The following is a 60,948-nucleotide window of genomic DNA, read 5'->3' on the forward strand; positions in this document are numbered from 1 at the left end:
AATTATTTCTGTTATCCTGACCAAACATTCCCACAGCAAGCACAATAGAATGACTTTCTCTACAAATACACGCATATTCCTGGCTATTTGAACAGCATGTCCTCCCTTGAGAAAATAGTCATCTCTATATGAATAAATTGATTAGTTAAGTCCATACTACTCCAACTTTAAAGTAGCATCAAAGGCTATATTTTCAACACTCAAAGATAAGGAGTTTTTGATTTAAGTGTTGAGAGGCCCTTCAAAGTGTTTGCAATAGCAGAATAAGTCAAATTATTTTGTATGACGAAGAGCTCCTTTGGCTAATGATTGAGAAAAAGTCAAAATAGTTACCCACTAGTTTAGGTAATCCAAGGGGAACAAAAAAGAGACCAAGTCTCTCAGTTTGGTGCTTGGTGGTTATGCTGATAAGTTGTCTGTATAAATGTCTGTGTATAACTTGTCTGACTACAAGAAGGGTCACTGTCTTCAAAAGTTTTAAAAGTAATATAGTTAACTTCTAATCAACATGTAAAATTTACTTTGGCTATAAGGAAAAGCATGTAATGGGAACAAAATTATCAAAGTACAAATAGTCACAGTTCTCTCCAACCACCCAACTCAACCCCTTAGAACTCAGTGCTGAGTCTGGCCTTAAGTCAAGAACAAGAAGATCTCCCTTTATTCTAGTTAATATAGAGAAGGTTATTGTGGTTTGTCAGAGAGAATATTGAGTTGAACAGTATTCAAAAGGAGATACTGAAAAGCACAAGGTAAGGAAGATGGAATAACAGTTAAGCCAAAGGCAGACAAATAATTTCCATACACACTGCAAAGCTGCAGTACTGCCCAACTCCAAGGGCAACGTTCTCAAAGAATAAATTACTGGTGCCTGCCAGAATCATACACTATGTTTCCCCTAAGAACTTTGCCTGGTGAGGACATATGTAATCATGGTCAAGACAGTAAATGCTACATCTGACAGGAAAAAGTTTGAATGGTGACAAAGTCAAGAGTTTAGTGGTTTTAGTTGCTGCTGTAGACATAGTAGAACATTGGCAGACTGCAGTAGAAATTTCTGATTTGTCTGGTGAAAATGTGGTTCTTATAATTCTTTTTTAGGTAGAACACTAAAATTTATTTTAAAAGCTCTGAAACTGGAGAGTAAGAACCATTGAATTTTAGCAAGAAAATTCTTTGATGTAGCAAATTCAGTGACCACCTTGGGCTGAGTAATTTAAGAAAAGTGACACTGCTTAAAGTGTCACCCAGGCCAGCCTACTATAGGCCATTCCACCCACTGGAGTCTAATGTTTGGTTTTAAAATTAAAGGATCTTTTGATAGTAAAGGTATTGTTTTCCCCCCATTCTTTGTTTATTTCAATGGTCTTGTTTCAAAAAATAAGGGAAAAAGTTGAAAATGTTTTACATCCACAGGAAAACCTGCACATAGATGACTATAGCAGATTTAATTATAATTGCCAAAACTTGGAAGAAATCAAGATGAACTTCAGTAGGTGAATAGAAAAATAAACTGTTGTACATCCAGACAATGGAATATTATTCAGTACTAAAAAAAAAAAAGTGAGCTATTAAGCCATGTAAAGAGGTGGAGGAAATTTAAAATTTTTTTTAAATTTTTTTATTGACATATAGTTGATTTACAGTGTTGTGTTTGTTAATTTCTGGTGCATAGCAAAATGATTCAGTTGTACACATATATATTCTTTTCCATATTCTTTTCCATTATGGCTTATTATAAGGTATTGAATATAGTTCCCTGTGCTATAGAGTAGGACCTTGCTGTTTATCTATTTTATATATAGTAGTTTGTATCTGCTAATCCCAAACCCCTAATTTATCCCTCCCCCTCCACCTTTTCCCTTTGGTAACTGTAAGTTTGTATCCTATGTCTGTGAGGCTGTTTTTGTTTTGTAAATAAGTTCATTTGCATCATATTTTAGATTCCATATGTAAGTGATATTATATGGTATTTGTCTTTCTCTGACTTACTTCAGTTAGTATGATAATCTCTAGGTCCATCCATTTTGTTGCAAATGGCATTATTTCATTCCTTTTTATGGCTGACTAGTATTCCATTTTATATATATAATATATATTATACTATATATATATACCCACATCCCACACTTTCTTTATCCAGTCATCTGTTGATGGACTTTTAGGTTGCTTCCATGTCTTGGCTATTGTAAGTAGTGCTGCTATGAACATTGGAGTGCATGTATCTTTTTGAATTAGCGTTTTCTCTGAATATATGCCCAAGAGTGGGATTGCTGGATTATATGGTAACTCTATTTTTAGTTTTTTAAGGAACCTCTGTACCATTCTCCATAGTGGTTGCACCAATTTTCCCACCAACAGTGTAGGAGGGTTCTGTTTTCTCCACACCCTCTCCAGCATTTATTATTTATAGACTATTTACTGATGACCATCTGACTGATGTGAGATGATACTTCATTGCCATTTTGATTTGCATTAAGTGATAGCGGAACTTTAAATGCATATTACTAAGTAAAATAAGCCAACCTGAAAGGCTACAAAATGTATTATTCCAGCTATATGGACATTCTGGAAAAGGCAAAACTTTGGAGACAGTAAAAAGATAAGTAGTTGCCAGGGGTTGAATGAGGAAAAGGATGAACAGACAGCACAGAGGATTTTTATGGCAATGAAAGTACTCTGTATAATACCACAATGGTGGATGCATGTCATTATACATCTGTCCAAACTCATGGAATACACAACATCAAGAGTGAACTGTAATGGAAACTATGGACTGTAAGTGGTTATGTGCGTCAATGTAGGCTCATCATTGGAACAAATGTACCACTCTGGTGGAGGATGTTGATAATGGGGAGGCTATGCATGGATGGGGGAAGAGACTACACAGGAATTCTTCATAGCTTCCTCTCAATTTTGCTGTGAACCTAAAACTACTAAAAATAAATTTTATTAAAAATGATTTACAAATGTACATGAAATATTTTCCAAAGTACATATATTGGATGCAGAAAAGAAAGGTGAGGCAATAAGAATACAACAGTGAAGACATTAAGCATGATAATACTGCTATTGGGGAAGGCCAAGCTATTGAGGCATGATAGTGTGTAGGCAGAAGCCTACTTACCATATAGCAAATCATTGGGCCTAGTGGCCAATCCTTTTGGTTGTTCTTGTTACTGCTGCAGGCACTACTTTATAGTGTTGCATTTGAAACAACTACTTTGACAAAACTCATTTATGAAAAATGTCAACATAAAGAAAAATAGCAACTGCCATTAATTGCTACCTTAGCATTTAATAAGCATCTACTAGGTGCCAGACACAGAACTAGCATTTTTATCATCCTCATATCCAATTCTCATAACAACTCTAACAACTAGGCATTAAAATCCACAGCTTGCACATGAGGAAACAGAAGTTCACTGAGGATACCGGAGTGCCTAAGTTACATCCCAAGAAATGGTAGGGCTGAAACTCTGCCCTTTATTATGTCAGGCTGTTCTCCTGTAAAGAATTTCTTTTTGTACACGTGGTTCTCTATTCAATGACTTTGTTTTTTTACTAAAAAAAATGAATAATGGGTGAGTACTCACATTTTAATGTAATTAAATTTTTAATACCAAAAACACAAACAGAGCAGTAAAGGCCAAAGAAAATAGTGCAAATGATGCCCAGATTATAGCCATATAAACCAGCAAACCAGGAGCGCATCAAACAAGCCTAGAGGATCCCAATAATTTAAGATTTTGGTTTTATGGCCTTGAATTACTGAAACTATTATTATTATTATTTTAAATTCCAATTTTAATCCCAATTGTGTTTTTTGAGCACTTAAATAGACTTTAACTCTAAGAGCAGTTTCATTTCCACAAAAAAGCTGAGTGGAAGGTAAAAACAGTTCCCACAGCCCACAGTTGCACCAGAGTGGTACATGGTGTACTATTTTAATAAATTATAAGATACCTTCTTCCTCTCCATGGAATTTGTTGAGTATGGGTTCATCATGTTCTTATTCCCTAAAAAGTAGTTAAAACATAAAGAGTCTCATATATTCAACATGTAAGATGAATCCAAATAGCCCATTCCCAGCCATTTCAAAAAATAAAAATCGTACCTGACACTTGCTGAGTGTGTTTTATTGTCTGTGCTCCTCTGTGCACTTGACTTGTTAATTCATTTAATCTTCACAACAACACTGTGAGAGAGGTACTCTTATTACCCTCCATACTACAGATAAGGAAACAAAAATCCAGAGCGGTTAAAATACTCGTCCAAGATCACAGAGCTAAAAAGGGAATAACCAGGATTCAAACTCAGACAGTCTGACTCCAAAGCCTTCACCCCGTATACCTCAGTGGGGATCTATTGTCATTTGGGGTGGCATAATCCTTGATTGGATGGGAGTGTCCCACCCAGTGCAGGACACTGAGCCCTCCTTCCCTTCTCCCATTACATGCCAGTAGCAGCTCCCAAGCACTGTGACGATCAAAAGTGTCCCCCAACCCCCAGCTCCTCCAAGCATCCACTTGGGAGAGGAATCGTCTAGGTTAAAAATACTATAATCCTTATTCTGCAGGCAATACTACAGCTCACTGAGGGTCTGTGCACACATATACACACACACTCACACTCTCCAGTATACATATACATGTTCACATACATATACACAACTAAGATTTTCCCTCTAGGGAAAAAAATGTTAACTGAGTTAAACACTTTCTTACTCATTTTACTGTCTCAACAAACACTACCTGCCCTCCATCCCTTACATCTAGCGCAGGATGAAGAAAAGACAAGGAAAAGAGACTGAAAACACAAAAATTAAAGTTGAGGAACAGAAGTGGAGAAAATCAGAAATCAAATAGAAGACAGAAGAAAAATCGTTCTCTCTAGTACCTACTGAGATAGGAGTTAGCTGCTCCTAAGTCATTGACTAAAATAAAAGCAGTCAGAAAACCAAACCCATTATCTGACTTGACTTCCCTCAAAATGTATTTCTGTATTTAGAGAACCACTGAATTTCAGAATGGAGATGGCCCAGCAGATAACTACAGTGCACACCCCCACCAAATGGAAGAATGCCCCCTACCACTCCTGTGACAGATGGCCACGCAGCCTCTGCCACATGTCATCTCCAAGAGTAGGCAGATCATTATCTACTTTTAGAAGGAATACATGTCTCTTTTGTGTAGTACTAATTGTTAGAAAGTTGTTCTCATTTAGAACAGAAATCTGCTACGCCTCGGCCTCATTTCTACCCTCTGGAACCATATGGAATGAGTTAAATCCTTCTTCCACAAGATCTCTCTCCAAAATTTTGAAGCAGTTATGTTGCCCCAAGTCTCCTCTTACCCAAAATAAACATATGCAAGACATATGATACGCCCCCCTCTAATCAGTATACCTGGTAGCATGACCAGTGTCCTCAGAAGCCCTGTTTCACTTCCTTCTCAATAGTAATCCTTTTCTTGGAGAGCTCAAAATCGGCACATCTGGTGTGTATTTATTTGGGTGTGCTCTGTGAACTCTGTACATACATATGTGTATAAATATGAATATGTACACACAAGCATCAACCACACATGGAGTCTGTGTGTTTGCATATAAATATATAGACACATATGTATGCACACGTGTAAAACATAACATTGCTCATCTTTTCTCTCAAGTGTTTCTTCTTTGCAGGGTTCCAGTCCAGTCCCAATTCGTGGGGAGAGTTCATTTATTTCCAGGCTTATTTTATCCCTCTGGAAATAAAGTGGGGGACTTTAGGGGTATATTTACGTTCCTTAGTTCAACCACAAGTGGAGGCTTGCAAACTCCTGTCTCCTATGTGCCCAGCCTTGAGTAGTTAGTTAATCCTCAGCTTCCAAAGGTCAGGAAAACACTTAGAATTCCACATCAGAGAAGCTGAGAAACTCTGAAAATATGTGATCATGTAAACAAAAGATCCTGTGATAATTGCGGGCCTGACATTCATCTAAACCTATTTGTCTTTTCCTCTTTTAGTTTCATTTCCAGTTAAGTATTTCTTCCACTGTTTCTTGGTTAGTTTATCACTTATCCATTTCCTATCCTATTTTCAGAGAGTAGAAAAAAATTCTTCTTTGATATGGAGGAAAATGTCCAAAGGGCCCTGAGTTCAAATCTCTTTCATTTCTCACATTGTGATTTGAGCTTCACAGTTCAGTACTTTAGCAAACCTCAAATGCAAGGGTTGTTTCCAGGTTATAACGTAATTGGATCCAAAGTCATTGTCATCCTTTCATCCCACAGAAAGTTATTTTGATCGTGCTTGCTCCTGGGGGCAGGAACCGAGTTGGAGGTGGTGGGAGGGAGATATGAAGCAATTTCTAGCTCTTTTTGAAAGGATTTCATTTCATCCCACTTCTTCACAGCACATGAAAAGTGCCCTCAAGTGCCTTTCATAGTGCCTACTGCTTACCCTTCAACGCTTCTTTTTCTACTCCTTCTCGCCTCTTCCTTCTCTTCTCTTTGTTAAAATGGAGGTCGTGGGGAGAACAGAAGAGTTCCAGTGTGGGACAGATAAGAAGAGGACGAAGAGTCAGGACACGTTCCAAGGGCATCATTGGTGTAGCACCTGGAATTGGCAGAGATAGTCCCAGCTAAGCATGTAGGGTTCCTGGAGGGGCAGGGCAGGGGGATGGACACAAAATTCTTGTTTCACTTCACCTGAAAAATTTGCTGTGACCACCCACCTAAAGAGACTCACCCAGGTCTTTATTCTCTTAATTCAAGACTTGCATATGAGTCACTGAAACATTTAAGTGGGTGATAGAGTGCAGGTAAAGATGAATCCAGTTTCTACCAAAAGAGATGGAGGAGGGATTTTTATATCATTAGTAATAGATTTTCAAAGGATAAAGCCCCTAACTTGCCTGTGGTCATTAAAGAATCTCTCCTTCCAATAAACGAGCAAACAAACAACAAAACCCTAGTACCTACTCTAGTGCTTCCTACTCTAACCTATAGAAACTCTGTTAATGCCTTGAGATCCAACCATTTCACTTCCTATAGGAAGTATCCCATGATGTCCTCCTCCCCACCAAGCTGGTCAGAAATCATCATGCCATTTCTGCTTCCTATCACCCTTTGTCACTCTGCCTCCTGGATGCTTTGGGACTGTCCACATGCCCATTCTGTCCTACTGTCACTCAGTGTGTTTCCCCCCACATTAGAGGCAGTGCTTTAAATGCCAGCAGGACTCTCAAAGCTCTCTGACAGTCCTTGCTCCCGTTCTGAGTTAGCATCCCTTCTTTCTCTTCATAACAACTGATTTTAACCTTGACTGAGTGCCTTGACGCCCTACCCACCACTCTCAACTCTTTACTGTCTGCCTTGTACTTATGTAAAATAATCCGAAACCATTGGGCACAAACTCCCTGAACCTTCCTTCCTTCCCCCTCCACTCATCCTTATCTGCCCTGGAACAGGGATAATTTCACAATGAAACGTGCCCCTAGTTGTTTCTAAAATGAATTAAATAATCCACCTGTGTTCTTAAACCTATTTCCTGTCTCCTCTGGAATCTGAAAAGGCTTTATCCCCTCTTTATCTTTAATCTTACCACCTCTATGCCTTAGTCTTCAAAAACATTCAGGTCTATTCCATCCGCAAATACAAGGCAGTCTCATCAAGCTACTGATTTAGCACTTTTATCTCCCTGTTTGTAAGAAAATCATACAATAAAAGCATTTATTTATAAGAGAGATATAATTTATAAAAACTATTCACCTATTTACAAGAAAATTTTATTACAAAAGTATGTGTTTATGAGAGACATTATAGTGTAGTGTTTGCATTTTTCTCAATGAGGTGATGTCACTCTCAAGGGGACAAGAATTGGTTCTTGAGGGGCAAAAAATTCTAAACCATCACAATGGTTTCTGGCCTTCCAAATCTCAACTCTACTTGACAAAGTAGTATTCCTTAGCATTTAAATTCTCTCTCTTTAGGGAGAGTTGTGATTTAATGTTTCTCTCAGGGAGTGGGATGTGATAATGAGAAAGAGATTGGGAAATACTGGTGTAGAGGATCCAGAACTCCTGTGTTCACATCCTGAACCCACCACTCCTTGACTGGTTGTGTGACCCTCAGCAGGTTACTTAACCTCATTGCACCTCAGTTTTCTTACCTATAAATTGGATTTGATTTTAAGAAAAGTCGATTTTAAGAAAAGACTACCTGAGGTAATACAAGTAATGCCATGACTGTTAGCCCACTCTTTCAGCCCACTGAATCACACATATACAGTACATTAGCTAAGAAATCTGACCCCTGCCTACCCCTTCAAATTCGTCTCTTCCCACTCTCCTGCTCACTCATTCTACTCCAGCTACACTCACATTCTTACCAATTCCCCAAATGTCAGGCTTGCTTCCAATTTCGGTCTTGACTTTTTCTGCTTTTTCCATCTGGAATCTCTTCCCCCAGATCTTCTCCTGGCTTACTCACTTACTTTATTCAGGTTTCTGCTCAGATGTTCCCTGATTTATATTCCCATTTTTCTCTCCCCATTTCCCTTAATTCTCTCACTAACATTCATCACTACCTGAAATTATATGTTTTCGTCTGTTTATTTCGTTATGTGTGAACTACAAAATGATGGAAGCTTTTTCTGGTTTAGTCACTCTTGTATTCTTGGTGCCATTGAACACTGTGAAAAGTAATACTGACCGAGGACTAGGCTCTAAGGATACAGTGGTGAATAAAAAAAACACAGTCTTTGTCTTCATGGAACGTAAAATCTAGTGAGGGTCAGACATTAAGTAAGAAAACATACAAATTAATGTATGAGATAACCAAAATTGTTAAAAGGAAAGCTATATTCTTTCTATTCAGTTTCTTACTCTTTTTACCCTCACAACTCTTTAAATGATTTACTTAATGTCATATACAAAAATTAACACAAAATCAATCAGTTATCTAAATAAAAGAGCTAAAATCATAAAAGTCTTAGAAAACATAGGAATAAATCTTAGCGACCCAGGTTTTACCAAAGAGTGCTTAAATATGACACTGAAAGCATAGGCAACAAAAGAAAAGAATAGACAAATTGTACTTTTTCAAATTTAAAAACTTATGCATCAAAGAACATTATCAAAAAGTAAAAAGAAAAGACAATCTGCAAGATGGAAGAAAATATGTACAAAATCATATATCTAATAAAAGTCTAATGTCCAGAAAAGTCTAATGTTGCAGAAAAGTGTGTTACAGTTCAGTATAGCTCAGTGTTACAACTCGGTGTTACAGCTCAGTTGTGACAGCAACCTGGATCCGGGCAAGAGACCAAGCAGCGCTCGGAGAGTTGGGAGAACTCAGGTTGATTATGCCAGTGGGCCCAAAGTAGTTAACATTCCAAGCTCTGGACCCTGTCTGTAGGTTTACACAAGCTTTTATAGGCTGCCAGTTTACACTTTGCAACATCATATGCAAATAAGGTATAACAAAAGTTGACTAATCAGGAACAAGCTTTGTAGAAATGGACCAATCAGGAGAGATAGGAATAACCAATCAGGAGTGATAGAAATGGACCAATCAGGAGTGATATAAATAACCAATCAGGCGGGAGCTCCATGCAAATGAAGCACCACAAATGGACCAATCAGGAGTTAGCTCAGGGAACCAATAGAATTTTTAGGGATAAGTTCCACTTTCCTAGAAGTAAGCTGTTTCAGAGGCAAAAAGTGAGATAAAGCCACTGGGCCAGGCAACCGGATGGTGCTGGCAGGAGAGTAGTGGCCCTGCCTGGGGGTCCTGCAGGTCTTTTTCATGGAGCTTCCCACCTCATTACAACTCAACAACAGAAAGACAACCTAATTTTTTAAATGGGCAAAGGACTTGATAGACATTTCTTCAAAGAAGATATACAAATGGCTAACAAACATGGGGAAAGATGCTCAACATTATTAATCATTACAGAAATACAAGTCAAAACCACAATGAGACACCACTTCACACCCACAAGAATGGTTAAAATAATAATTTTTAAATGTAAGGTAAGAAGTATTGGCAAATATGTAGAGAAATTGACACCCTCATACATTGGCAGTAGGAACATTAAACTATGTGAAAGAAGCCAGACCCAAAAGGTCACATTTGATATGAAATATCCAGAATAGGTAATTTTGTTCACAGGATAGTGTTTTCTTCTTGAATAATTTGTCTTTTTCTAAAATCAACCCAAAGTAGCATCATTTATCTATACAAAAGGTCATCTGTTGGATAATGTATATGTTGACTGCTATTAAGGTAAAATTTCTTAATTTATTTGTTTTCTACCCATACTTTGTCATTGCTCTGAACATCTTGGGAGCCAAACTAAGAGAGAGAAAAAAGAGGATAAATGTATAGCTGTTGGAGACCACCAGTAGAAATCATTACTGAGTTTCTGAAGACCCATAGTATTGAGTCTGTAGAGTTGCTTATAATCAGGTTCTATCATCCTTACAGATTCTCAGACTAACCAGGGAAAAGACATGGAAGAGGCTGGGAAGAGACCTTTAACAGGAGCTGTTTCATGTGTGACATACCTATGGTCATGTCTATTAGTGGCCAAATCAATACTTGAGACCAGATCTGGCAATCACTCTATTTTTTCCAGAGACTTAGTCAACGTTTCTTTCCTCCCTTGTATACTCTTCATGTCTCATTCTGAATTCTATATGAGGAAGAACTAAAGACTAAACTGGAGTGAATAAGTAGGTTTACTTAGAGTACATAAGCCAAGACTCTCCTTTAATTTTTTAAAACTTTTTTCTCTCCTTTTGCAAGTAACTTCTGTTTTGATTAGTGTGGGGAGACAAGAGAGAGAGAGAGGAAAATCATTGTTCTTAGATCAAATATAGAAGACTCAGGATGTTTTTCAAGCAATGTTTTAAAGCTGTCAAACATAGTAAAGATGTAACAAGTGTTGACTTTTCAAACAGGAGTTTGAGTAAATGCAGCTGCCATTTGGGGTGGGAATGTGGTTGGATAAGACTCAAATCTTGTATAAAAAATCATAGTAAAGTATTTTCAAAGCATTCTAAATTCACACTTAAAACAATATAGAACAATATTATAATACAAACCACTTATCCATGACACTGAAAAAAAAAATCTTACTTTATTTTGGAAGGTGGGTCCTAAATAGCTGTGATATGTTGAAAGTGTTCTACCCATTGTAGTTTTAATCTCACTGTGGGCAGAAACAATGTAACCTACCTCATACTTTGGGCATGTAGGGAGTTCTTACTGAACAATTGTTTATTGATTGAATCCATAATAAAAGGAAATAAGAGCAGCAAGGAAAAAATAAAGTGCTCAGATGTACTTCTTGTCCTATTGCCAAAACCATGCTAGTCATCAGTCTTCTCTTCAATTGTTGGGAAGAACGGGTATGTTGTCTCCTACATGCACCCCACGCTCCAATCACAACAAAGTATCAGCAACAGTACTAACGGCAGTGACTATCATTTACAGAGTGCATTCAAAATGACAAGAACTTTAAATAATTTTCTCTAATCTTCACATTAGTCTGCAAAACAGAAATTATTTCCCTTTTTATTGTTGAGTAAACACATAAAATGAACTGACTTACAAGGTCCTACAGCTAGAGAAGTGGTCCTGTGTGGTATTTAAGCACATAGACTGTAGCATCAAACACTCATTTATTTAAGATCCAGCTTCTTCCATCCCCTCTTCACCTCTCTTTTTGGTTTCAATTACAAAGTAATAGTTATCATTATCATATCTTCTCCACTGAATTGTTGTGAAGATTGAGTGAGATTCAATGGAGCGAGCTTAGCAAAGAGTTTGGGGAATATCGGGTATACACACACACACACACGCAAGCCTGTGTTTCCATAAGGTACTATACTCTTAGAGACTTGGGCTTCTCATAAGGTACTATACTCTCTCTTCACTTCAGTGTTTTCACTAATTTATCTGCCTTTCACCACCCAACTATTTCTTTTCTCAGACCACAGTATGAACAGAGATAATTATGTTCTTATTCATCCCTCAAATCTAGGGATAGCTTCTCTGAAAATCGTCCATGCATCCCAAAACTCTGCTACTTCCCCCATAGAATTCCACGGTGATTCTCTTGTATTACTTATTGTGCGTGTGAATATGCCTAACTGTGTCAACTGATAGGCTGTGAAATCTCAAAGACAAGAACCATGTCCTTTTATTCAATATGCCTCGACACCTAACACGGCTTGACCGATTGGACATCTTCAACAAATATTGGAAGGATGGATAAATCAAGGCAGGGATGTGTTGGGAAAATGGCCAACCGCTACCAGTGCTGCCATCCATGTGGATATTACAAATCAGAGTGAGCAGACACTGAATGAAAGGAGGAATTAGATTCAAGAAACATGTTACCATAGCTGCATTTATCTGGGTTCCCTCCCTTGGGCAAAGTACAAACTTAAAGGCCAAATTCAGAAGGCAATGCATATGTATAGAGGATTCTTTCCTTCTTACCTTCCTAAGACTTTGGGAGCCTAAGTTTATCTCAAATCAGGGATGCTACACCCCTCTGAACACTAGACTAATAAGTGGCGTCACTGTCTGCAGACCACTCAGGTTCCTCAGAGAATAGTGCTTCTCAAATTGTATGACTGATGTTTATAGTAGATGAGGTTAAAATGCAGATTCTGATTCAGTTGTTATAAGAATGTCTAGTTTTTACTAGGTTTTAATTTCACAAAATTTCTGGGCAGTATTCAAAACCCCCAAAAATAACGCTGAGGCATTTTATTCTAGACCAGGGTATCTCAACTTTGGCTGTACATTAGAAAGACCTGGGGAGCTTCTTAAACACAGTACAGACCAACTGTCATCTTCACCCCCTCCTCCCATCAATTAATCAAATTATGGGAATTTCTTCGGAATGATTCTACCATAAAACCTGTGGGGGAATCAAGGTTCTACCAGTCCACCAGTGCCACTCAGAGTCTGGTTCCCGCCCTAGTACAGCCTGCAAACTGTTGTTATGTCTGTGAGGAGATAAGTACCAAAACTTAGAGTGTTTAGAAATATTTACAGCAATATAACAACATAATTAAGTTTATGTCCACTGAATCGAATAATACGAATAGATGCACTCATTTAAAACAAAAAGTTGTAAGACAAAGAAACATTTTGATACCTGCTTCAAAGAAGACTTCTGAATCCATCTCTGGTACTGAGGTTATACTTGGCCCCTTCTTTAAGCTGTAACCTCTCAAAGCAGAAACATTAAGGTCAGTGATTAATTGCTGGGACAAATCACCCTGGGTACAACAGGGTTAATAAGCAGGAATGGGATAGGTGGGGTTACAAACCAGGAACACATGCCCTCCGAGTTAGATAGCTTTCTTTCCTTTTAATTGCCCTGAAAACATACACTCTCACATAACACGGAAGGTGAGAGCTGAACGAAGTTTTCTGGGTAATGGCTTGAAATGTTTTCCTTATGAGAAGTGGTGTTGAGTTACAGCGTGCAGACTGAGAACTGGGAGGAGAGAGAGCAGCAGCCCTAGCCCGGCCTCCACCTTTTCTTGGGCTTGTAGGAAGGTGGACATGGGCTCAAGGAGATAGGACGAGTGATATGTTGAACTGTCCGGTGGCTGGAATCCGCTGCTCCTAGAGTGACCTAAGAGCAATGTTGAGCAGGGCTTAGCCAGGGGCCAGCAGGAGCAGGCACGGATGCTCTGCTGTGAAATGCCACGCAGGCAGACTGACAAGCGGTAGGAGCTGAGCTTTCCCCCTGGACTGCTGTTTCCTGCTGTGTTCAGGGGAGGGGGGCGCTTTCTGGCAACTCTGCTGCTGCTGCTGCTGCTGCTACCTCAGCTCCCTCTCCACTCAAGGTAAGCAGGCTCAGAGGGAGGGCAGGCTGCAAAGGAAGCCTTTGTACCATGAACAAGATCCGAAAGTTTTTCCGAGGAAGTGGGCGAGTCCTAGCATTTATATTTGTAGCTTCTGTCATCTGGCTGCTGTTTGACATGGCAGCTCTCCGTCTCTCATTCAGTGAGATCAACACTCGGGTCCTGAAGGAAGACATCGTCCGGAGGGAGAGGACAGGGTTCAGGGTTCAGCCAGACCAAGTGAAGATCCTTTACAGCAGCATAAAAGAGATGAAGCCCCCACTGAAGGGACATGGGAAGGGCGTGTGGGGAAAAGAGAACTTTTTTAGAAAGACTGAGGAGAGTAAGCTCAAGGTTGAGGATGATTTGGACCAAACCCAGAAGGAAAGAAAAATGCAGAATGCCCATGGAAGGGGCAAGATTGCGCCTTTGTGGCGTCCTGCGTATCTGCAGACCCCCTCAGTGACTTCTACTAAGTGGAAGACAGAGGGGCGAGACATCAGACCTCAGAATTCCTCTCGCCATGTGACACCAAAGCAAACGACAGCTCAGGGGGCTCAGAAAACCCCATTCATAGCAGCAAGGGGAACTGTATTGCCCAAAATACCTACATACACAGGACCTGTTGGTATAAACCAGGAGGCCCTGAAGAGTCATCGTCTCAGCAGTGGCCCATTGAAACAAGCACCTGAGAGGAGCCCGAATGTGACCATCAGTCTTAAAATAGACAGATCAAAGCAGCAATCCCAGGCAGTAGCACATGAAAGGACATCCCCTGCCAGCCCACCAGTGCCAAAACCCAGGGAAGCCATAGCCTTAAATAAAACTGAGATTCAGAGCAAAGAACTAAATGCAAATAAACACAAAGGCAGTAAGAACCTTCCCTTTTCCAAGTTCACTGCCAATTCAAGTCGCTTAAAGAAGCAATCTATTAATGGGACACAGTTCGGAGGCTTGCCAAAGCGTGACGGAGCCAAAGTGGCTGATGGGAAGAAACTCAATTTTTCTGAAAGCCATGTTGTGATTATAACCAAGGAGGAGGAGCTAAAGACAGACACCAAAGAGGTCCCCAATTCTAAAACCAAAACTGTATTTCCTGTAGAATTGGGTGAAAGCCAAGGGAATCACATTACCAGGAATAGAAGTGAGGCATTTTTCTCTTCAGTTGCTCTACAGAGAGCAGTAGTGTCTCAAACCAACCAAGGCTTAGCTGGGGGGCTGAAGCCAACAAGAATTAACTTAACTGCCAAGGCCCAGCCTGCACAACTCAACAAAAGTCATATAAAAGCCCTTTCACCGGAAGACCATGGAATGCACCGTGTGTTAAGAATTGATGTGACACTTTCTCCAAGGGACCCCAAAGCTCCAGGTCAGTTTGGACGTCCGGTAGTTGTTCCCCATGGAAAGGAGAAGGAGGTAGAAAGAAGATGGAAAGAAGGAAATTTCAACGTCTATCTCAGCGATTTGATCCCAGTGGACAGAGCCATTGAAGACACAAGACCTGCTGGGTAAGAGCCATTTCTCTTCTCTTTCCTCAGCCCCGAGTATTTGGGGTCTTATATAGACAAGGTTTATTTCTGGATAATTTTGTGTAATTTTTGGTCACCTAGAGAATTAAAGCAACAATAATCGTTAGACACAGTCCAAACAGTCTACCATCTACAGAGAGAGATATTTCAGTAGCAGCTCACCAACTGCACTCTCTTTCTACACTTATTTCTCTGAGATGTTGGCCCTCACCTCTATTAGCTCATGTTCCATTTCCTTTCCTGTATTGAAAACCTATTAAAATGATTAGATGAACTCAATTTCTAATAAGGTATACATGAATGGTACAGCTTAAAATGTAATTCCATTAAAACAGTGACAATGAAGTGAATTCCCAGTTTCAGAACTTATTATTAGCAAGTTTTTTCAGGAACATATTTAAGAAAAGAACACAGAGAAGGAGGCTTCTTGGCCTCTGGAATCATATCTTAAACAGCAGAATTCTGCCTAGTCATCAGTAATGATCACCATAATGGCAAATGATGTGACTCTACTCCCTAGAATTTAATATCCTTTATAGGTAAGGATGGTAGATATTTCAGGAGTTCAGTGATACAGGAATAATAATGTTGGAAAAAAGTCAATCAACCAATAAGAAGCAAACACCTGTAGGACATACAAGCATATAATAGTAACTATTTATATTTCTAGAGTTTCATCATTTATGAAGCACCCGCAGACAAGTCACATGAACTTCACAGGAACCCTACAAAGGAAGCAGCTGATATTATGGGTTCAAATTAACAAATAAGGACACTCAGAAAGTATGTCACTTTCCCAAGGCAGCATGGCTCTAAAGCTGCCCAATGAGCCTTTATGGACCAGTTTTTAAAGAGTTAAATTCTGTAACTACATCACAAGAAGGTAGATCAAGTCACAGACATTTGATCTGATTCAAGTACAGTTGATTCCTGGCTCTGGCCCACACATAAGTGAGGGTATCTTGCAGCCATACATTCACTAGCAATTCACTGCTAATACAACTCCATGTACACCTTGGTATTCAATCCATGAGCCAGACAATGTGTGCCAGGAAGTTGGAATTAGGGAATGTCAAGATTCAGACTTAGCACACGTGGTATGTACACAATGACCTTGTTTGGTTTCTGTAAAAAAAAAAAAACCTTCTTTGTGATCTGGGTGGTCAGTGTTACTAGGAGGAAGTAGATACAGATGTGCCTGTATTCATATTGGTAAGAGGAGCCCCTTGTGATGTTGGCCACTTTCAGCTCTTAGCCACTGGCAAGTGGTTTTCAGCCACGCACTAACTACCTGTGTAGACCAAGCTCTGTGCCATTCACGTTTCTCAACCTGGTGAAACTCACGGCCTTGAGGAGAACAAAAATATACCTACCTAAAATAAAGATGAAGAGACTGACACCCTGGGAAGTTATACTGTCTGTGATCATAAAGCTAGTAATTGTAGAGAAATTATTAAAATCCATGCTCAAAATTATGTCGTGGTGTTTATTTCCCATCTCTTCCTAATTACCACCAAAAAGGATCCACAAAATTATGTTGGACCAACTCCAGTATGAAATCCTGTATATCACATATCATGCATATGATGTATATTTATGATATCCTATATCACTATATATATACTCACTACACATGGCATATCCAAAAATCCAGTATATGGCAAATACCATACATGCCACACTGTGTATGGCATATTACTATACATACCCTGTATAGCATATACCATACAGCCATATACTATATATGCCAACTTTGAACACAAAATGCCAGAGAATGAAGTAGTAAAGTAGCTTTATTTTAACATCCCTTCCATGGCCTGGCAGACTGCTACAGGGCTTGGGGGAAGAATCAGATGCTGCACAGAAGCACAGGCTGCAGTTCCAAACCAGAGAAAGGGCAATTGTGTGAGAGTCAAAAGCAAGTAATAATGATGTTATCGTCCACGTGATTTATTGAAGGCTCAATGGCTCTTAGTGTTTGTTACTTTCTGAAATTTGGTCTGTGAAAAGTAAGAGCTCCTGCCCAGGAGCGTTACAGTCAGGCTCTGTCTTCTGAAGGAGGCTGTCCAACGGTAGGAGAAAGTGACACGTGTGCTTGAGAGGATGAGTCAGACAGCATGTGGCCAGGTCCCCTCCCTCTTATCACACAACCCACCTTGGCTAAATATAGGTGCTCCTGGCAAGCTGCCTACCTGATACTCTACTCTACCGAAGGAGGGGACAGTTTAGCCACCAGGGAGCCTATGTACAGAACCCCTTTGTGCCACTCTTACTGGAGAGAGAATAAATTATTTTTTTTCTTTTACCTAAACACTCTGACTACAAATATGTGCAAATTATGTGTTTATATGGATAAAGGTTGGGAGAAAATACAAATGAAAAATATTTGACTCACCAGGTTGGCATGATTTAAAGTTTTCTTACTTTGATTTTTTTTTTAAGCCTTGCTAAAAAAAAAAGTACATGAGATGCTTGTAAGAACATACACAATGAATTTTTTAAGATAACAAATTTAAAAAGTCAGCATAGAGAGGAATTGTTATAGAATATAATAAGAATACATGTATGAGAGAGACATGTAAGAAAGAAAGAACTCTAAGAACACAGGAGGACTGGCTTTAAGATAAACTACAGTAGCAACCCACTGAAAACTTTACATTTTAAGAGTTCTAGGGAGTATCTCCCTTACTGCTTTTTTCATTTCCCCCAAATCCATCTTAATGGACTGATTAACACAGTAACTGGCATATCACAACTGGCTGCTGAATAATACATTGAACCAAAGCAAGATAAAAACCATAGATTCGCTAGTTATGCTTGTTTAAATTCAGTTCCCCTCAGTAAAGATCCTTAGTAGTTACTAGTTTATATCTTCTTAAGGATGATTTAACTGACATGCTAGGATGAAGCTGACATAAAGAAAGAGGGGAGAGAAGCAGGATTCCCAGGACAATTTCACTTGTACTTGTTCTAAAATCACTCTCTTTTCCAAACCTGCTCTTCTCTCCTTTTCTTTTGAGTTCCAAAGAATCATTTCTAAGATGGTGACATGCAATCATGGCCTTTTCCAAAAGCACAGAAACTCCTTTCTGTCATCAGCATTGTTCTCACTGTCTTTTTCAGTGCCACCCAGATTTCTGCCCCTTGCTGTGTGGCTGTAACTTGCTGCACATGACATGCTCTCCAATGTGGGCACTCAGAAGAAGGAAAGTTAGCCTCACTATCTTTCTCTACACATCATGTTCATTACCGTCCACTGATGTTTTTCTTAACGGGTCCCTTCCCACAGCCTACTACCATCTTCACCTTGCATAGTCCTCACCACTCCCCCTGAACATTTTAACCTGACATTGCTCAAAATCTAACTGTAATTTACCTCCCCCTGCACCATGACTTGACTGTAACCTCTAAATTCCAATGACCCTTAATGCACTCATGGTTACTGAGATGTTCCTTGCTGTGTGCTCTTGACTAACTAGAGCCTTGAGAGTCTGGTTTGCCTTCCCAGTGACATTCTAAGCTTCAGAAGGAAACTCTGTCTTTTACTTTATTTTGTAACCCCTTATCTCTGAGCACAGTGCTGTGCACTCAAAAGATACAAGTTTACATAATATGGTTTTAAAGATAAGTTTCTCAGAAATGATTTTTGAAAATTGATACTATTAAAAAAAATAAATGGTATGTAACTATTCAAATTAGGCTGGCAAGGAGTCTTTTTACGAATTAATAATGACTCCCTAATTTTTCGTTTTGAATGAATGGAATATGCTACTGTCTGGTTTAAGGTAAATACCTCCTATTCTAATACTACAATCTAGTCACTAATTCATGTTTATTTGTTAATTCATATTTTTGTTGCTGCTTGGTTTGTAATTTTAATGTTTGGCTTTCAGTGGATGAAAATTTCCTTATTTTATTTATAAGAATGTTTTATGTCAGTAAGTAAAACACAATTTCATTTTTGCCTAGAATATTTGCTTATAAAGTATGCTTCAATTAAAACACTTTTTGACGGTCATTTTAAATGTCCATATTTAATCCTTTCTTTATAAAAAGCAAATCCTCACAGTTCTTACTCTTAATTATTGTAGTTTGTTTCAACCAGCAATAATCAATACACACAAACAGATTTTGGTAAAACATGGTCCACTCTACTGGAAATGTGGGGCAATTCTACTTAGAGAAATCTGTCCTGTGGCCTGCAGCTAGAGTGAAGATGAAACTCCAAAAATGAGCTTATTTTTAGAGTGTACTTCCTGAATCTGGATTTAGAGAAAAATGAGTCAAGAAGTGTTTGCTGCCAGCAGTTAGTGTTTTGGAGGACAGGAAGAGTTACAGCACACTCCTCTAGTACTGCTGTGTCCGTCATGAGGTCACACGATTGTTTAATTTAATGCTCTGTGTTTCCTACAGTACTCTGGCAAGCCCCTCAATAAAGCAATTAAAATTGGACTGCTTTCTTAGCCCAGAGCTAGGACTGTCAACCAATAATTTGATTCCTTCTTACACAGCTAAAGAGAGTTTTCTTTCCGTACATGTGGAAAGCAAAAGATAGCACGTTGTATTTGCCACAAACCAGACCAAATTACCGGGGGGTGGGGGGGAGCAAAACCTTTCTAGAACCTTAATTTCCACCTCTCTCCTACCCTCACAATCCTAGTGAGGTCAAAAACCACAACTAATGAATTACTGGAGAAAGAGGGGGAGAGGAAAGGAGGAGGAGAAGAAGGAGGAGATAGAAGAGAGAAAATAAACTGACCACATAGCCTTCCAAACTTCAGGCTTCTAAATGTGTATCAGGCTGGCAGAAAAGAGAAACTTTACAGTTAAATGTAGTTCAATCCTTAGTTTAATAGGATTAAAATTTAATTGGTGACAGGAGACTGCTTTTGTGACTAACAGTGATAAGAGAACATTATCTAAAATTGGCTAGAGAAGCTATGAGACTTCCCTGAGAAACCAAACAACGGCAGGGGAAAAAAACCCCACAGGGTGGATTTAAATGGGTTATTTCCTGCTTTCGCCCCTGTGAGTGTTACACAATGCCATGTTGCTTTTGAATTGTGTGTGTATTGTATTGTGTGTCATGCACATTTGTGTGTTCGTGTGTGTTAGAGCACAGTGTGCTATTTCATGAAAAAAGTTAATATCTGAGAGCCGGAAATATGAAGCAAAATTTGTTTAAAAGGTGCAGGCTAGACCATAACAAAACAAAGGTTAAATGTAGCCAGAAGTTGATTACAGAGTTTTTGATACTTTTACTTATCAAACTCTCCCCATAACTAGGGGAATGATAAGGAGAAAGAGAATCCCAGGACATAAAACACACTTCTGACACTGAACAGTTAAGCAGTGCCTAATTAATGTAAAACTGAGACCTGTTAAGCAAATTAGTGACTTTGTCTCCTAAATACTGCCAAAGACCTACATTTACATGGTCTAAGTATTTATGGGAAAGAGGAATTGGTAAGTGTAGAAATTTCAAACTGTGTATACTTCATTTTTACACATCTAATTCAGGGCCCAGTTTAACCATCATAAAATTCTTTATTAAATTCTTGCGGTGATATTGCCCTGGGTACTCCTGTCCCAGAAAATAACTTCCTGTTGGAATGTTCTGGGTGAGCCATTCAGAGCACAGCCTCTCAGGAAGGGAACAGTTTTTGCTCAAGGGTCAGAAAATTTGGGAAAAATAGCAATATTTAAAAGCTCTGTTTTGTTGTTTGCTTTCAGAATGAAAGGAGCTTTTTAGAGTCCCCCCCATGTTTAAAAAAAAAACTATATTATTCTAAACTAAAATATCTTCTAAATTGACTCCACTTCTAAAATGTTGTTACATGGATATGTGTGAGAAGGAGCAATACAGAGACATTCAGTATTTAGAAGCCTTTAAGACTTGCCTTCTCATTTGTTCCTTAAAACCATTCCTCAAGGCAGATACTGTCACCGTCCCAGCATTACCTAGAGAGAAACTGAGACTTACAGAGGAAGCCGAAGTTTCAGATGGTGGCAGGTAATTCAGATGGCAGCAGTTCAGTCCAACCCACGTCTGTTTGCTCAATGCCTCTCACAAGCTGGGCAGCTGGGGCCTTTCATCCTTCACGTACATCATCGCCTTTGATCCTTACAATAGCTGTGCTGGATTGATAAAGTGCTACAGATGAGGGGAAAAAAGCACAGCCAAAGGCAACTTGCCCAAGGACTTACAGCTCATGAATGGCAGGGTTGGGCTCCAACCCTTAGCCTTCTGATTTGTCCTCATGTGGCAATTAATTCTGGCTCTCTCCAGGACCCCGCCAGCTCTGCCCGCATAGCGACCACCGTCACCTCCACCTCTCTTGGGCTTGCCAAGGTTCTCTGAATAAGGGCACTCTCTCCCTTGCTGAGCCTCACTAAAAAGGTGCTTAGTTATGTTTCAGGCAGTGGGATGTGTGTGTGTATAGATTTTATATGTGTGTGTGTGTGTTTATTCTAACCAGTCCTTACAGCAACACTATGAAAGACATACTATCTCTCATAATGATTTACAGAGGAGAAAAGTGAGGCTCTAAAAAAAAACAAATGATAGATCTGCTGTCCCAGCAAGCCAGTAGCAGATCTCGGATTCAAAAGAAAATCTTCTGACTTCTAATTCTAGTGCTTTTTCCAGTGGCTACAGCTCCTCCTTATAATCCTTATAATCATATGCCTTTAGCAGAAATTCAAACATCTCTCTTCTGTATACACAGAAGGTCAGAAGTATGGGAGAGGAATGAGTTTTGCATGTCAGGTCCCTTGTCAGGGAGAAAATTTCTAGGAAATCATTTTCTATCTAGCACTAAGCAAAGGTGATTCTTTAAAACTGCCCAACAACCACAGCTCAGCAGTGGACAAATATCTCCAGGCTCCTACCGATTCTGCAGACTAGCATCTGAGCATGAGTTCCTGCCTTCAAGGCACGTAGAGCAAACTATTCTTCGGAAGCACAGGGAACTACTTGGGCAAGGGAGAGAAAGGCTGAACCTGAAAGAGGGCAGGAGGGTTTGAGCTGTGACCTGAAAGTGTAGGAAATTCAAAACGTAGGAACAGGGGATAAAAAGAGTAATCCATTGAGAAACTGAGAGAACTCAGACATGGGTTAGGGGAGAGCAGTGAGAGTGAAAATGAGACCATGGCATTAAGCAGAATCCAGATCACTTGCTAAGGTTCTTCTAAGAACCAGTGGGAAAACGTCAAAAGATTTAAAGCCAAAAACAACTTAACTTGTCTTTTCTCAGGGGTCTCATGACCCAGAGGAAGCACCTATGGGTAAATGAAGCTAAAATTGCATAGAGAATCCCAGAATACTAGATGCAAAAGATCTCTAATCCCATCCCTTACATTACAGAGACATCCGAGGAGGGAAGTGACTTGCCCAAGGTCACAGACTCTGGGAGAAACAGAACTACCCCCAAGGTGCCCTAACGTTCATGCAGAATTATTTCTGCCACGTCACACCCCCTCCTGCTCCTCTCTCTCCCTTCCCAACCTCACCCTGACAGCTGCCTACTCAAAATAGACTATGGTTGAAGTGGCGAATGTTGATGCTAGTGGTTTATGTTTCTAAGCCTGAGTCCAGTAGCTTTGATGGGGATACGGTTGCCTCAGGATTCAAATTCAGCTGGTGAAGGCCTTTGGAGTCAGGGTGGTTAAGTGTGACTGAAATCTTCTAACTTAGTAGTCAGGTGATTCTCACTAAATGTCAGAGTGGTCCACCTTAGAAAGAACAAAACATAAAAGTAAAACTTTTTTTAATAACTATACCCTCTTATCAGTGAGAGGAAAAGAAGCTGCAGTAACTCGAAGGTCTTTCTGATCCTCTGGAAGATACCGGAGCCTGGAGAGGGAAGGTCCCTGAAGGCTCGCACAGAGGCAGCAGTTGAATTGCAAATAGAAGCTGAGAAAACATTCTCCTCGACCTTCTGTTCAAACCTAAGACTGAGACTTGACCCACATAGTCCATTTTGACTGTTTTAGAGTAAAATGAAAAATTCATAGAAATGAGGGAATATTATCATTCCCTCAATCTTCTGATGTAAAACCTTCTTTATTCAACAGGCTGCATTAAAGTCAGGTTAGTGGCGGGGCCTTCAGCACATACAAGCCAAGGAGGCAAAACACATCACTTGCTGAGTCTCTTGATAAGCGATGAGCCCTTGATAGATTTGGATTAAAGGACTGCCTGCGAAAAGGCCAGTGCGTCCAGACAAAGTGTGAGTGTCTGCATTGTGGATAATCACAGGACTTCAGAAGTTTTTTGGTTTTTTTTGTTTTTTTTGTTTTTTTTGTTTTTTTTTACCATGGAGCTTACAAAGTATTTTTATTTCCATTATCTCATCAAATCTTGACAGACATTCAGTGATGAAGACATTGTTATCTACATTGTGAAAGTGAGGAAATTGAGGTCTGGAAAGTTATGTGACTTGCCCATGGTCATGCAGCCGATAAGTGTCAGAAAGATCTCAATTCTTAGTCCCTTGTCATCTTTCTCAAGCCCAGCAGTGTATCAGCTATGTGCAGGACAGAGGAACCCAAACATTAGAGTCCCCGTTTGTTTTCAGTGCTTGGATTGACTATAGTAATCTAAATCTAGATCTCCCCCCAACAGATGGGGTTAATTTTTAAGTGTCGCATGTGGCCTGTAGACCCTAAATACCTCGTGTCACGAATGGGCATACATAATAAACATATGGCCTCTTAACCTCAAAAAAGATTACAAACCCAGAGCTATCTTGCCTTTAAGTTAGACCTTACTTGAGCTACAATGCTTCCTTCTAATGTAGCAGAAAGATTTCCAATGGTCAAATTGGAGGAAAGGAAATTGCTTCAGTTGGGTCAGTGTAGGATCACTTGAAACACTTTTTACAACCTGTGGGCAGTAGATGATAGTCGGTATGTAAGAATGATATAAGAAATAATAAGGCTGAAAGCTTTTCTGGTCTGATGCACTGAGCCTTTGAACAAAACAAGCATGCTGAGTTTTCTAGACACCTGGAAACATGAATAGGCTGTTTAGTAATGCAGGAAACCAGGCACCTGTAAATGTTACAGGCCTGACATCTCAGCCACTCAAACCAAGACACACTCTGAAACTTTGTATTTGAAGCTTCTCACATCTCCTTCTGTGCCCTGACTTCCCCCTCTTTTAATTCTGCCCCTTTTTGCCAGCACCAATATGATCTGGACAACATAATCTTCCACAGGGTCATCTTCAATGTGATTCCTTAAATGCATCAATAACTGGCAGAGGTACTATTTCCTGGGATAGAAATCCTTACGTGGATCGAGTGGAATCCTTTATGATCTACTCGTACAGATTCCTTATGGTGAAATTATGTCCTCATGACAGGTTGAGAGGAATGGAGGAGCAGATATTCAGTGAATGGAGGTGCCTTCCCCCAGACTCTCAAATCTCTGAGAATTCTTTCAACCTCCAATTTCAGACTGGCTAATATTGTCTCTTAGAACTTTCTTCTAAAAGAGACCCCCAAAATCTACTGATTTATAACACTAGAAGATTCATCTGCTTTAGTCTGCTTAGTTAACTCTCCCCAATGTATTTTCATTTGTAACTAGATGTTTCTAAAGTCAACTAAATTTTAATAATAAAGCAACTCTAGGGCTTCATTCACAGCAAGGCTTGTTGGTTCAGATGGCTCAGGCAGAATTTCTGTAGTTGACCCTTCTTTTTTAGAATTGATTTCTTTTTTTTTTTTTCCAGGACCAAATATAATAAAGAGTATGTAAGTGTGAAATGTGCACTTCTCATTCATTTACACTAAGAAATTAGAGATGAGGAAGTTGTAGGAGGTCACTGATGTTTTTTATACTCTTCCTTTCACTCAGGTAATAAACTCCTTTTACTTCTTCTTTCCCAACTTAGAGCCCAAGATGGAACATTTAACCTTAGTACTACATCAGTACCTTCAAAATCCTCTACCACCTTTCTTTCTACCTCATTTTCTCTGATGACCCCTAGACCGGATTAATCCAGTAATCTGCTTTATCTCCTTTCTACCCAGACTGACAGACATTGGTGGAATACACTTGTACTTTGACTAAAATTTAGAGATCTCCAAATTCAGGAAAATGTTCAATGCCCCTCAGAAATCCTTTTATGGGCAGCTGGCCAGTACTCTCTCCCATTGTTTGTCACAAATACTTTCAATTCTTCTCAAGTCCCTACTCTATTACATTAGCAAATAACCTTTCCTCCAATATGAACTACATTTCCTTTCAACTTCTCATCCCAAATGCAAAAGCTTATCTGTATACATGACCACCTTTTTCTTTCTACCTCACAGGAAAATCTCTCTCCTTCCACCATTTAAAATTTTGATTTAAGCTCTACTGTATCTCCATTCATTCATCCACCCATTTAATACATATTTGTCAAATACTGATTAGGTGCAACCGTGCTAGAAGCTTGTGACACTCTAATAAGTAAGCAGATTTGCCCTGCCATCAAGAAATTCTGGATGTAGAAGATAAGGAAATAAAATCAATAAATTAATGCTATTGCAGAAATACAGTTGACCATAATAGAGAATTATAGGAGAGTTAGCTGTTAGACTGTAGTCAGAGAGGGCTTCTCTATAGAGGGAATATTTATTTAAGCTAATATATAAATGAACAGAGTCAGCCAGGTATGTAGGCACGGAGAAGGTAGCAATAGTGCTAGAAGTTCAGGAAATAATAAAAGCTGAAAGAAGTTTAACATCTTTCAAAGAAATAAAAGAAGGCCTAGGTGGCTAAGTGCACTGTGTGGGGGTATAGTAGAATGACCTGTAGGCAGTTGGAAAGATAGGCTGGGACCACACCATTCATCTATGTTTTACTTTTTAATTCATTGTACTCTATCCCCACCCATTCCCCCCCTGGGAAACTTTACTCTCATGATTTCTGGTCTTTGATGCTCTGGTCTTTGAGATGCTGAGAATTGGACTCTTACATTAGAGAATTTGTCTGCTTTGTGAAAATAATACCAGAGTTTAAAATTTGTCTAATACAAAATTGTTCTTTAATTGTTGGAACTGTTGGTATTTATGCAACCAAATACTACAGTATTTAATGCTTGGAAACCCCTTCTTTCATATTATTTCCTCCCTTTTTTCTAATTTTTTTTTCTATAACTGAGTTCAATATTATAATTCATAATTTGGTATCACTGATTAACACTCTCATGGTCTTCAATGTGCAAATTCCTAAACTTCAAAGAAGCCTATAGTTTAAAAAATTATTCCCTTACTTTAATAATTCTGTTAATTCAAAGTAAACCTACCTTTGGTTGAAGGGTGGAGAAGGAACTCATATTTTCAAAAAATTAATAGATATGTCATCTCTCTCCTTCCAAAAAGAGCCGATTTCTTACTTCAACTTAATAAGCTTTTGTGGCAGACTGAAAGAAATGCTCCCCCCGCCCCAATATATTCCCTCCTAACCCCTAGAAACTGAATATTACCTTACATGGGAAAAGATATGATTAAGTTAAGGATCTTGAGAGGAGGAGTTTATCCTGAATTATCTAGATGAGCCCTCGATGTAATGACATGTGTCCTTATAAATGAGAGCCAGACAGAATTCTCCCACAGAGACACAGAGAAGAAGGTGCTGTGAAGACAGAGGCAGAAACTGGAGTGATGCAATCACAAGTCAAGGACACCAGCAGAAGCTAGAAGAAGCAAGGAACAGAATCTCCCCGAGAGCATCTGAAGGGAGTACGGTCCTACTGACACTTGATTTCAGCTTCTGGCCTCCACAGCTGTGAAATAATATGTTTCTGTTGTTCTAAGTCATGAAGTTAGTGACAATTTTTTATGACAGTCACAGGAAACGAATACAGATTCTGGTATCAAGAAGTGGAGTGTTGCTGTAATAAATACCTAGAAATGTGGAAGTATTATCCAAGTACTATCCAGAGAGATGGATAATGGGGAGAAGTTGGAAGAATTTTGAGAAGCATAACAGGCAAAGCCTAGACTGCCTTGAAGAAACTGTCATAGAAATATGGGTGTTAAAGATGCCATTGAAGAGGGCTTAGAAGGAAGTGAGGAACATAGTAAAGAAAGCTTCTATCAGTTTTGTGGATACATATATTGTCTTGAACAGAATGTTGGTAGGAATATGAGCATTCTAAGTGCTTCTTGTGAGGGTCCAGAAGGAAATGAAGAACTGGAAGACAGGTGATCTATGTGATATAGTGGCAGAAAGTGTGGCTAAATTGTGTCCTACAGTTGTGTGGAAAGTAGAATTTGCAAGCAATGAACTTGGATATTTAGTTGAAGAGAATTCCAAGCAAAGTGTTGAAGGTATGGCCTGATGTCTTCTTTCTGTTCATAGTCAAATGTGAGAGATAAATCAAGAAAACAAATGTTAAGGAAAACTTTTGGTAACTTGTTATAGCAGCCACAGGAAATTAATACAGCCCTTAACTGGGGTCGGGGGTGGATATCTCATGTTATATAGATGTTCCAAAGCATGGATCGTTGGTGTAGAACCAGATTAGTTTAGGCTGCATGCTAATGATTTAATTTAATTATGTACATAATAGTATTTTACCAACTGTAAAGTGCCATGCAAATGTGTTTTTTTCCCTATGGTTTTTACTCTTATCTATTTCTTATTTATGTACTAAACACAGCATAGTTATGTTGTCTGGCAGAAGTGCCTGCCTCCACAAAATGTCACATCTACTTTCAGCTGCTTTTATTCTTGTGGACTGAAGACTTCCTGACTAGTTATTTCTGGAGCCAGACTGGACCAGAGTTTGAGTCCCAATTCTGCCATTTAGTAACAGTATAATCATGGACTAGTCTTCCCATTATTTCAATTATTCTTCTATAAAAAGGGGAAGAGATGCTGGTAGTTCAAGATTTAAAATGAAATAATGCAGAGGACTGATAATATTTATTTATGATCATCATAATTTAATTATTACACTACCAACAGTAGCTGTATTAGAAAGATGGCAAATACTCTTTATGAGGTTCCACTGGGTACCATCCTGTGAAGAGTTACACAGGCCAGAGATGGAGGAATGCCAGCAGTGAGACCGGATGCACTTCAGGGCATGGAAAAAAAAACCAAGACCAATTACAACTCACCTGAATACCAGCTCTTGCTGTATCCTTGTTCTCATTTCCATGCCAGCAAAATGGTTTCCACTGTGACTACTCTGTAGCACAGAGGGTCTCAGCAAGGAACCCTTAAATAGAGAAGCTTGAGGATTTAATTTTCATATAATCCATAAATACATTCACATACGGTGGGAAAGAACATTTTCTTTGGCACTTGGCAGAAGGTCAATTGGGAAAGCAGTCATAAACTACTTGGTAACATTAAATGATTTAATGTTATAATTAAGTAACATTAAATAAGAGAATAACCTAATCTGAAGAGCAACAGCTACCAATTGGTGAATTCCTGTGCCCAAAAACTGTGCTGGACATTTTATGTGCATTATCACTAGGCTGTAAACCTCTGCTCAATAAGAACCATTACTTCATTTTACAGATGAGGAAACTGAGGCATAGAGAGACAAAGTAAGATATTAAGAGACAAAGAGCTGAGACATATTCACGGTGGGCTTCAAAATGTCTAAACCACCTGCAAAGCCCACGACCTTTCCACTGTGGCGTGATGCCTCCATAGGAAGTTTGCATATCTTGCATCACTAGTTCTCTAGCAACAGCTGTTATTGGGTATTCTTCCTCTGTTCTTTAATTTTGTTTATACCTCTCACCACAAAAATCACATGAGAAAATCATCATAGTTGGATATAGATAGATAATTGATGGATAGATAGATAGAGTATGTGAATATATGTGCATATACACACAATCACACTCTGTGACTTTTAAAACCATCTTGTGGATCTTGTTGGCAAATCCCTTGTGCTCTGCTTATGTTCTGGCCAGGTGTGCAGAGCAGCTAGTTCACAATAACCTCCCAACTACCAGCGTCATCATGTGCTTTGTGGATGAAGTGTGGTCCACTCTCCTGAGGTCGGTTCATAGTGTCCTCAACCGCTCTCCCCCGCACCTCATCAAGGAAGTTCTACTGGTGGATGACTTCAGCACCAAAGGTAAGAAAACCACTCCTAGAAGATCAAAATTTGATATGAGGCAATAGCAGTTTGGATGGATGGCAAAGTTACAGAGTAATTTGATAAAGCATAAACATTTTACAAATGCCAAATCATTTTTTCATGTTGTACCTTAGAGGCTAAGGCCAAACATTTATGGGTCACAGAAAGTCAGCTTTACCATCAAGGGCCTTTTCAGTTAGCCACCTCACACTTCCCTTCAGCTATGACTTCTCTGCCATGTAGGAGTGATTTTCTAACAACAGCTCTTTGGAGATGGGTGCTTTGAAGTTCCAAAGACCAGAAGATATTCCCTATGATTGCACAAATATCCTTTTATGGAATCTAACAAGCAAAGACCTCACAATTACTGGGATTGGTTTCCTATTGGTAATAAACAGAGTTAGACTCTATAGAAACCAATGAAATGGAAGGCCTATGGCTTCTTGCTTAAGAGCAAAGCATATTATTTGCTCAGTAAGTGTTGAGAAGATAAATTGCCAATGGGACCAGAGAGATGAGGTTCTAACAGATTTCAAAGGCAGAATCCACCACTGTTTTTACTTGTGCTTTTGTTTATTACAGTAAAAATCTCTCTCTTTGGATTGTCAAATAATTTGTATACATAAGAGGTCCCATGACTCTCAGAAGTCCTGTGACCACCACATTACAAATTCCCAAATTGCAACCCACTTAAGAAAATGTTTAAAAAAAAATAGCAGAGACCACAACTTTAATAGAGCAGCTTAGCCTCGATCACGGCCACAAGGACTGGAGCCAGTCTCCGTGGCCTCAGAGTGCCTACCAGAATCACACTGAGCTCCAGGAGCAGAGAGGCACCTAAGGAAAACTGGTTGAAAACTTTAAGAAGTGGCCTTCAAAGCATAAACAGAAACAGTATCTGGTTAGCAAGCAGATAATAGTCCCTTTAGGAATGACGTATTCAGATTTTGTGGAACCTGAAGCTTCTATGGGGGCCTCTTTAAGAAAAAGAACACAGGATTAGTAGGGAAGTGAGCAGCAGAAGTATTCCTAAAAGCCATGTCTACCTGGGATATCTGTCAATGGCTTAATTACACATACAAATGACTGAAAGCTATGTAAATACACCCCACAAAACCCCTCAAAAAGAGCAAGAGAGGGGAGGTGTGATGGAGGAGGATGTCATAGCAGGAAGTGACAGTGGTCTTTGCCAATTGCTGTTGCAATATCTTTTTTTTTTTTTTTTTTTTGCAAATTTTTCACTTTTCATACAATGCTTAGCCTCTTCCCTGGGTATTAGAAGGGGCCTTTGCAAGGGGGGAAGGTTGTGCAGAAACCTTAACTTCATTTATTTAAAGCTAAGTTTATACCTGTCCTGACAAATAAACAGTGAGCCCTCCTCTGGGTAATTTGGCTACACTGAAAAGATGGATTTGGGTTTGTGGAAAACAGACTATTGAACTCAGACAAAAATCCAGCCAAGAAAATGATATCATAGCTCAAAGAATAAAATTTAGTGACTATTGTAAATGTCATAGTTTTAGTTTCTGGAATTTGATGTTGAAGAGATACTTCTGTTATTATTTATTAATTAAAGATCTCATTAATTAAGTTGTTTCCTTGTCTATCCTTACCCTGATATAGACTACTTAAAAGGTAATTTGGATAAATACATGTCTCAGTTTCCAAAAGTTCGGATTCTTCGCCTCAAAGAGAGACATGGCTTAATAAGAGCCAGGTTGGCAGGAGCACGGAATGCCACAGGTAAGAAGCTGCTAATCTTTTGTTTTGGTTACATTTTTATTTTAGTTTAATTTTTTCCCCAAATATACGGCAAATTTGAAATAATAGTACAGTGAACACTTACAGAGCCATCATTTCATTCCACCAATCTTTAGCTTTTTGCAGTATGTGCTTCATCACACACATGCACAGACACAAGTTTACATATGTACACATTTTAATCTGAGCTTTTGAAAAGGAATTGACAGACATCATGACACCATATCTCTATCTTGAATGAAGACATTCTCTTATATCAGCACAACTTTTATCATCTAAATATTATCTATTAAATGGGCCAGGTTGCAGCTCTGTGTAAAAAGCATGTCCAGCGGAGGGGGTGGGAAGGCTTGAGTCCTTGACTGTAACTCTCGTCAGACTGCAGTGCACTGGCTGTGAACCAATCCTGCTGTGGGGAGGGCAGCCTTCCCCCATGAGGCCTGCCAGGTAAAGCTTTTGTAATTGCCTATAGTTGGGCCTGAAAGACTGCACATAGGATTTTGGCCAGGGCCGATTCCTCTGGTTATTGTTAATCAACACACACACACACACACACACACACACACACACACACACACACACACACTCCACTCGTATAAAATCATTTGGAACAATGCAGATGTTACTGAGATTTTCATTCCAAAGGGAGTAAATAGAAAAAGAAAACAGAATTCATAATAAGTATTTCTGGCCTCCAAGTTTCTGTTCTCTTTTTTTCTCCTGTAACTCTTTTTTTAAAATATGGTAGGATGAGCATATAAAATGAACCATTTTTCAAGTATACAGTTCAGAACTGTGAAGTATATTCATCCTACTGAGCAACCAATCTTCAGCACTCTTTTCATTGTGTACACTAAAACTCTGTACCCATTAAACAATTCCTCATTCCCCAACTCCGTAAACCTTTTAACACTACCTCCTAGTCTTGCTAGTTCCCGCACTTTAATTTCTTTTCACCCCTATTATGTGGAGCAATTTTTCATCATCATTCCTAAGGCCAAACTTGGAATCTCAGACTCTTCCTTGTCTTCTGCAAAACAAAGTCCCAGTCCTCCACCCCCAGAGTTAATGTGACCCACCTTCCTTAGAAGGAACATAAGCAACTACCTTTAATACTCAATATTCCCTTCAGAGACTTGGCTCCCCATTTTCAGTGGCTTATCCATTTTTTCTAAACATAAATGATTTTTGCCCCATGGGATTGCTAGAAACAAAACTTCTTTCATTTCATTGTGGAATGAAATTAGAGAGACAAGGAAGGAGTTCAGCAAGAATAAAATACCACTGCCTTTACTACCGCATTTCTGGAGCAATCCTAGGGACCTTTCAGTATGAAATACACAGATTCAGTATATTGCATTTTCAAATAATTGTTTTTTCTCTGGCTCTCTAGGTGATGTGTTGACATTCTTAGATTCTCATGTGGAATGTAATGTTGGTTGGTTGGAACCTCTTCTGGAAAGAGTTTATTTAAGTAGAAAGAAAGTAGCCTGTCCAGTAATTGAAGTCATCAATGATAAGGATATGAGGTAATACCGTCATATTCCACAAGACACTTCTAAGTGAGTCTTTAACCAACAGCAGCAAAAGTACTGGTTATACTCCTAATATGTACATTTTTGCAAATCTAAGTAATACAGTTTTCTGTTTAAACAAATGGAAATACATAATATATATTCTGGGATCGAGGCAAGTCAATGCAGTAATTCATCTGGTTATCACAAATTCTCAACTCTTAATGCCAATAATACTAATATTCATTGTCCTGGTCTCTCCTTTTTCTATTCAGCTGAACCCCAAAGTATTTATTTTCCTTAAGATTAGTTCTTCTTTTTGCGGGATATATATTTTTTCCCTCAAAAATGGCCACAATGTTATTAAAAGAAAAGTATAAAATAAAAGCAAGCAATCCAATCAATTAATCACTGATGCAAATTATACTCATAAATTTTCTTGAAAGGTTACTAAAAAGTCTGTGGTGATCTAAAATCATCTGTGTAAGCACTTGTTTCATTCACTTATATGAGACAGGATGTCGGGTTGATCATGTGTATGATCTCAGGTAGCAATTTTGTTTTTTTTCCTGGATTAGTTACATGACAGTGGACAACTTTCAAAGAGGCATCTTTGTGTGGCCCATGAACTTTGGTTGGAGAACCATTCCTCCGGACGTTGTTGCAAAAAACAAAATTAAAGAAACTGATATAATAAGGTAAGTGTATGAAACGTAAGATTAGGAAGGGGTCATGTATCTTTTTATAAAGGCATAGGAAGCACTTCCACAAAACCAGTATATCTTGTCAATCTATCAAACATCAAGAATTACAGGTCTAGCCAATAGATGCACAAAAGCAAACAACGCTTTCCTGAGAAATTAGTTTCCCACAACCAAAACTCGCCTTTTAAATAGGCAATTGCACCCTATTCAGCCCTAAACCAGAGAAATTCACTATTCCTGTTCTTGAGGATTTGCAAACTGAGAAACATAAGCTACTTAAATGTGCTGCATAAATGCTGTATAAACACACATACTATTAAAGTCAACATGAGTAAAAATTAAGAGTAAATAACAGTAATAGAAGTATCATTCTAATAATAGCTACCATTAGGATTTTCTTTTCTAGTCTAATCCCACCCTTTCTATGGGAGGATGCCAATTTCTGTGAATGGATTGAGAAATAGACACAGAAGCTGGATGTGAACTTAAATTGAGACTTTATTACTAGAGAAACTGGATTGAAGAACACATCTTAGACCTGAAGCCAAAATGGGGGCTTCCTAACACTTCCCTCAACATCTAGACCTGCAGGATGAATACTCAGCCAGCCTTGGGCAGAGCAGTGGGAGCCCTAAAGTTTTCCCCACTGGACAGAGAGCTTGAGCAGATGTAAACCAGCAAGTCCAAAGAGAAAGCCTGAGCCCAGACTGCGCATTGCAGCATCCTTTCTCTGAACTTCCCCCTCAATAAACACGCTTCATACCCTGCCAGATGAGATGCTTTCAGAGGTGATATTCCTAGTGAGTGAAGTAAGAGTGCAGTCCTTTATTAAGCATTGTGCATTTCACCCTCTCTATAACCCTAGGAGAGAGACTGTAATATTCCCATTATAGAGATGAGGAAATTGAGACTTCAGAGAGTTAAGTAATTTTCCCAGGGATGTACAGCTTGTGAAAGGAGATATTGGGATTCAAACCCAGATCTGCCTGAATTTAACACTTTTTCTCTGATCCCACACCTGAAGAATCTCTTTGCCTTGTTCAGAGCCCCATTATATTCAGCATAACGTTAGGAAGATAATGCACTTGATAGTCTGGAAAGGACATTTGGGATACAGATAGAATATGCAGGAAAATCATGGGAGAAGGGAAGTAGGTGCAGGGCAGGAATTACTTTACTCTTGAGATTGCTGCACAGCCTAAACGCAAGGTAGGCTCTCCACCCAGACCGCCTTCAGCTGACTCAGTAGTGGCCACCATGGGAAGTGATTGCTGCCGCTTCTAACTGCTGACTCAAATGTACTTTCTGTTCCCCATGATCAGTAACAGTAGTGAAGGCTCTGGAGTCAGACTCTCTGGGACTGAATCTCAACTCTACTACTTACTAGTGGTAATAACTTAACCTCTTTGTCTCTGTTTCCTCATTTGTACATTAAGACTAAAAGACATTGGATTGTTTTGAGAATTAAATCAGATAATGCTATATAAAAAGTGCTTTAAAAAGTGTTTGCCATGTAACAAGCTGTCAGGAAAGTCTGCGTACAGTTGAGGCAGTATAGTGGAGGGGAAATCATAAGAGTCAAGCCAGACTGACTAAATATGAACCCCAGATGCATATCCCACCAGTCTGTGAACTTGGGAGAGTTTCTTACCTTTTCTTTGTTATTTCTTAGCAGTATACACTCAAGGGATTTTTGTGAGGCCTGAGTTAATACATATATAATACAAAAGTGCCTGCCTGGTCTTCCCTAAAGAGCACTAAATAACTGTTTTGAAAATAACATCTTTGGAGAGTTTTGTGTCAGAGAGTAAATGATGAATAAGAATCCTAGTTCCAGGCCCCATCTTTGCTGACCCTAATCAAGTTCTGCCACCTGAACCAGGGATTCATCACTGAAGTGCCACTTATGACTTCATTCCAAGACCTCCCCCTCCTTGGTAGCTATTCTGAAATGTCTCCTAGCTGCACCCCAACTATACAGGGGACCCATTCTAACAGCTGAGCTCCTATGACATTCCAGATTAAAAAAAATTTTTTCTTTTTGTAGATGTCCTGTCATGGCAGGTGGATTATTTTCTATTGATAAAAATTACTTTTTTGAACTTGGAACATATGACCCTGGGCTCGATGTTTGGGGTGGAGAAAATATGGAGCTCTCCTTCAAGGTATTACCAAATGTTTCTCAAATTCTCTTTACAATTAAGAGTTTATCATTTTTAAAGGGTTTCATTTTACTATTATAGTCAGATATGTGACTGCCTCTAGGAGGAAATTTCACAGAAATATTAGGGCCTCTGGATTAATGTCTTCATATCCCAGATTGAATTTGAAAGAATCAATAGCTCCTGTGAAATTTATTAGAGTTCCCTAATATTTTACAGCACGGTTTCTGCATCTGAATGTGGGGGAAATAATCGTCTGCCATTCGGTGTAAATGCTGTGGGATTCATACTTGATACTAAATAACTCTCCTGAAATGTTTTCTAATATATTGGAAGTAATGAAATTATTTAGTAATGGGCCATCTTGGAGAGTACAAGTGACAGTGTGGTTAGAGCAGGCCACCAATGGGCCACAGCAACTTTGCACATCTCAGACAACTCTGAGTATTTATATAATCACTGACTAATACCTAAGAAAGCTGTGGCAGCAGCCACAGTGGAGAGCATCCAAAGCACCTGCTTTCCTATGGAGTGGGGTGCATATAGTAACAGGGGTATTACTTTGAGCTCTTGATCAAGAAGAATGGTCATCAAGTTGTATCCCACAAGTCACACTGATCACCCCCTGATGGAAGGGGAAGTTGAAAAAAATGGAAATATATACTCCTGCCCTTGATTCAACTAAAGCAGGAATTCATGCTACATATTTTATACATTGGGATTCTGTGAGGATTTCTTTAGGGGGAAAAAAAAAGATTTACACTTCAGGATGGAAAGGAAAAAATATTTTAATAATCCTAAAATGATCCACAGCATTGTAGATAAACCTGTTAAGTATAATTTTGTGTTGAAAAACATTTTAGAAGTGAAGAATACAACTTTCAACAGGACAGAAAAATTTGCCAGGTGGTTTTTTTGTCATTGTTCATTACCCATGATTTCTTGACAATCATTTGATAATTGATCCTTATCATCAAACTGTTTCAGGTGTGGATGTGTGGGGGTGAGATTGAGATCATTCCCTGTTCCCGAGTGGGCCACATATTCCGAAATGACAATCCATATTCCTTCCCCAAAGACCGGATGAAGACAGTGGAGCGGAACCTGGTGCGGGTGGCCGAGGTCTGGCTGGATGAGTACAAGGACCTGTTCTACGGTCATGGGGATCACCTCATAGACCAAGGGCTAGATGTCGGCAACCTCACCCAACAACAGGAACTTCGGAAGAAACTAAAATGCAAAAGTTTCAAATGGTACTTGGAGAATGTTTTTCCTGACTTGAAGGCTCCCATTGTGAGGGCAAATGGTGTGGTAAGTTCGAGCAGCAATTTAAAATCTGATGCCACAAAAATAAAATTTAAAACCTCTTCTGAAAATCTGTGGGGAAGAGTGAATTATTACATTACAAATAAACACCAGGTATGAGTGCAGAGGAGAGGAAGTGTGGTTGGGGGTTACGCACATTAGGTAAACTTGAGGAAGGCTTCCAAGCTGCCATGTTCATTGATTAATTCAGCAAACACCTCCTGAGTATCAATAAACCAGGCAGTATTTTAGAACTAGATCAGACGGTGATGAATAAAGCAGACTTGATCCCTTCTCTGTGGAGCTTAAAGTTGAGTAGGTAAGAAAGATAACAAACAAATAAGCAAGAATAGTGTAAATAAAAATTATAGCTTTCATTTAGAGAACTGGCCACAAGTGATGAATCCTTCTAAGTTAGAGTAGTCAACTCCATGGGGACACTGAAATCAAGGCCTGAAAGATGAAGTGTCGGCCAAGCTCTGAAGAAAAGAGCCCTAGGTAGAAGATGCCCCTTGTGCAAAATATCTAAGACAGATGAGGCTTGAGGCATTGAAGAACTGGAAAGATGAATGTTGTTATCAGGGTGTGAAGGAGGGAAGAATGGCACCAGATTAAGGTCAAGAGTGAAGGAGGAGTCAGGTCACACAGGTCCTTGTGGGTAGAGAAAGGATTTTCTCCCCTACCCCCCATTATCTTCTGTGTATAATGGAAAGTTACTGAGTAGGATTAAGCAATGGGATGACAGGATTTAATTAGAACTTTATAGATTTCAAAGAGGGGTAGAAAATAACAGAAATTGGCAGAGAAAATTCCAGGGTACAAGATAATTTACCAAAAGGAAAGAAGCCAAGGTTGATACGTTGGATAGACTATGAAGCTAAGAAAAAAATCAAGAAAGAAGAGAAACTGAAAAAAAAAAAAAAAAAAAAAAAAAAGCCATTTCAAAGCCATTCTTAATTTGAAGAGGATGGCAAGGTATGAGGACATTTACCAGAGACTGGGTTTAAAGATGGTTAGTAAAGCCCAGTCATGCAAAATTTTAATCTCTTGTATTGTTTTATTTCTTACTTAATTTATATTTACAAACATTCCCAGTCCTGTCTAATTTTCTCTCAGAGTTTCCTTTTTCTTCATGCAAAAGGTTCTTAAGCCTTGACCATCAGTAAGCTGCTCATTTAGGCCAAGTTTTCTCAGTTCTCCCTAAAAAGTAAATTGTACAAACCAACCTTTTCTGCCTAGCAAATCTCCTGATGACAAGGACACTTAGTAAGGTCATTCTCCTCAATGTTATAGGGAGATCCTGGAAGAGTATAAAAGAGAGGAAACTAGTCTGAGAATTTGTGATGTTTTTATAAAATTAACTGACAAAAAAAGTGTATGTAACCTGTTTGTATATAACACAATTGCCATATTTGTAGGTCAAAATGGAATAGTGGCTACTTCAGGTGGTTCAACCCATTTTTTCTTGGATAACTCATCAGGAAGAATACCTTGGGTTTAAATACTGTTCAAATAATACGCCTGCAAAATAAATTTATATTTTAAAAATTTGATTTCCCGGGCAGGATAAAATAAAAAGAAATTCTCACTGTAGTAATTTTTTCCTGTCCTAACAATCTCAGCAAGAGCATTGCTGAACTTTAACCACCAGAGGGAACTAAAAAACTACCTTTTGCCTCCTCTGTGAGGCTAGCCTGTATAATAGTTTCCATGAAATTTTTGAACAGCTCTCCTAATGAAACAGCCTTCTGCTGAACCCTGAGCTATAATACATCAAAGTGCAGAAAATGTTTTTTTAAATGATTTTAAACTAATTCTTTCTTTCTATTTTCCTCACTATTTGTTCCCTTCCTTGAACAAATTTTAATAAAGATATCTGCTCCCTTCTGAAGTAGCCAGTAGGGAGCATTATTATCAATTAAAAAAAAAGAAGAAGAAGAGGACCTTTCTCCAGGCAATTCAGAGTAGGGTTAACTAGACCATTACTTTGGATAGATAATTGTGCAATGTTCCAAGAAATTAAAATCCACAACTTTTTGTTACTTGCTCCATATTTTCTCTTCTTTCAACCTACATATTTAGGAAAGTTTGACTTTTTAAAAATAAGAATGAATCTTTTCTCACGAAACCAAAAATATTTGAAAGTAAGAAAGTGAAAGAACCTCACCAATAATTTATATTTATATTGGATTAAATTCTTAGCAAACAGCCTCTAGCCCAGTGTTCACCAATTCTTAGATAAACTGTGGGGAACTCCCACCTCCTAAGTTGGAAAATGAAATAACTCAAAATGGATAATTTAAAATTTATATACTTCCTGATTTAAAAAAAGATTGAAATGGTTTATAATAAAAGCGTGGATTCAATTTGTTTAAAAAATAAAAAGTGAAAAACCAATTCTAAAAACCATTCTTAATGAGATAATAACAATTCCTTAGCACTTCATAGACCATTTCTATATGAAGGAAAGCAGTTTCTCCCATAATTTCCAAAAGGAGGGAAGGGAAACAGATCTTCAGATGAAGCGGGGGACAGGGAGGCAAAGGATAGAAAAGTTTTCTCTCCTTCTAATGCCTTTCAGTGCTTGGAAGAAGGGATTGTGAGAAATAGCCACAAAGAAATCAGTTAATCAAGGGGTTCCCTACCACTGTTCTAAGCCCAGTTATTATTTATGCTGTCAAAAATCGTATCCCATGATCAAATGCATTTGGCAAACTCTCTTTCTATATTCCCTCTCAGGGCACCAAGCTAAAGAGTAACCTGCACTCAGGACCAAAAGTTCTGAGAAGTTCTGGATTAGGGCAATCTGTTTGGCAGGACTGAAGCTGAAGTTTTTAAAACTCATTTGAAAATAAGATATTTTCTGAATAATTCAGAAGTACAGGAGTTTCTATTTATTTCTTTTAAGATCCAGAGAACATTTGGGACCCCATTTCCTTTCTTTAAACTCCAGGATTTTTCTACCTTCGTGTAAGTCTATGTAACTCTCTTCTCCAAAGTTTGTGGTGGTTGATTCCTTCTGTGCCTTCTGACTGCTCCAACATATTGATTATCTTCTCCCAAATCTGTCATTTTACATTGCTGGGAGAATCTAGCTCCCCCTTTGCCTCTCTATGCTGATGGGTAAGTGGTTTTTCCCAGTACATCATTCCACAGAGGGTCTAACTTTTTAGCTTTCCATCTGAATGTGGAAGATCTCAGTTCCAACCCTCTGGCTTATCTGTGCTCAATATTGGTCCCCTGCTTATCAGTATCTGCAATTCTCCCTCTTGTTTTTAGTTTTTTTCTGCACTTTCTGGGCCCTGAAGATGTCCCTTACTTTCTTGCAGGAAAAGTTATCCATGCAAAAGTGAGGACCAACCCACTGAGCACTGTGTTTGTTATGAAGTGTGACAACTCTGTGAGCTACACAGCGCTCCAGAGTTAGAGCTCTGTGGTAGGCACCATGGAACCTGGAAGTTGTGTCTCTGGCAACCAAGACCTCCCCATTTCCCAGCACAGGGAGCTTTCCTGAGTGTAGACAGCTCTACACAGCTCTTCTAGAGATTTGAGAAGTCTAAATTGTACTCTTAACCCACCATCTCATTAGCTCTACCCAAAATGTCAAAGAGAGGAAGGGAATCAACATTTTTCCACATTGAATGGTGACTTATAGAAAGCCGTCTCCATGTTAGACCCTGTAAATCCATTAAAAACCTGGGGGTCTGCCAGAAAGTGCCTTTAAACTTGGCTCTGTATTAGCTTTAGTGACTTCCCTGTAATGAATTGTAGCTTGCCTGAGTCATTAGGAAGATTCTGACCAAGAGTCAGCTGGAATCCGCTGTTTTTGAAGGACTCAATTTATCCATGATTCAGTGCCTCAGCAATCAAATAGCTTGGAGGGGTCAGCCAGAGAACAGAGCCCAGAACTGCTGGTTTGATTAAATTGCAAGGATGTGTACTGACTTTTAATATATGCATCAGACAAACTTGAGACAAGAAAATAACTACATTTCATGCCACCTTTGCTCATTTCCTATTCAGCATTCCAGGCAAGGGTTAATTAAAAGCTTCTGTTTGTTGGCTCTGTGGCTGAATCACAGGCCTAAATTGACAGACTGAAGCTGTACTTTAGCAAGATTACATTATGTCTGTGTTACAGATAGCAACCAATAAAATCATACAGTGCAAAGTAATGCTAAGCTATTAACTTATCTTTTAACCTGATTATAGTTTCATATTCTGTGTTTACTGGATGTCCTGTTCTACTTTAAAATATTTTTTTCTTAATGCATATTTTATATTTTGTTTCCTAGCTTATTAATGTGGCCTTGAGTAAATGCATGTCCATTGAAAACACCACAGCCATTCTGGAAGACTGTGATGGGAGTAGCAAGGTATGCTGAGCGGGGTTTTCTCTTTCATAGTAGGTGCAGTTGATAGTTGGTGCAGGTGGAGTTGACAGATGCAGGGTATGACATGCTCCTCACTCACTTGAGAAATTCTCCTTTGCCCATAGTAACAATAATTAATTTCCAAATTTCTGTGTAATCATAAAGTTGGTGATAACAGGATCTACCTCTAAATGTAAAGACAGTGATTGAGGGCATAAAGGTGGATACTGTAGTCAGCCCACCAGGGAGCCAGTTCTGGTTCCATCACTTGTGAAAATGTGTTAACTACAAATTCCTTAACCCTTAGGTAAATGACAGTGATAATAGTGCCTACCCCAAAGCTGGTGTGAGGACTGAATTAGATAATGCACATGAAGCCTATAGAACAATATATAGAAGAAAATAAAGGGAATACGTATTTTAAAATAATTACTCTAAGGGACCAATTTTATTATCTGATTCCTATCCCCCCAGCCCCAGCCCCAGCCCCATTCCCCTACGCCTTAAAAGAATAATACAAATCACAGAATTCCTGATATACGGTAGAAAACTCTCCAGCAGAACTTTGACAAACTCACAGCACTTGGTTCAGTAGAAGGGGCAGGGCCAGGGAGAACAGAGCAGGGAGGGACTCTACAGGGCTGGAGAGGAGCTCTGAGTGAAGGCACCTCCCTCTCCATAATCTGTTTTCTACCCACTCTCATTCTGTGGGGACAGTTATCAGTTTGGGTACTAAATAGGACTCACAGGAACATCGATTCAGGCATTGAACTCAGTCCCCTAAGACAGCAGATAATTCTTTGATAGAGAAATTATTTTATGATGATAATCTAGGCTTGCCAAGACTTACTTCTCTGCTTGACTTAGAGATACTGCTTGTATTTTCAAGCAAATTCCATCTCTACCTCTTAATTCAAAGTTGCTACTAGAAAAAAAGTATTTTTGTCATCTCTGTTGATATAATTCAGCTATGGATTGTAAACTTGAAGCTAAGGGAATTCTTTCTTAACTAGGAAAGGAGAGACAGAAAAGAGAAAAGTGTCAAAACACAATTGAAAGAAATAATTTTCACTTATTAACAATTCAAAGAGGAAATAAAGTCATAAATCGTAAAAACAAAACCACAAGCAGCCCAAATTCTACAAAAGTAAAATATTAAATAATGCAGTCCTTCAGGACTGATCATTGTGGTGACTTTTTGTTCCTGATTAACCAGTATTTTATCTGAAAAATAACCTGGTCTCCATAACTACTGACTCTCCTGAGGGTATGCCAGGGGGCAAATGCCTTCCACAAACACCCATTTCCCTTTATGTCTTGTTACTCACTTTAGCTTCTGCTTCTTGTGGTTGATTTGAGTAATAAAAGGTAAAGGAACATGGACGAAGTTAACTTATTTTTGGCAGAATTAATGAGGCTTAATATTAAGCCAGTGACTACAGCATTCATCCAAAAATCTCAAAAGGACGAAGACCCTAGGATTGAAACACCAAACCCTATCCTTCACCTCTCCTAAAACATTACCTTAGTTACTAACTTTTCAACCAGTTGACATGTCCCTTTTCAAGGTAATTGTTAACTCTCTTAGTAGGCATAAAACTCCTTGTATTATGACATACATCCATGCTTCTCAAATTTAATGTGCACTCACATCATCTGGGGAATTTGTTGCAATGCGGATTCTGATTCAGGAGGTCTACAGTGGGCACTGAGATTCAGCATTTCCAACTAGCTCCACGTGTTGCTAATGTTGGTCCAGGGACTACCCTTTGAATGGGGAGTTCTAATATAGTAACATACTTGATAATCTAAGTTAAATCTCAATTATATTACAAATGATTCATTAGATAAACGTATTTAGATAGATTTTACCAGCAATTTTTTCTAATATGTTTACGTTGGCGCAAAACCACAAATTTCCCACAGACCCAGAGAATTAGAGTAAATTGACCAGGCAGATAGAACTAGATTGTAAAAAGCTGGAGAAAAATATTTATAAAAACTTAAAACATGGTTCCATTACCTAAATCAGTATTTATTTTAGACATTGGTGGCTCCTTAAAACTAGACTTCTCAAAGAGCAGTTCCTGGGAACTGGGGGATGCTAACACAGCACAACCTGGTGATTCCTTGTACTATCAGCAAAGAAAGATTTTAACCTTTCCTATAACAGAATAAAGCATCTAGGAGTCTAGTTGTCTAGATAGTCTTTAAAAAAAGAGGCACAATAATTTCCATCAAAGTGTTTAAGACTGTGACTTGAAACTCTCTGTAGCCTTAATGACTGGAGGCCTTACTCATGTGGTGGTTTGAATGTTCCAATACTTCATGCACTAGGGTTGTCTGGGATTCAGAACACCTTAAATGGCATCCATTTGCAGATATGTACTAATTGTACCAAATAATTTTGATTATCGCAACTAACACTTATTGAGGCCATACTGTCTGCACAACACTAGACAGACATTACCCCAAGTTTTTGAGAATGACACTATTGCTATCCAACTTAAAAATGAGATTAGACAGGGTAAATAATATGCCCATACTATCAGCATTGAAAGCTGCAATACCAGACTTTGAATACAAAACATTTGACCAGAGTGCCTGTATTCTTCAGCATTACTAACAAAAATGTTTGACAAAGCTGCTATTTGTGTTTTCTGCCTGAAGTGGCCTTCTCCTTAATTCATTTCTCCCACAGCTTCAACAATTTAATTATACCTGGTTAAGACTTATTAAACATGGAGAATGGTGCTTAGCTCCTGTCCCTGAGAACGGAGCCCTGAGGCTGCACCCTTGTGATAACAGAAACAAAGGGCTAAAATGGCTGCATAAATCAACATCAGTCTTTCGTCCAGAACTGGTAAGCAAAATATTTGCACCTCTTCCTTTCAACTTTCAACTAAATGGGACATAAAACACTCATTGTCAGCTTCCTCAATCAGAAGCTTTAAATGTGTTTGGGACAATAGAGGCAGTGTAAAAGTTCATGCAGAGAGATAAACAGATACTTTTATAAATTGTTGAATCTTTTAAAATTCCTTTTACAAAATGTATTTCAGATCAGTTATTTTATTTTATTTTTTAAAGTTTTATTTTATTTTTTATTGAAATGTTGTTTTCAATGTTAGTTTTAGGTGTACAGCAAAGCAATTCAGTTATACATATACATACATGTCTATTTTCCTTTTCATACTCTTTTCCATTATGTGCTATTATAAGAAATTGAATATAGTTCCCTGCACTACATCTATTTTATACATAATAATGTGTAGCTGTTAATTCCAAACTCCTAACTTATCCCTCCCCCGCCCTTTCCCATTTGGTAACCATAATTTATCTTCTATGTTTGTGAGTCTGTTTTTGGTTTGTAAATGGAATTTGTATCATTTTTATTTATTTTAAATAGAAGTCATCCAGTTCTTTCAGTTCTATTGCTATTATCATCTTTGTTTCTAAAAGTCATTTGCTTCAGTCAATTAACAATGCCTAAAGTAAGACTCACAGGCTAGAATCAATTCTCATTGGTTACCAGGAAATTTTATAGGGAGAGTATATGGGGAAGGCAAGAAACAGTGTGTTTCCCAAGAGTCCCGCACTTTAGTAGGAGTCCTGCCTTCCTTCTATGCAGAGACACTTTCTTATGCCCTCTGGTTCCCAGAGGCCTAGGCTCTAAACAGGTGCTGGAGCCAGCTCCATGAAACTTGCGGGAGCTGACTGTGTGCAGCTCTTGCCAACTTCACATTCACTGATGCCATGTTGGCAACTCGAAACCAGCCATGAAAGAAGTATTTACACCCATGCTACAAATCAGGGGACGTGTTTCCAGAGGTTCAATTGTTAATATTTACCAGAACACCCATGCTCCATCCTATTCACTCTCAAAGTCTTCTGATTTTCCCAATTATATTTTAACAGGATACAAAGCCATAAGCTTTGGTGTAGGATCTAGAGTAGCAGGAATAATCTCAGGCCGGCCTTCTCTAATTTTCTACTGTCTCACTAGCAGGTAGCCGCCAAATGTATCAAATGCACTGAGTATATGGAGACCAGCATTTTGCTCAGGGATGGCCCCAAAGCAAGCACACGTTTTTCCTTGGAGTACCTCTATTTTTTTTTGATATCACAGCCAGTGACTGTTCTCTGTATGACATTTTTCTTTCTGCTCAGGGTCAGAATTAGGACCTGAGCAAACAATTTCCAAACTCCTTCCCTATAGATCTTCCCTGTTATATTTCAGTTCCTTCTGGACATTTTTTTTTCCTCTTTAGTGATAGTGATCATTATTGAGTTATTCAGAAAAATTAGGAATTACTAGTATGTAAGCTGCTCATTTCATTTTGCATAGTGTTGGGAAAATCCATAAACATCTATTGAATAAATTACGTCCTAACTTTCTGCTTTCTGAACTCTGTGCCAAAGGGGAGAGAGAGAGAGAGAGAGACTGAGTTTGAAAATGAGAAAAAGAATACATTCCTTATCTTGAGAAGTGAATCTGTTACCAGAAAAGATTTCAGGCTGGTGAGAAAATATTTAGAAACATGCAGTCCTTAAATCACATAGGGTTTACTTATAAACTGGATTTGCTCCATTGAGAATTTATGCCTTTATAAGCTGATTTTTATATAGGACCAATTTTGGCCCCTCTAGTGGTAAGTGTAAAGACGGTAATTTAATTAAGATGGCAAAAATTAGAAAGTTGTTGTCCTACCTTGTTTGTGCCTATGACTTTGTACTTTGTAACATGTCACATAGTCACCTTCTGCCTTGGGTCCCCTTTTCATGCTGCTAGATGTCATGGAGATGAATATCTTGACAAGTATCGTTCTTCTTTTTTCAGTATTTTGGTAGTTTTCATACTAAACCTCCGAAGTTCCCTAAGACATGCAAGTCTTAAAAAACAAGAGAAATGGAGATTAAGACTATGAATAACAGGAGCATATCTCTTCTTTTAGAAAGCATCAGGAGTTGAGAGATTCATGGAAACAGGAAGGTGAATAATGAGTTTGACCCTGGATACCAAAGAGCCATTAAAATTATCCATTTCTAAACCTGCATTTAAAAGGTGTTCTCTGGGTCAGCCCCTCCCCTACCATGCCCTGGACTGTGACCACCTAAAAGGAAAATTCTTAAAAGTGGCATCTAGGATTTGGGGATATGGAATGTTCTTCTAGCTCTGATTTCCACATCACATGTCTTTTGTTGAGGATAAGTTATTTAGTTATGCCTTTACAACCCACCAGCAGAACACTGTAGATAATCCAGAATGATCTTCTCAACATGTCTCTTCTACCAAACCTTGAGCATACTCAGGCATCATATTTCCAATGTCCTACAAGGGTGACAATATGTTTTGTAACAGCATCTTTATAATAAATTATCATGAAGTCATCCTGTTTGATAAATTTTTAAAGCATGTCAAAACAACATATATATGATTAAGATAATCTTTGTCACAGTCATGGATAATTGAGAGGATTTATAGGTTAAGAAAAATTATAAAATCATGAGCAAGTTCTTAGTAAACTATCAACCATTTCTAGGAAATTCAATAAACATTAAGCAATAATAGAACTCTCTGAAATACCTTTGATTTTTTTTCTATTTATATCTGGACTTTCTGGACATCCTGGACATCAAACACCTGTACTATCAGAGATTATGGTAGGGAGCTCATAAAAAAAATACATCCTGTCTAGCATTTTGTATTCCAAATTTGCATTCTAAGGCATGCACTTAAATTATCTAACTCACTTTTTGTGATGGTGTGTGTTTTTTCTTTATCACCATCAGTGAGAGAGCCAGCCATCAAATATAATAAATTCCATCTGGAATTACTTCCTTTAAGTAATACAGTTATCAGCCATATTATCAGAAAATTCATCTTTTGCTTTCTTAGAAATTAAAAGTTTTGTAGTTTGAAGAGTATAAGAACTGAGTTTGAAACAGAGACAAATTTAATAATTCCTAAATCCCATGTTTGTGTTACTAATTTAGTTCAGGAGAATTACTAAGAAATCAAAAATAAATTTTTTTTGGTTTTCATTTCCTTACATCACAATTGTCACATTTAGTCTGTAGCTCATTCTCAGATCCCCTTTCTCTCCAGGTGAATCACATTGTTTTTGGAAACCATCATCAGTTGCTATGCTTGGAGGGAAATTTTTCTCAGAAGACCCTGAAAGTTACTGCTTGTGACCCAGTGAAGCCATATCAAAAGTGGAAATTTGAAAAATATTATGAAGACTGAAGAAGAACTGATGTTTTTATCTATAAACCCACTAGACACTGTGAAAAATGATGGTGAACTTGGTGACCGTATTTCTCCATGGTAGTTTAAAATTTTCAAAATTAGTAACATTTGAAAGAAAGATTTTAAAAAATAACAATATTTGAGATACCAAAAGTTAACTCAGGGAAACAGTCCAACATTGGACTGGAGTCCTTCTTTAGCACTAGGTAGCCTTTTGAATTGCCTGGTTTCCACTCTGTGCTGGAACTCAGCCTGCAAGTTTCCCCATGCCATCTAACAGGTGACCAGAAATGAAGATGAAAGTACTTGAAGAAGCACTCATGATGGCTGAGTTTGATAATAACCAGCTCTTTTGGTCCACAAGTAGGTATAATCAATTAGAACCTGGTCCTTTATTTGCTATTTTTTCATAAAAAAAAAAAAAAAAAAGAATATCACTTGAGTTCCTAGGCTAACAGTCCTCCAAACACACAGCTATCACCTTGGTGAAATCTCTCCTGACTACATGCATGTTTACCTAACAGTCTGAAATAGCCTTGATACACTACTCCTTGATGGCAGGGTTTTGATCTAGATGACTGCGTAATGTTTTTCCCAGTCTGAGTCAGTGGAAAAATTTTTTAAGTGAGGAAGTCAAATGCTTATTCAATTCTAGATATGGATGTTGTTTCCATTTGTTTTGTGCTTTTAAACTGCACTTTAAAAAATGGCCACACTAGTAACTTCTAGACTTACCGGGATATTAAAAAAGAAAGAAAAAATGCAAAGAAATAGAGGCTGGATCACAGCACACCATAGTAACCAAATACATTTAATTATTGAACGTACTCTAACATAGAACCGCATAAAAGGAGTTGAAATGAATGAAGCAGAAATAGAGCACTGAAAAATACTGAAGTTCTTTTATATGAAAATACTACTTTAGATTCAGCAGCATTTGCAGGCATGAAGTGTGCTAAAAATGGGCTCTAAAAGATCTCAAGGTAGAAATACAGTGAAGGTACATAAAGAAAGGGGAAGAGAATGAGATAACAACATTTAGGAAGAGAGTTAAGAAAAATTGTCCTAGCCTTGGCAAAAACAAGAAAAGGATCTGGCATCTCTATGGGGAGAGAAAAGAATAAAGACCCAGATGTGGACCTAATGATAACACTGATGAATTCTGGGAAATTTCCAATATTTCTTTAATCAAAGTTGAGTCCCTAATCTTAGGTATGCCAATACTTAGGCATACCAGACAGTATCTTAGAAATCCTAATAGCCTTACATTCATTCATTTTGTTAAGAAAATTGATCCCCAGAAGACATATTACCTGTCTAAAAATCTCAGGCCAGTTAGTGAGAGAATCAGGACTGGAATTTGAATCTCTAGAGCCAGGGCCACAAGTTTGAACAAATCAGTTCCACAACATTCTTCAGAAAGAGACACGTAAATCTATTGGTTGGGGTTGGATCTCTGGAGGATAATCATGCTATATGCTTGTTAATATAGTTTTAAAAATCTGTGTGGTTGAGCTGATGGTAAAACTGGGCATCTTTAGTTCTGACTTCCTATTTAAAATTTAATTTTAACCTCCAATTAATTACACAAAAGCAGAGAAATTGCTAAGAATTGGAAGGGGAAATAGTTTTGCATATTTGCATTATATTTGAGATGTTTTATTTAAATAACTGACATTGCAGATGAGATAAGAGCATGACTAGAAAATGAGATAATTCTTTTCAAAACAGAGCCATGTAGGAGATAAAACACAAGTCAGTTGCCAGAGGACTAACTGAATTGCTAACCAAACTAATTATGCTGGATGCCTCATGGAGTTCTTCGTGTAGCTGAAAAATGTTAAAAGGTTTTCTGCCAGTCTAAAGAATCTCTTTTTACTCAAAAATAGTTTCTACCAAAAATGTCAACTCTATCCAGAAAAAAATGAATTTTTGGATATACTTACCTTTGGGTACACCAGCTAAAGAAATTGGAATTTTTTTTTCCTCAAAAGAATCTTTTGTGGTCTGTTCAGTGTTCTTTAATCTGGGCTTTACCTTGATATACTTATTATGTGAGGTTATATTTGAATCCATATTGTGAACATAACAAAGAACTGTTTTCATATATCACATATTTATTCTTGGGTAGAATTTTTAAAACAGCTTTTACAATGTCTTTACTCATTTACTCTAAGAAGCAAGGAACTAATCAGTAGTTAGGAATCTTAAGGACCTAACTTTAAGAGTGTTGACTAATTGTGAAATCTACTATTAACATTTTTTAAAGCATTGGCCTCTGATTTTTATTTTCAGAAAACTGTAATAAATAAATATAAATAATAAATAAAATACTTCTAGGTCTTCTGGTACTTCTAATGATAGACCCTTGGATGGGACACATTAGGGTCCTAATCAGCCCTGAGTTCAACAGGGAGCTCTGTTCTTGGGGACATCAGAGTTCTCCCTGGATTACCTTACGATATTGCATTTTCTTAGAAAAATGTCTATGCATGTTGTTACCTTGAACACAAGCATAGTTGATAATATTTTACAGAACTTCTTTGATCAAAAACTAATTTACCAAACCACCTGAGTGCTTCTGAGCCTTCCAGCTTGCACAATCCCTTTCTCTTTTTTGACAGATACTCAGAGCTTTCACCATGTTCTCTTGAAGGATGACACAGCTGTTGGTACAACTGTGTTTTACTACCAGCATCAAATTTTCTCAATTCGGCTTGCTGACATTCAAATAGTTGTCATTCACAAGGGCAAAAACCACCAGCACGTGCCATGATCATGATGAATTGTTAGTTTTGCACACTAATTTGGAAATACTCTTAGTTATTAAAACTAGAATCACCTTAGGGATTATAGAGAGGCAAAGATACCAGTTATAGTGTATAGGAATTCAATTTCCCCAGCCAACCTTGAATTCGTGAATGGCTTAGAATGATTTTCAAGGGGCTCTCCTGCAAAAGAATGGGACTGAGGTGCACCAGACTGTACCATCTTTATTTGTTGTAATATCTTTAACTTCCACATTCAAACACAGGAAAGAAATTATGTCTCAGATAAAAGCCTCAAGATCCTAGATAAAAAAAAAAAAGGAAGTTACAAGGCGTAAAAGGAAAAGAGATGAGAACTTTTGAGTACCTACTATGTGCTAGGCACTTTTTACGCCACACCTCACTATTGTGCACAACTCAGTGAGGTGGGTCTCTTTTTCCTCATTATGCAGACGAGAAGGATGGCTGAGAGGGATGTCTAAAGTCATGCTACCAGTAAGAGTTAAAACCCAGATTCCATTTTATCAGGCAGAAAAGAAAAGAAAGGAAAAAAGGAAAGGAAAGGAAAGGAAAGGAAAGGAAAGGAAAGGAAAGGAAAGGAAAGGAAAGGAAAGGAAAAGAAAGGAAAGGAAAAGAAAAGAAAAGAAAAGAAAAGAAAAGAAAAGAAAAGAAAAGAAAAGAAAAGAAAAGAAAAGAAAAGAAAAGAAAAAAGAAAAACCAAGAGAGAGCCACTTTCACTACATCATGCTGCTATGATTCTTCAATTCTTCTTTTTTTTTCTCTAAGTAGGGCAGTCAACTCAGGTGGGCTTAGTTAAAATCCCTTGGTTATGGACTCAAACCTCTTTGGTCTCTCTCTTGGATGTTTTATAGACAGGAAATAGAAGCTGCATCCCTCTCTGTTAAATAACTGAAGTGTAGGCTTAAAAATAGCTATCTTCACACACTTCACAGTGGTCTATCCACTTGACTTCATGCAGGACATACTCTTTTCCATTTCCTAGAACAAGTTTGAGAGGGAGAAGTGAACACAGAGACTGCTTCTCTGTGAATAAAATTACCAACTCTTTGTCCCTCCAACCATTAATCAAAGCTGATAGATTGCTCAATTCGAACAGCGATGGGAAGTGAAAAATTTCAGTCCTTTAATTTAAAACACAAACCAAGACACGTAACTTTCACTTCACTGTGTACATTGTCACCATAGTGCTTTCACAATAACTTTTCCATAAAGTCACTCAACAATTGTTATGAGTCAAGATGCCTTGAAATGAGAAAAGGAATGCTAACCAGTTAATGTACACAAACACTTATCTGTGGCAAATAGCCATTCCATGGACAGGTTTGAATAAGCCACATAAAGTATTATCTACTCCTGATGAGGTTTAATGGATGGTATTTCAGGTGCTGGTGGTGTCTGTATCTAAAAGAAAGGAGAAAAAAAATACCATTACACTAAGCAGGTTAGGTTTTCAACCTAATGGGTTAACTAATAGTTACCACTGCAAATTAGGATCTCTTTGCAAGTTTATGGGAATTTTTGCTTTGCAAAAACATAAAATTCTTATTTTCCAGCAAATAGAGCTTCTTCTAACATGTTGAGTTCCTAATGACAACAGCTGCCATCAAATAAGTAACAAATAATTTCTTTGAAAACAAAGTTTTTCTATTTTGCTATTAATAGATTTTTCTTAGTTAAAGGATATTGGTCATAAATATCTATATAAAGTCTTTATACTAGATATTTAAACTAAAATTTTTGATAGCATAGACTACTTGACCATTCAAAATATATATGTATGCATGTATCTACACATATATACATATACAGGTGTGGATGTGTTTCTATATTTTATGCTTTGAATTGGGAGAAAGTAAAACCAAGAGTTTTTACTAATAAAGAAAATTATGACATTAAGACATGTTTTTTGATATTTTTAACCCTCTTTTAAGTGCATAGCTTCATCTGCATCTGGCCTTCTGAACGAAATAACCTATATGGAATTTCACTCTGTGTATTTTTCTCCAGACTTGAAAGAAGTAAACAAACTCTAAATTATAAATGATCAGGATGCTTGTTAGGTTTAGGTTTATTCACATGCCTTAATTCTTCTCCTTCAAACAACTGCCCAAATGTTACTAGTTTTATACGTATTAGCTATAAGAGGTAGGCATAAAAACAAGAGAAGGCAAAATTTAAATTAGTGAATTTTGCTATTGATTACCTGAAAACATTTTTTTAAGTTGGAAAACCAGATTAAAACTATGGAGTAGTAAGGAATTTGGAGTAAATCTGAACATTTTTAAGTGCCCAATTTTTCTGCCGCTGACCAACTGAATTTATTACAAAGGGATCAAATATGTAATTTAAAGTTCCTAAGGAAAAATTCAAATTACTTGCCAAATTCATTTCCAAAAGTTTTCCAAGCTGGCAGTTTATTACAAACTTCACTTGATTTTGTACTTTCCCATGTATCTGTATAATTTCCACTGCTCATTATTACCTGTGTCATTGTCTTTATGTTGATTGTATAGCCTACTCACCTTGTGTTCTTCATGAGCTGTTATACACATTTTGGTATTCATATTTATTATGCTATTGTTTAATATTTTAATATTGGCAAATGTTATAACTTCTGACATTATTTTTTATAGCCCTCTTGTTTTTATAGAGCAATGAAAGTTCAGGCTTTAAAAGAAGTAGTGGCTTTCTCATATGGTCAAATGTATTTCTTTTTTATGATATGCTGGGTGTTTTATTTCTTTCCATAATTCTATATTATTACTTATTTTAAATGTTTTTTTCTATCATTTTGAAAAACTTAAATATCCATTCTACATTTGAAAATGTGCCAAAAGTGCGACCCCATGTAAGTATGTAGAATCAATTACTGTAAAAATGTCAGCATAGTTTACTGCAAATGTATTACCTTAATGGCTACAAATACATATACACATTTTCAAGTTGTTGCAATTAAGATCCATCTGAAACAATGGCTCAGTTCCTGTAAAAATAATAGAAATGTTTCATGAACATTACATATCTAGCCACCAGAATTTTTTTGCAATTTCATATATAATCATTTAAGACCTTTTTGAAATAAATAATGCAAATGAATTAAAATAAATTTTCTCTTGATTTCTGAAGCACTATTTATTGATAGTCTTAATAGCTGCTGATATGCAAGGGTCTTTCTAAAATTTAAAAGGCAGCCGAAGAAAATAAAGTTTAGACTCCAAAATCAAGGACACAAATGTTTGAGAGCAAGTCAGACACAGCAGCTCTTTATTTAAATTGTTAAAAAAGAAAAAAAAAACAGGTAGATAGAGTCTGATATATTCTATGTCTTCAAAGTTAGCAGTATATTGAAGGTAAGTTTTATATTGACAGAGAAATAGATCTGTTGTTACTTCCTGTTTACTCAGCATCTAAGGAAAATAAAAAGTCATGTAAGAAACATCAGCGTTCTCCTAATAAATCAATTCTCCCTCCTACCAGGTACCAGAGTCCTTCTTCCAGCCCTAAGCTTTGAATCATAAAAGCAGGAAACCTTCATGTGTAGTTACCAGTTTGTGTTCCTAACTGGTCCCATATGCTTTTCAAATAAGCTGAATATTTCCCATGCAATCTGAATCAGACTCACGTCTTTTCTAGGTTACAAAGAACCAAACAGCCACCCATCACCATCATGTTTCTTATGATCACTTAACTCTGTGGCCTTATTGCAAGATGGCAGCATCGGGCAATGGGCATAAATGCCACAGAATAGAGCTCTTTTGCAAGTACATTGCCTCATCCGTAAGCATTAAACACTCAATCATTGAACATACCCTGAAATAGTCTTTGGTGACAGAATCTTGTTCATAGTTGGTTAATCATCTGGTAAGAGCACAAAGGTAAAAAGGCCAAGATTACTACGGGTTGGAGCTCCAGAACAGCTAGTTGCTTGGGCCACAGACCACCCACCTATCTCACATTCCACAGGAATTCACCACCTCTGCTGAAATAATTCAAAATACAGGCTCTGTTGATGGTAGATCACCATGGTCCTGTTCCATGACAGATAACACAATACTGTGCTTTAGAGTTAGGTAAAAACCTGTAGGTAGAGGTCATCAGTAATCCAAAAAGAAAGTAGGTTGTCCAGGTGGAAAGATTTTGAGGATCTAAATAGACAGGTAATTGTCCTAGTGCATCAATTTTCTACCTAAGTTTATCAATAAAGACCTGATTTCCCCAGCTTTACTCTGAAAACTTGCATTGTAAAGAATGAAACCTATAGCTTCGATCAAGTAAGTGTGACAGACTTTTACATGGTCAGGTTGCAAAGTATCTGTTTGAAAGAACAAAAGGAAAAAGAATTCAAAATTGAGCCTCATAAACACTAAATAATAGTAATTGATACTGTGGAAACATATTATATGACAAGAATTAAAGAACTTGCCTTTAGAATGTGTTGGATTTGTTACACGTAAATAAGCAATAATCTAAGAAGGGCTAACCCAGGGTTTTTCACAAAATGAAAAATAAATAAACAAAGGGTTGAATAGTACAATGAAGACTGTATTACATTCAGACAATAAGGAATTGTCTTTTCATTTTCAGGGCCAAAAAATGTCTTTATCTGCGGTGACAGAAAGCTTAGGGTAATATATATAGAAGCATGAAATGAAAAATTATGGATCTAAGAATATAAATATAGATTCTCCCTTTTCATAAATATTCAATACATTATTTGACACATTGGTTTGAGTGAAGCTTCACAAGCACAATTTTAAGCATCTTGATTTGGGCTGAGGTCCAGTAAATTATATATTCCCCAAAACCATCAGAGCTTTCTCACTAAAAATACATGCTCACACTCTACTTTGAAAATATTCTAAGATAATTATTTCCATTTTCATAGTAACTAGTACAGTTATGACTAGAGTTGTCTCAGGTTTCTAAGGAAAGAAAATTATTCTGAGATACTGTTAATAAGAGAAAGTGTAGTAATAGAGAGGGGTATTTTCTTAAAATTGTGTTAAAGCTGTCATTTTCATGTTTAATGATTTTTAACTGTGCTAGACAAGATTTTATTTATATTCACAGAAATAAACTATCTGCTATAACTCTGTAGTCTATTGCCCACCAATCTTTTTAGCCCCTCCCTGTAGCAACTTCACAATGGATTTAATTCATCTTGAGAACATAAAGGCAACATTTAGTAAATAGAATTTTCCTGACAATTGCTCAGTCCTTCTAGTGAGAATATTCAGTGAATGGTAACACCTAGGAAGGAGGCCTGTACAGAATTTCACTCTGTAGATGCCAAGAAAAACAACTTAAAATCTTTTCTGAAGATAATAGGAGAGGCAAAATATTTTGGAAAGTTTATTGCCAGAGTCTATAAAACCATGTTTAAAAGAAAGAGAGATTTAATACCAGGCTTTCTATCACCCTCAGTGTACAGAAGAAAGACACTAAAAGAAACACATTTCATTTCAAATAGTCCTCTTTCATTTGACAACTACAATTCCTAGCATTACTACTTTTAAAGCCAAACTTTTAAATGCCAGCTTCCCCTGCAGTGCTGGCCATTTAGTGCTTATCACATAGGTCTATATTAGTGAAGTTTTAAAAAGCAAATGTCCAAGAGTGAAGCTTTTTGATTTGAGGTTATCAGACTGGATTTTTGTCTATGGTTATTTTCACATTATTCTACAGTGAAATAGAGATTAAGCTTCCACTTCTTTAAAGGGGATGACTCAAAGAAGGCGTACTAAGATGCATCTCGGGAAAATAAAATTAGCTTTTGCTTTAGTGGGTGTGAGAAGCTCTCAGTTCCAGTTAGTTTATAAATGCATCATAGACTCGAATTCATCAATTCTTTGCTTGGTGTTCCCCTTTCTGATTTTCCGATAGGATATTGTGTTGTATCTTGAATAAGCATTTCTGGAGATGTCACTCTTCTTCTCGAAGGTTGGCTGCTCATCTGGTGTGACAGGTTGGGAACTGGGGCTGCTCAGGGGGGAGTCCTCACTTGCATCAACTTCCTCTTTTAATTGAGAACCCACTTCACCTTTTTTCTTAAATTCTATTACTCGAACTTCATCTTCATCATCTTTGCAATTATCATCATCATTAATTTCTTCATCCCAAACTTCTTGCTCTTCATCATGCTTAGAATATAACACATCAACTTGGCTAGGTTTCCGGAATCCTAACCATTCAATTTCAGTTGCCTGATGAGTTTTGGTCTTCAGATCCTCATCTTCTCTCTCTTCTAGAGGTTGTTCAGCAATTCTTCCTTTCTGTCTACTTATTTCTTGGTTACTACTCCTCAAAGGAATCTTCTCCCACTGATGCCCTGTAGCAAAATTAAGTGGTAGTTGAGATGTACAGAGATTCCAAAACACTCAGATATTCTCCAAATTATATTTCTGGACAATCATTTTCCAACATGTGATTTATGGGATATTGTTCTGTGGGTTACTAATATGTTTTACACAATAAAACAGGTTACACCATCAAATTAATTTGGAAAACACTGCATTAAACACAGTTAAGTAAGCATCTTCAGAATCTATCCAAGCCTTTTAAATGCTAATGAATATTAGCATCCAAATAAGTCAGCAACCCAGCTTCACTTGACTCTGGAACTTTTTTGTTGCGAATTACTGTCTCTAGTGAGACTGGTATTCCCTGAGACACACTTAAAAAATCCTGTCTAGGCTATCATGACTGGATTTGTAAACATATGAAAAAATATTTGGACCTATCTTCTACACACACACACACACTCCCCCCACCTCCATGTACCCCTCAAGGAAAATTAGAAAAATATCTCACAGTGACAAAAGGCTTTCTTCCAATAGTAAAAACAACGACTGCCAATGACTGGTCACACTCATAGTAGCAAATTCAGTATTTGCCACCACACTTGTCAGAGTTGTCCTAAAGTACCAGCTCAGAGGAGGGGCAGGGAACAACAGATGGTCAAGAGTCATATGCTGGGCTAACAGAGGCACAGAGCCCACCAAAGGACATACAATATAGTCTAAGGTCTGATTTCCAAACAGCCAAGATTTAAAAATCATGTTGAGGTCCTATCAACATAGTGCTAGTTTAGCCTATTGTTTTAAGCATGTCCTTAATTAACTCAAATTTTTGGTACCATATAGGGACTCTTAAAAGGCTTAATTCATTGCAAACTTTACACTTTTCAAACAGGTCATATCAGCATATCCTCAATAATATTTATTGAGCATGCTAAAATGAATTAGTAATAAGACAGCAGAGGCTATTCTCTGGGCTTTCATTCCTAAAGGACTTCTGTGGGAAGCTTCAGACTGAAGTTGCTTGACTCAGGGTTGTGTTCACTATTCCCTTTCAACACCTTAAGAGTCTTTAAATAAAGTGAGAGGCACCGTTCCTCTTTGCCCTTCTTCATAATTTCCTATTTGCACTGAAAGGAGTTCACAAGTCCATTTCCATCAAAGATTTTTCATTCTCTTCTTATTTTTCCCCCAACTATTGGAATCAGATAGTAAACTTACACAAAGAGACAGATGTGAAGATGGATTATTACCCCTCACTAGTTGTTCACCACTCCTATCAGGTCACTGGCATCCAGTCAATATTCCTTACATTATAACTAAAAGTACACATTAGAATGTTTGCTATAATCTTAAGCTTTGTGTTGTTTTCTTTTTTTCCCCACAAGAACCAAAGAAACTGATCTTTTTGCTCATATTCATGACTCAGGCATGGAGCTGTCATGCATGAAATAACTTCTTGAATTTAAATTATAGATTTTTTTCTCAATATTTTTAGCATCTTCCTGTTTTTCAGTCTAGGAGTATTCTCTTTGGAGACTTTATAGCTGTTTGCCACTGTGGGAATAAAAGGCACCAAAATGTGTTCTTCTCCCCTATAGGAGAAACGTATGTTCTACCAAACACAAAAGGATTCCTGCAGGGAAAAATTCACCCTGAGACTATCGACTTTAAAAATCCAGACTGCTTTTATTCTTTATTTAATAAAAATAAAAGATCCTAGAAAACTATTGTCTCCTGGTCAGAAATCTGAAAGGGGCTCTAGATGAAAGATCGAGATTCTGCCTCAGAGAGTTTGCTTACTCACTGGAAGCAGAAGGGTTAGGGCAAAGAGGTTACTTAGCCCATTTCATGGGGCTTACGTCTCATAAATAACCTGTGAAAGTGTAAGAGCATGACAATGACTGTTGCTTAATACATTCTTCCTTGAGTGACTACACAGTAGACCACTGTGTGTAGTCAGCAGGCAGTCTGAGAGGTGTCCAGGCAGAGTGAAAAAACCCAGGAAACTGCCAATCACATCCATGTCCACCTTGACATCTGCTATTTTATGTGATGTTCTAATATTTCAACTGATAATCTCTTCAATGTTTTGTTTAAGTTACCAACTAAGCTAAATTGCTTAGGTCTACCAAGCTGACTTCAATTTCGAGATAAGATGTTTATGGCTGCTAGAGAGGAAATGAATGATAAATTAATAGATTTTTATCCTGTACTCATTTGGAAATTGTTTAAATGTAGATGTCTCCTTAGAAGAGAAGTCTAAGAGATTTTGTGTCTCTTAGACTCTTGAGTTTCTTTGAAAATAATACAGTCCCTTAAAAATCAATGTCCCTTCTATTCTCTCATTTTCTGAAAGAATAAATTAAAATTAACTTCATCATCTGGAAGATTTTTTTTTGACAAGAATTAGGTAACCATTTTGTGCTTACATCAGAGGTTTAGAATTTTCCTATAAAGCAAATAAATTTATAAGATCTATTTTAAACTGTATGTCAATGGCAAACTTTTAGGATAAACCCATTTTTGAAGCATTTACATTTTGCAAGGTGCCTAACATAGACTTGAAGACACTAAATCAAAAAGAAATGTTAATGTAGTGAAATAACTTATTAAGACGCAGGTATCATATCGTCTAGTCAAAGCATGCCAATCAGTTACACGGATCCACGCCATCTCAGTCTTGAAGGGTCTGTAATGCTTTTAAGGTGGAATCCACAGATAAGTCCAGACTCCCTTATCTGCCTATAGCAGCTTTGAGCTTTTGAAGGTGTTGCCTGGATTGCTTTTTCAATACCATACTCATGCAACATCCCATGCAAAAACTGTTTTCCATGTCCAGTCAAACAGTTTCTGTGTACAAAATGGAAGTTCCTCTTACCTCCTCTGAATGTCATTTCATCAACAATTGTTTCTTGGAGAGAAAGATCTGTGATAGCCTTATGAACAATATAGAGATTCTCTTCTGGTTTTTCTGGGGAAAAAAATCCACAAGATTAATATTTTAACATTTAATTAGTTTAATATAAATAAATTACCAATTTAGACTCTAATTAGGTAGATGTCTTTGATTTTTTAATTGTGATGATTAAAAATAACTATTTCACTCTTTGAACTCATTTCTTCATTGGTTACTTTTATTTATAATGATAACCTCCCATTTTTTAATGTCTACACGAGGTATATTACCATGAATTCAGAAATTTTCTGCTATATTTAGAAGAAAAAGTTGAATTTCTGAATTCCCTTTAATCAAACAGTAATGTTCATATAATAATAAATGACAGTAGTTAACATTTAACCAATACAGTAATTTTTGCAACAATTCTACAGATGTTGGTACTATTATTCTGCCTTCTTCTAGTGGGAAAACTAAGGCTTCAGGAGACTGAGAAAGTTCCCTAGAGTCACAGAGCTATCAAATAAATAAGCCTGGATTTTACCCACGGCAGAAGTTAAGTCCTTATGCTATGCAGGCCCGTAGAATAAGGCATCACATTAGGGCATGGATGAGGGTGGGAGGGTGTGCAGCTTATTCCTGTCATAACAGTTTATCCCAAGACTCCTGAGTGAGTTTACAAATCAAATCAAGCAAATTAGAGAGAAGGAAAATGCTTTACCTTTTAGAATCTTCTCATCCATAGATGAGTTGAGCAGTATGGTCCCTTGTAATTTTTCACTTTTCTCCCGATTTCCTCCGGTGGGTATATCTTCAAGACTAGGTTCCACCCTGCTGTATGATGGGGCACCATCCACATCAGCGGCTTCCTCAGTGATTTTAGTGATTTTTTGTTGACCATTTTCAGGTGGTGTATCTCCATTATACTCAACCGGACTGAATGTCACTGGAACATCTGTCATGATGTACAGTTTAGTCTCACTTGGAGAGAGCTTTGGGGAAGACCCTTAATAAGTTCTCTTGCCTTTAAATCCTACAGTTCAAACTCTTACTCTAAGAGTACAGATTATTTACTTTAGTACATAATAACTAGCTTCTTTTCCTAAAGGTGTCCAGATGGAGCTTAGAACAAAAGTAATAGAATTTGTCAGATTTGCCACCAACCCATGCGCAAGAATCCAGCCAATCACCACCTTCTTTGCTGTTTAGCAGTCCCACTTGCACAATTAATGGCAGCCTTTTGATCTACATAAACAAACAATCTGAGGCAATCAGGCTTTTGTGCTGCCATGTAGAGGGGGACTTTCAGCATGTCAGTCCCCCTCTGGGAACAGAGATTTTTGTCCCCTCTCATAATGGCCCTTTGTCATTTTCCTTGTAACAGGAGCCACGATTGT

The 60,948-nt window shown here is 37.9% G+C and overlaps 2 protein-coding genes across 3 annotated transcripts; one reads left to right on the forward strand and one right to left on the reverse strand.

Moving 5' to 3' along the window:
* The first annotated feature begins 13,410 nt into the window (after positions 1-13,410).
* GALNT5 (polypeptide N-acetylgalactosaminyltransferase 5) lies at positions 13,411-53,473 on the forward strand. The gene is made up of 10 exons (XM_010971328.3): positions 13,411-15,370; positions 29,326-29,492; positions 31,119-31,238; positions 32,650-32,785; positions 33,349-33,468; positions 35,522-35,639; positions 36,624-36,947; positions 41,237-41,317; positions 44,016-44,177; positions 47,424-53,473. The coding sequence occupies exons 1-10, from the start codon at positions 13,914-13,916 to the stop codon at positions 47,562-47,564; spliced, it is 2,826 nt and encodes a 941-aa protein (XP_010969630.2). The 5' UTR covers positions 13,411-13,913; the 3' UTR covers positions 47,565-53,473.
* Positions 53,474-56,113: 2,640 nt separating this feature from the next.
* Positions 56,114-60,513, reverse strand: ERMN (ermin). Of its 2 annotated transcripts, none has more exons than XM_074363218.1 (3): positions 60,273-60,513; positions 59,534-59,566; positions 56,114-56,684 (listed from the first exon to the last, which is right to left on the reverse strand). In XM_074363218.1, the coding sequence occupies exons 1-3, from the start codon at positions 60,511-60,513 to the stop codon at positions 56,170-56,172; spliced, it is 789 nt and encodes a 262-aa protein (XP_074219319.1). In that variant the 3' UTR covers positions 56,114-56,169. The 2 variants fall into 2 exon arrangements, with proteins under 2 accessions (XP_074219319.1, XP_010969631.1); XM_010971329.3 differs by having other exon boundaries at positions 59,534-59,626.
* Positions 60,514-60,948: the final 435 nt, after the last annotated feature.

This window comes from Camelus bactrianus, chromosome 5 (assembly GCF_048773025.1).
Source record: "Camelus bactrianus isolate YW-2024 breed Bactrian camel chromosome 5, ASM4877302v1, whole genome shotgun sequence".
In the NCBI taxonomy this organism is placed as follows: Eukaryota; Metazoa; Chordata; class Mammalia; order Artiodactyla; family Camelidae; genus Camelus; species Camelus bactrianus.

Excerpts from the sequence above, each read along its gene's own strand:
- GALNT5 (XM_010971328.3), top strand. The coding sequence starts at position 13,914 with ATGAACAAGATCCGAAAGTTTTTCCGAGGAAGTGGGCGAGTCCTAGCA. Across the intron at positions 15,371-29,325 it reads GAAGACACAAGACCTGCTGG|GTGTGCAGAGCAGCTAGTTC; the intron begins GTAAGAGCCATT and ends TGTTCTGGCCAG. Across the intron at positions 35,640-36,623 it reads ATATGGAGCTCTCCTTCAAG|GTGTGGATGTGTGGGGGTGA; the intron begins GTATTACCAAAT and ends AAACTGTTTCAG.
- ERMN (XM_010971329.3), bottom strand. The coding sequence starts at position 60,513 with ATGACAGATGTTCCAGTGACATTCAGTCCGGTTGAGTATAATGGAGAT. Across the intron at positions 59,627-60,272 it reads GGATGAGAAGATTCTAAAAG|AAAAACCAGAAGAGAATCTC; the intron begins GTAAAGCATTTT and ends TTTTTTCCCCAG. Across the intron at positions 56,685-59,533 it reads TGAAATGACATTCAGAGGAG|GGCATCAGTGGGAGAAGATT; the intron begins GTAAGAGGAACT and ends ATTTTGCTACAG.